General features: G+C 37.4%; 2 protein-coding genes and 1 pseudogene across 3 annotated transcripts; 2 read left to right on the forward strand and 1 right to left on the reverse strand.

Moving 5' to 3' along the window:
- The first annotated feature begins 32,479 nt into the window (after positions 1-32,479).
- On the forward strand, positions 32,480-36,066 carry LOC145581016 (uncharacterized). Its single transcript, XM_081638091.1, has 4 exons — positions 32,480-32,513; positions 34,371-35,305; positions 35,391-35,739; positions 35,897-36,066. The coding sequence occupies exons 1-4, from the start codon at positions 32,480-32,482 to the stop codon at positions 36,064-36,066; spliced, it is 1,488 nt and encodes a 495-aa protein (XP_081494217.1).
- A 3-nt stretch (positions 36,067-36,069) lies between these two features.
- Positions 36,070-36,507, forward strand: LOC145581017 (uncharacterized). Its single transcript, XM_081638092.1, has one exon. The coding sequence runs from the start codon at positions 36,070-36,072 to the stop codon at positions 36,505-36,507; it is 438 nt and encodes a 145-aa protein (XP_081494218.1).
- Positions 36,508-37,596: 1,089 nt separating this feature from the next.
- On the reverse strand, positions 37,597-53,529 carry LOC145583063 (putative feruloyl esterase A; annotated as a pseudogene). Its single transcript, XR_014100021.1, has 11 exons — positions 53,497-53,529; positions 49,496-49,565; positions 49,201-49,280; positions 47,393-47,458; positions 47,226-47,273; positions 47,065-47,132; positions 44,427-44,499; positions 44,129-44,290; positions 41,731-41,925; positions 40,928-41,016; positions 37,597-38,046 (listed from the first exon to the last, which is right to left on the reverse strand). The product of XR_014100021.1 is annotated as a putative feruloyl esterase A (transcript).
- Positions 53,530-72,089: the final 18,560 nt, after the last annotated feature.

Consider the following 72,089-nt stretch of genomic DNA (forward strand, 5'->3'; position numbering starts at 1 on the left):
AAGTCAAATGCATTCAACAAAGCTATTTGAATCAAATGAAAGTCAAACACACTCAAATAAAACTTTTTGAAGCAAGTGAAGGGCAAGTGCATTCAACAAAGCTGTTTGTTTCAAATGAAAGTCAAACACATTCAAACAAAGTTATTTGAATCAATTGAAAGCCAAACACACTGAAACAAAGCTTCTTGACTCAAATAAAAGTCAAATGCATTCAACAAAGCTTTTTGAATCAAATGAAAGTCAAACACATTCAAACAAAGCTTTTTGAAGCAAATGAAAGTCAAATCCAATCAACAAAGCTATTTAAATCAAATGAAAGTCAAACATATTCAAACAAAGAATTTTAAAGCAAATGAAAGTGAAATGCATTCAACAAAGCTATTTGAATCAAATGAAAGTCAAATAAATTCAAACAAAGCATTTTGAAGCAAATGAAAATGAAATGCATTCAACAAAGCTATTTGAATCAAATGAAAGCCAAACACACTGAAACAAAGCTTCTTGACTCAAATGAAAGTCAAAAGCATTCAACAAAGCTTTTTGAATCAAATGAAAGTCAAACACATTCAAACAAAGCTTTTTGAAGCAAATGAAAGTCAAATCCAATCAACAAAGCTATTTGAATCAAATGAAAGTCAAACATATTCAAACAAAGAATTTTAAAGCAAATGAAAGTGAAATGCATTCAACAAAGCTATTTGAATCAAATGAAAGTCAAACAAATTCAAACAAAGCATTTTGAAGCAAATGAAAGTCAATTGCATTCAACAAAGCTATTTGAATCCAATGATTTCAAACACATTGAAACAAAGGTTTTTAAATCAAATGAAAGTCAAACACATTCAAACAAAGCATTTTGAAGCAATTGAAAGTGAAACGCATTCAACAAAGCTATTTGAATCATATGAATTCAAAACATTCAAAAAAAGGTTTTTAAATCAAATGAATGTCAAACAAATTCAAACAAAGCATTTTGAAGCAAATGAAAGTGAAATGCATTCAACAAAGCTATTTGAATTAAATGAAAGTCAAACTAATTCAAACAAAGAAGTTTGAAGCAAATGGAAGTAAAACAAATTCAAACAAAGCTTTTTGAAGCAAATGAAAGTCAAATGCATTCAACAACGCTATTTGAATCAATTGAAAGTCAAACACATTCAAATAAAGCATTTTGAAGCAAATGAAATTCAATTACATACAATAAAGCTATTTGAATCAAATGAATTCAAACATTTAAACCAAGGTTTTTAAATAAAATGAGAGTCACACACATTCAAACATAGCATTTTGAAGCAAATGAAAGTCAAATGCATTTAATAAAGTTGTTTGAGTCAAATGAAAGTGAAACGCTTTCAAACAAAACTTTTAGAATCAAATGAAAGTCAAATGCATTCAACAAAGCTATTTGAATCAAATGAATTCAAACACATTCAAACAAAGGTTTTTAAAACAAATGAAAGTCAAACACATTTAATTAAAGCATTTTGAAACAAATGAAAGTCAAATGCATTCAACAAAGATGTTTGAATAAAATCAAAGTCAAACACTTTCAAACAAATTTTTTTGAATCAAATGTTAGTCAAATGCATTCAACAAATCTATTTAAATCAAATGAATACAAACAATACTTCTTAACTCAAATGAAAGTCAAATGTATTCAACAAATCTATTTGAATCAAATGAAAGTCAAACATATTCAAACAAACCTTTTTAAAGCAAATGAGAGTCAAATGCATTCAACAAAGCTATTTGAATCAAATGAAAGTCAAACACATTCAAACAAAGCTTTTTGAATCTAATGAATTCAAACATATTCAAAGAAATCTTCTTAACTCAAATGTAAGTCAAATGCATTCAACAAATCCATTTGAATCAAATAAAAGTCAAACACATTCAAACAAATCTTTTTGAAGCAAATGAGAGTTCAATGCATTGAACAAAGCTATTGGAATTAAATGAAAGTCAAACACATTCAAACAAAGCTTTTTGAAGCAAATGAAAATCAAAAGCATTCAACAAAGCTGTAAAATCAAATGATAGTCAAAGTCATTCAAACAAAGCTTTTTGAATCAAACAAAAGTCAAACATATTCAAACAAAGCTTTTTGAAGCAAGTGAAGGTCAAATGCATTTAACAAAGCTGTTTGAATCAAATGAAAGTCAAACACTTTCAAATACAGCTTTTTGAATCAATTGAAAGTCAAATGCATTCAACAAATCTTTTTGAATCAAATGAATTCAAACACATTCAAACAAAGGTTTTTAAATCAAATAAAAGTCAAACACATTCAAACAAAGCATTTTAAAGCAAATATAGTCAAATGCATTCAACAAAGCTTTTTGAATCAAATGAAAGTCAAACACATTCAAACAAAACATTTTGAAGCAAATGAAAGTCAAATGCATTCAACAATGTTATTTAAATCAATTGAAAGCCAAACACACTAAAACAAAGCTTCTTGACTCAAATGAAAGTCAAATGCATTCAACAAAGCTTTTTGAATCAAATTAAAGTCAAACACATTAAAACAAAGCTTTTTGAATCAAATGAAAGTCAAATGCATTCAACAAAGCTAATTGAATCAAAAGAAATTCAAACACATTATAACAAAGCTTTTTGAAGCAAATGAAAGTCAAATGCATTCAACAAAGATATTTGAATCAATTGAAAGTCAAACACAATAAAACAAAGCTTTTTGAACCAAATTAATGTCAAATGCATTCAATAAAGCCATTTCAACCAAATGAAAGTCAAACATTTTCAAACAAAGATTTCTGAATCTAATGAAAGTCAAATGCATTAACAAAGCTATTTAAATCAAATGAAAGTCAAATGCATTCAACAAAGCTATTTGAATAAAATAAAAGTTCAACACATTTAAAAAAAACATTTTAAAGCAAATGAAAGTCAAATCCATGCAACAAAGCTATATGAATCAAATGAAAGTCAAACATAATCAAACAAAGCTTTTTGAAGAAAATGAAAGTTAAATGCATTCAATAAAGCCTTTTCAATCAAATGAAAGTCAAACATATTAAAACAAAGCTTTTTGAAGCAAAAGAAAGTCAAATGCATTCAACAAAGCTATTTGAATCAAATGAAAGTCAAACACATTCAAAAAAAGTTTTTTGAAGCAAATGAAAGTAAAATGCATCCAACAAAGCTATTTGAATCAATTGAAAGTCAAACACATTAAAACAAATCTTTTTGACTCAAATGAAAGTAAAATGCATTCAACAACGCTATTTGAATAAAATGAAAGTCAAACACATTTAAACAAAGCTTTTTGACTCAAATGAAAGTGAAATGCATTCAACAAAGCTGTTTGAATCAAATGAAAGTAAAATGCATCCAACAAAGCTATTTGAATCAAATGTAAGTCAAACACATTTAAACAAAGCTTTTTGACTCAAATGAAAGTGAAATGCATTCAACAAAGCTATTTGAATCAAATGAAAGTCAAACACATTCAAACAAAGCTTTCTGAAGCAAATGAAAGTCAAATGCATTAACAAAGCTATTTAAATCAAATGAAAGTCAAACATATTCAATTAAAGCTTTTTGAAGGAAATAAAAGTCAAATGCATTCAACAAAGCTATTTGAATAAAATAAAAGTCCAACACATTCCAAAAAAGCATTTTAAAGGAAATGAAAGTCAAATGCATGCAACAAAGCTATATGAATCAAATGAAAGTCAAACACAATCAAACAAAGCTTTTTGAAGTAAATGAATGTTAAATGCATTCAATAATGCCATTTCAATCAAATGAAAGTCAAACACATTCAAACAAAGCTTCTTGAAGTAAATGAAAATGAAATGCATTTAACAAAGTCATTTCAATCAAATGAAAGTCAAACTCATTCAAACAAAGCTATTTAAATCAAATGAAAGTCAAATGCATGCAACAAAGCTATTTAAATCAAATAATGTCAAACATGAAATCAAAGCTTTTTGAAGCGAATGAAAGTCAAATGCATTCAACAAATCTATTTGAATAAATAGGTCTAACACATTCAAACAATGCTTTTTGAAACAATTAAAAATTAAATATATTTGACAAAGCTTTTTGAAGCAAGTGAAGGTCAAACGCTTTCAACAAATCTGTTTGAATCAAATGAAAGTCAAACACTTTCAAATAAAGCTTTTTGAATCAATTGAAAGTCAAATGCGTTCAACAAAGCTTTTTGAATCAAATGAATTCAAACATATTCAAACAAAGGTTTTGAAATCAAATAAAAGTCAAACACATTCAAACAAAGCATTTTAAAGCAAATAAAGTCAAATGCATTCAACAAAGCTTTTTGAATCAAACGAAAGTCAAACACATTCAAACAAAGCATTTTGATGCAAATGAAAGTCAAATGCATTCAATAAACCCATTTCAATTAAATAAAAGTCAAACACATTCAAACAAAGCTTTTTGAATCAAATGAAAGTCAAATGCATTAACAAAGCTATTTAAATAAAATGAAAGTCAAACATATTCAATTAAAGCTTTTTGAAGCAAATGAAAGTCAAATGCATTCAACAAAGCTATTTGAATAAAATAAAAGTCCAACACATTCAAAAAAAGCATTTCAAAGGAAATGAAAGTCAAATGCATGCAACAAAGCTATATGAATCAAATGAAAGTCAAACAAAATCAAACAAAGCTTTTTGAAGTAAATGAATGTTAAATGCATTAAATAAAGCCATTTCAATCAAATGAAAGTCAAACACATTCAAACAAAGCTTCTTGACTCAAATGAAAGTCAAATGCATTCAACAAAGCTATTGGAATCAAATGAAAGTCAAACACATTCAAACAAAGCTTTTTGAAGCAACTGAAAGTTCAATGCATTTAACAAAGCTATTTGAATGAAATGAAAGTCAAACACATTCAAACAAAGCTTTTTGAAGCAAATGAAAGTCAAATGCATTCAACAAAGCTATTTGAATCAAATCAAAGCCAAACACACTGAAACAAAGCTTCTTGACTCAAATGAAAGTCAAATTCATTCAACAAAGCTTTTTGAATCAAATGAAAGTCAAACACATTCAAAAAAAGGTTTTTAAAGCAAATAAAGTCAAAAGTATTTAATAAAGCTATTTGAATCAAATAAAAGTCAAACATATTCAAACAAAGCTTTTTGAAGCAAATGAATTCAAAAACATTCAAACAAAGGTTTTTAAATCAAATGAAAGTCAAACACATTCAAACAACGCATTTTAAATCAAATGAAAGTCAAACACATTCAAACAAAGCATTTTGAAGCAAATGAAAGTCAAATGCATTCAACAAAGGTGTTTGAATCAACTTAAAGTCAAACACTTTCAAACAAAGCTTTATGAATCAACAAATGTATTCAACAAAGCTATTTGAATCAAATGCATTCAAACACATTCAAACAAAGGTTTATAAATCAAATGAAAGTCAAACACATTCAAACATAGCATTTTGAAGCAAATGAAAGTCAAATGCATTCAACAAAGGTGTTTGAATCAACTTAAAGTCAAACACTTTCAAACAAAGCTTTATGAATCAAATGAAATTCAAATGCATTCAACAAAGCTATTTGAATCAAATGAATTCAAACACATTCAAACAAAGGTTTATAAATCAAATGAAAGTTAAACAAATTCAAACAAAGGATTTTGAAGCAAATGAAAGTCAAATGCATTCAACAAAGCTATTTGAATCAAATGAATTCAAACACATACAAACAAAGGTTTTTAAATCAAATGTAAGTCAAACACATTCAAACAAAGCATTTTTGAAGCAAATGAAAGTCAAATACATTCAACAAAGCTGTTAGAATCAAATGAAAGTCAAACACTTTCAAACAAAGCTTTTTGAATCAAATGGAAGTCAAATGCATTCAACAAAGCTATTTGAATTAAATGAATTCAAACACATTCAAAGAAAGGTTTTTAAAGCAAATGAAAGTCAAACACATTCAAACAAAACTTTTTGAATCAGAAGCCGAATGGTACCTGGCTCATGTGTGTAGATTACACTGACTTGAACAAGGCATGCCCAAAGGACAGTTACCCGCTTCCAAAGATCGACAGCCTGGTCGACTCTATAGCCGGGCATGCCTTGACGAGGTTTATGGATGCCTACTTAAGTTTCCACCAGATACCCCTGTGGAAAAAAGATCAAGAGAAGACGGCCTTCGTCACTGATCTAGGGTTATTCTGTTATACGGCGATGCCGTTTGGCTTGAAGAATGCGCCGGTTACTTTCCAGCGGATGATTAATATAGTCTTCATTTATCAGATTGGGAGGAATGTAGAGGCGTACATTGATGACATGATAGTCAAATCCAAGCTACAGACGGATCACCTTCCTGATCTCCGAGAAACCTTCACCACACTCAGGCGGCATAAGGTCATGTTAAATCCCAAAAATTGTGTTTTTGGTGTTTAGTCTGGGAAGTTTCTTGGATTCCTGATTGATCAAAGGGGGATAGAGGCTAACCCAGAAAAGATACAGGCGGTAATTGACATGAAGTCACCCCGCACTGTCAAGGAAGTTCAGAAGGTCATCGGTTGTCTGGTTGCGTTGGGGAGATTCCTAAACCGGTTAGGTGACAAATGCCTTTACTTCCTCCAAGCAACAAGGAAGAAGACTAAATTTGAATGGAAGATAATGCTGAGGCGGCCTTTAAAAAATTGAAAGAACATTTACACTCCTTTACAAGGCTTGTTAGCCCTCTTCCTAAGGAGACGCTTTACACGTACTTAGCCGTCTCATATCATGCCCTTAGTGCCGCTCTCCTTGCTGAGAAAGACGACATCTAGCTCCCGGTCTATTTAATTAGCTATGTGCTCAGAAATGCTGAACTATGGTACCCCATGGTTGAAAATTTTGGCCTCACCCTTTACATGGCTATCAAGAAGTTGAAACCTTATTTCCTGGCATATCCGGTTGTGACCTACACAAACCAACCTCTCAAGCGGCCAACGACAACTTTGGAGTCATCCGGTAGGATGCTCAAATGTGCTATTGAAATGCAAAGTCTTGAAATCACTTACGAACCAAGAAAGGCAGTGAAGGGTCAAGGGTTTGCCGACTTCATTGTCGAAATGACAAGGACGGTTGCTCCGGACAATCTTGATCAGGTTTGGAAAGTGTATGTAGACGGGAGCTCTACTATGAACGGCTGTGGTGCAGGCGTAATCTGTAAGTCTCCTGAGGGGGAAAAATATGAGTATGCACTACGGTTCAAGTTCCAAGCCTCAAACAATGAGGCAGAATATGAAGCCCTACTAGCCGACATCCGCATGTGCAAGGCGGCAGGGGCAACAAAAATTGACGCCTGCTTAGACTCTTAGTAGATCGTTAGCCAGTACCATGGTGAATATGAAGCCATCCATCCGGCAATGATCAAATACCTTCAGGCGGTCAAAACTGAAGCTGGGACACTTGAAGAATTCCATATGTGTCAAGTGCCCCGGTCTGAAAACAACCAGGCAGATGCACTGTCGAAATTGGCATCCTCCGCCTCCTGTGATATGCCTCGGTTAGTCTTCTAGGAAATTATGGAAAAACGGAGTATATCTGATGAAGAACCCATTAGAGTACTAGACCGAAGCTCTACCAAGATGGATGGCATCCGGGCATACTTGACAAACGGTATGCTTCCTGATTCACCCCAGGAGGCAGCCGTATTAAAGAAACGTGCTGCAAACTTCGAGATGAGAAACGGAGAGCTCTTCAAGACGGGTTTCCTAAAACCTCTATTGAAGTGTGTTACCCCGGAAAAGGGGAAACAAATTCTCGAAGAGTTGCACGTGGGACACTGCGCCTCTCACATAGGTGGCAGATTTCTGGCTGTCAGGACCAGACGGCAAGGTTACTTCTGGCCTACTCATGAGTCAGACACCATGGAGATGGTCAAAAAGTGTGACAAGTGCCAAATATTTGGTAAGCTCATCCATCAGCCAGCAACTGACCTGAGAGCAATCCACAGCCCAGTCCCGTTTGCTAAATGGGGCACGGACATTTTAGGTCCTCACATGCCTACTCCAAGCGGAAAGCTCATTTTGGTGGCTTTGGATTATTTCACCAAGTGGGTGGAGGCAGAGCTGGTCAAAAGCATTAAGACAAAGGATGTCATCTCTTTCATTTGAAAGAACATCATCATCCGGTTTGGGGTACCTATGTCTATGGTGTTTGATAATTGCCCTCAGTTTGAAACGCCTCAGCTCAAGACTTGCTTGGGAGATCAAGGGATCTCACATTTTTTTGCATCAGTCGGCCGACCCCAAGCAAACGGCCAAGTTGAAGCCTTCAACAAACTCATCTCAAACGGCATCAAAAAGAAAATTGAAAGAGCCGGTGGTTTATGGGCTGAAGAATTAATTCATCTCCTATGTGCCATCCGAACAACTGAAAAAGAGGCGACTAGTAAAACCCCATTTCTCATAGTATATAGTGCTGAAGCCGTCTTGCCCATCGAGCATTATGAGCCGACTCTACGAGTCATGCTATAAGATGAAGAGGCAAACTGGGAGGCCATGCGACAAGCAATGGACTCGCTCCCGGAACGTAGGGGAAATGCCGCCTTGCATCATGAGATTTACCGTTTGAGAATGACCCGTGCCTACAATAAAAAAAAATACACAAACGGCCCTTGAAAGTTGGGGAATTTGTGTTACGGAAAATGGAGTCAACCAGTAGGGCCAATGAGCACGGAAAGCTAACTTCCTTACCGGATCTATGAAGAAGTAAGAGATGGCACCTAGCGCATGGAAACTCCAGACGGCAGGCAACTGCCCAGAACTTAGAATGTAGACAACTTGAAAAAGTATTACTTCTAAGGGTTGTAAATTTTTGTAAATGAAAAACTTATCAATGAAAAGTTCTTTTCGTTTTCAATATTGTTGTTTATTCCTTGGTATACATGCGTAACTTTCCAAGTACCGCCTGTACAAGGTACAGACGGACATTGTTAATAAACTATATCATAGTCAACTTAAACTTGAAGAAATAAGGCAACAGGCCGGATGATAAACTAAGCTAAAAACTCGGTGGCTAAACGAATGTCTAGCAGACGTGAGGCCTATGGCTGGATGATTTTAAATTTTATAATTCGTCTTCTCCAACATGAGTAAGGCGTTCAACGACGCCCATCCGGTTTGAATCGTCGCGGAGAGTAACTCCCATCTAGGGTGACAAAGTGCTCTACAACCGCATACAGACAGCAAAGATTGAAAGATCAAATTGGTCAACTCATAGCCATCTGACGAAAGTAATCTAAAGGGAATATAAGCGGACTTTGAGAGAGGTTGTGTCTACTAACACATCCGGAATTCGCATAATGCCTTTACTTAGATTACGGCTTGAAATTATTAGCCTATACGAAGTATTCCCAATGGGGTAGACGGATGGGTGTATAATTGGATAATAAATACTCCGCTTGGGAGTAGGCGACCCGCCTGTTTGTAATACATCTTAGGTGGTTTTGATGCAATGAGTATAACTTAAATGAAGTCATTGTTTTTAATAAACACAGACGGCCTAGATTGAGTAGTCTTATTGGTTCACTGATAGCCGTCTGGGTTAATAACTTATGAGGGTTAAGTATACCCTACAAACCTGTTTAAGTGGGGCAGACGGCCCCTATATGCCCGCTTGTTGTACCTCTGAGTTGTAAGGCCGTCTGTATTTGCAACAAAGCAAAGCAGGCGGGCGAAAGCAGATAAAATATTTTAGTCCTCCTGCTCCTTTTGAGCGAAATGGTGAGAATATCAAGGCTAAGGCTCGAACATAATAGTCATTCGACCACCTAGAAAAAGGTCCAAGGCCGGATGATCAGTGGCCGGCGGTACGCTTGGTTTGGGGCAATCACCATAGTGATTGATTGACTTAAAAATTAGTCATACTCTTTTAAGTATCAAAAATTTCCAAGTCAATCAACCCACTCTTGAACCTAAGAATACAGCCGTCCAGGGGCAATAACACTCGGTACGCCGCCTGTATCAAATAAGATGCAGTCATTCATGCAAACATTCAAAGAGCTTAACTTTTAAAGAAAGACCGACCAGATTACCGGCTGATTCATACATAAAAGCTGCCCTTTGGCCAGCAAAATTAAACATTATTACCCGGAATACATCTGGGGGAAACAGAGAAATTGTTGAATATACCTGACTCCTCAGTCGGTAAAAACAAATATACTTGGCACGCTGGCCGGAAATATATTTGAAATGGCAATCTGGCCGTAGAAAAAACTTAATTAATCAGCTTCAGGAGAGGACTCGGCTTCATTTTCATCCGCCACTTCTTAGTTGGCCGGACGCTGTTCGTTGTGCTCCTTGTCCTCATCATCATCTTTGACACCCGCCCCGCCCTCCGCCTCCAGGTCCGCCTGCGCATCAAGCTCATCAGTAGCTTGCTCATAACGATACTCCTAGACGGCGTAATCGTCTTTGGGGAAAAAATACTTCCATGCCATCTTCATGCGAGTGACGCAGTTGGCCTCGTTCTCCTATATGAGGAACTTCTTCTCTTCTTCTACCGGGGCGGTCCACTTGGACTTGAGCTTATTTTGCAACTTCTCAATTTGGCGCCTGAGACTATCCGTCTCCCTACCAACATCTTGTAGCTTGTCAAACTCGGTTTTGGCTGTCTTCAGCTCCACCTTCAGCTTAATCACCTTCTTCTGGGCCGCCTCCAAATCTTTTTTGACTTGCAAATTCGCAGCCTCCTGTGAGTATAGGATATCTTGAGTCAACAACTCAGTCTTATTTACATCATAAATGGCTTTGTCAAGATTGGAAGCAGCCCTTAGGTTGGCAGCCCTTACCTCTTTTTGCTTGTCGTTAAATGGTTTTTTAAGACCATTCACTCTCAGCATGGCTTTTATCCAGTCAAAAGAAGAGGCGGTTAATATGCAATCGGCCAAGTCAAAATTTGAAATATAATCTAACTTATATAGAAAGTTTCCTCTGCCAGATTTGCCAAAATGGCATTGAAGTTGAGGGAGTCGACTCCTTTAATAGAGTCACGCTATTCAGCAGAGACGGCCTTGAGCATGTCCTTGGCTAATTTCCGCGCATCCGGCGTCTGAGGAGCATCTGCACATGCAACATTGGGTGAGAGGCTGACATAGATTCGGCCAATAGACCGGCTGGCTTCAGAACTTGTTGGCGACTGGCTATAAGTCTTAACCTTCCAAGGGTAAGGCAAAGGGTCAAAGGCGGAGGTACCTGGAATTACGACCAGATCCTTGGCGTTCTCATCCTTTCGCCTGTTGGAAAGGCCGCCTGGAGAACCGGCAGCACCCATCGGAGGCTTGTCCTTTGAAGACTTAGACTCCTCTGCTCGCTTAAGAGCAGCCATCGCAGTCGGCGACTTGTCGCCTATTGAGGGGTGGGATTCAGATTGGCTCGCAAAAGGTTTGTGAGCAATCGTCTTCCATTGCTTTGTGGGCGTTAGCCCCTCCATAGAAGCGGTCCGTTTAGGGGGCCTCTGCTCCAAAGCCGGCAGTACGGGCGGCTTCACGGATCCTTCCTGAAAAAACACAACACATAGCAAAAGCATAAAATTCAAGTCCTAAAAGAAATTGGCGGATGCAAGAGAGCTTACATGCTCCAGTTGATCTTTTTTGAAGATCTGGCTTTTCTGCCGGACCATCTGACGATATACGGTGGTTGAGTTGCTTGGATTTTTGCTGGGGTCCGGTTGAGACATAGCTTCTTCTACAAAAAAGCCGATTGGGTAGTTAGAAAAACAAGCAAAATAAAAATTTAAAAATGCTCTACAAAATACTCATCCGGCTGCCCACCTCTTCCTTTTTCTATGCTTAGGCCACGGGCGGCCAGGAAACAGGGATCCATAAGCCATTCAAACCTAGGGATGTAGCTATTTGGGATGATCTCCTTCTCATATTCCCCTTGTACCTTTTTTATTTCAACCTTAAACAGCCCAGACATCGAAATCTGATCCCAGCCTTTATCAAACACAGGCGGGAGAATTGCTTTTTGACCCAAAAGATAAGGCTTCTGGTTCCAAGAGTTGAATTTTTTATTCCAGATGGTGTTTGGGGAAGTGATGATGTAAAATCTATTCCTCCAATCTTTCCACTTATTCTCTTTCCCCAAAGTCATCATGCAACCTTTGTTACAAGATAAAGTGTACCAGTCGGGTCCGGATGACTTGGGTGCTTTACTTAGGTAATTCATAAGGGCGAATGCCTCAAAGCTAGGCTTAACTCCCTGCATCCTACCGGCAGACACAAATCCTAAAATATTGACCCAAGAATTGGGTGCTAGCTGCCATACCCTCAAGCGGTACCCATCAAGGATCTTTTCGATGGCCGGATCCAGTGGAAACCGAAGGCCAGCCTGTATTGTGGCCGCATAACATCCAAAGTAAGAATCCCCATAACTTTGGTCAGGCGGCCAGAAGAATGTGTCGTCAAGGGCTGGGACGTTTATTTTATAGCCGGCCCCCATCACATAGGTGTCCCGGATCCCTTCTAAGTTTTTCGGCATGAGCCTTTAAGTTGTAGCGGAAATGTGAGTAAAGTATGGGATGTACCGTTCTTGAAGAGAGGAAGAAGTCTCCTCCTGGCCTCGTTCGACAGAGGCGGCCTCCCCCTCAGATTCCTCTTCGACAGCCTTTGGCGGCTTCTCTTCGCTCTTAGAGCTTCCTGAGATTGCATCCGACTGGGACGACCCCTGTTTAGAGCCAGATGTCTCTTTGCTAGACTCATTTTCTGATTCATCCAAATAGAGTCATTCGACGTACTTGGGATGCCAAACGGATTATAGGAGACTTTATTCCTAGGCACCCTAATAGGACTCTTGTCCTCTTCATAATTGGACACCTGAGCTGTCCTCTTAGTTCTGGCCATAGTGTCCTGCACAGACACAAACACGGTCGGATTTGGGGACGAGTACAGATTGGGGCAGGCGGCACCCCTAGTCCTAGATTCAGCCGTCCTAGGGGACCAACTAACAACTATCCTATGCCGTGCCGTGTGTGTTTGTGATACCATATATAAAAAGGGGAAAACAAACACAGATGGAAAAGCGAAATATAAAGAGAGAGAAAGAGCAGACGGTTGCCTTGTGAAGGTATTGTTGAAAGTCGCTTGAGCTGGCTGTGTTAGACGGTTGGAAGCAACCGGCAGGCGGAAAGTTCTTTTGGGAAAAATTAAAGATTCTCTCATATTCTCTTAAAAGTTTTTTCGTGAATATACGAAAAATGAGGGGAAATGATAATATTTATAGAGGGTGAATTTAGGGGATACCCTGTAATTTTCCCAGATGAGTGAACAGTAAAACTGACCACCCAATGCATGTGTGAAAAATGTCACAGATGCCCCGTGGCAAGCCACATCACATCTGTGAGGGGGAAATGTTTTGGGTAAAATTAAACAAGACACGTGGCCCTATCAGAAGCTGACACGTGTTAGCCTTCGGGAGTTCCAAATGGATCTCCCACCTAAAGACACGTGCCACTCCAAACAAATGGCATAAAAGGCTGCCTTTCTAGCCCAAATCCTTAGAAAGTCGTATTACGGCGCAACCCAACAAATTAGGTCAGAATGACCTAAGAAAGGGCACTTTCCCAATGACCATATAAATAGGGAGATTTCCCCTATTTATGGGGCAGATACATTTATTACAATAATGGTACATTCTCTTACATCAGAGAAAACACTTGATCTCGGAATCCGAGAAGATCTTACTCTACTTTTCCGCACCTTTTCGTATTCTCCAACATGTTCTAACTTGATCGTCGAAGGCGAAACTCCAACCACCCGGGGTCTCCGTTATTTTGCAGGTACAAGCATCACCGGATCAGTCTTCGAGCTGTAACTCTCCCGAGGGACAAAAACACCTAAAACAGCACTCATTAGAGATTGATATTGCTTTGAACGGGATTGATAGTTCAAAAGCTCCTGGTATTGATGGGTTCAACTTTTTAATTTTTCAGAAGACTTGGTGATGAGCGTCATTTATGGCGTTCAATAGAGTAGTTTTTTATTCCTTTTTCTATAATTTCTCATTTTGTTTTCTTATAATCATTCTAGTTTTCTCTTATTTTCCGTCTTTATAGCACATTATGGTCTTCCGTTCACTATTATGAGTTTTTCGTGATTTTTGTTCTTAATTAGCTATTTTAGTTTAATTTCTATTCTTTTTGTTTTATCTCTTACTTTTACTTGATTTCTTGCAAGTAAAGTTTTGAAATCTTGTTTGCCGCTCTCTTACGGATGTTTTCTCATTAATTTTAGGTCTGGAGTGTGCAAATATTTGAAGATTAAAAGGCTGCCCTCCTCGCGGGCATCATCTTGAGAGCATCGATGAGGAGCATGCTTGTGAGCGCTAGAACTAAAGCAAGAGGCCGAGTACACGACCATCACTATGGTGCGTGAGCGCAGCAGTGTACATGACTGGCACCAACCTATGGTGCTCGCGCACACACCCTCCTCTGCGTGTGCACCGTAGGTTGGTCTCGCGCGCACACCCTCCTAAGCGTGCGCCCCATGGTTCTTCGTCCCTTTTGTTTTTTCTTTGTATATATACTTGCGACCTTTCTATTTTTGAACAACTTTAGACTAGCTTAGAATTTCTCTCTCATATTTTAACTAAGGTTGAGAGTTTCTCTCTCTCGTTTTAGGGATAGCTTAGGAGTAGTTTTAGAGAGAGAAAGTGAGGGATTTCAATGGTGGTTTGTGAGATTGAAGATTCAATGGTGACAATTGTATTGAAGATCTTCAAAATCAATCAATGAGCATTTCTCACTTTCTCTCCTCTTTATTGCTTTTTTTAATTTCATATTGTTTGGTTGATTTTGATGATTGATTTTGATATTGGTTTGATGATTGATTTTGATGTTTGGTTTAGTTTTGTTTTTCATCTCTACTATGATTCTTGAGTAGTTTCCTTGCTAGGGATTAGGTAAACATGTATGATTGATGGATTGAGATTAATTTAGGAATTTTAGTAGTTCTTGTGTTGTAATTAAACTGATTCATAGAGGTTTGCATGTTGTCTAGTTTGATTTGAGTAGCTAACCATGATGCTAACATTGATTGCATGATTGGATTGATTGACATGACCACTTGATATCAATTTGATCATAATTGGTTGAGTATTTGATTATGTTTCTTCTTGTTGTTTAGCACTAGAGAAATCTAGGTTAGAGAGTATGAGGATGATTAGTTGAATGCTCCTAATTGCTCCTACTATTTGTCTTTGTATTGCTTAGATTGCTTGTTTCCCTAATTAGCTTGATTATCATGAATGCATGTTGATCCCCATTCCCTAGTGTTTCATTTGTTTGTTTGGTTCTTTTTTTAGGTAGTTGATTAGTTTTACCTTTTCACCTTGACTTCGACCTATCTTAGGCATTAATTAGAAATACTTGAACGTAACCGTTCCTAGTGGTTCGACCCTTGACTTACCTCTTTACTTGTATTTAGGTTTGTTAAGTAATTTGTTTGACACTAGGGAGGATTAGTCAGCGACCTAGTTTTACCTACGTCAAAATGGCGCCGTTGCCGGGGAAAGGTGTCTATGATTGAGTGTTTTTGATTGCTTGAGTCTAGGTCTTTATATATACTTTTATTTTATTTGATTTTTATTTGTTTTGTAAAAAAAAATGGCATGTTTTTCCTTTCCTCAATATGATGGTGAGTCTTTTAATGTCTACTTAGATAGACTGATAGGGTTTTTGAACTATAATTGTTGTAGTCTTTGGGAGGCTTGTGACATTTGTTATTTTAGTTTGAATGAGCAAACTAGGGATGAAGTTGAAAGCATACATAATGGTGAATTTAGAACATTATCAATTGATGATGCTTGGGATTTTTATGTTTGGTTTGCTAGGGATGTCTTTAATAGGGGTAATCATGATTCTAATGTTGATGTGCAATGTGTTGATTCTTCCAATATTAGCATGAATTCCCATGATTTGTCACATGATCCCAATAGTTAAGCTAGAACAAATGTTTTCAAATCTATTTCCCCTTTTGTTCATGAGGATGAGGTGCATGCTCAAGTTGATGCTAATGGTTTGTTTCAATTTTATTCACTATTAACCATGCCTTCTTGTGATGTAGTTTATTCCATTAATAACGAATCTCATATGCTTGGTTGTGCCCCCTCTCCCCTATTTAATGAAAATGCTCATGATTTTAATGTGCATGGTCCTACCCTTGGTTGGGACTCTTCTTTTACTATTGATCAACCCTCTTTTCTTTTTCATTCTCCAAACTCTTGTGATGAGTCTCTAGTCCCCTATAGCCAAATTGATGAATCTTTGAGGGAGTTAGAGATGAATTCTAATCTTAGGCCCTTGGAGAGACAAATGATGGAAACTTTGAGGAGCCAATTGGAAATGATTAGAGAGCGTGAGGGTATTTTTAATGAAGAATTGAAAAGAAAGGAAGAGTTTAAAAGTCAATTGTCCTCCTTAATGCTTGTTTGTGAAAAATCCCTATCCAACGTGTGTGTTGAGGATGATGATGATGATGATTTTCAGCAACCAAGAGAGGGTGAGGATACCTTTGGTGAGCATTTGAGTGATTGTGAAGGAGTTGAGAATGAAGAGAGTGTCAATTTCGAAAACCCCAACCTTCCTTCCCATCTTGAAGAGTCTCTTATGCATGATTGTGATTCTTCTATCCATGAGTACTTGGACTCGTTTGAGGTTATGTCCCATAAGTTCTTTAAGAATCAAAAGAAAACCCATAGCCTTTTAAATGAGCTCATGGAGGATGCTTCATGGGAGAGAGATGAGTTTGAAATGAATTTGCATCCATTCATGCATGGTTTTGAGACCTTGGGCTTTAAAGATGTTGAGGGAGTTGTTCATTGTTGTGATGGAGCAGATTATGTAGTTCCTCTTTGAAGTTGGATGTTTGAGGGAGATGGAGATCATGAGTGTTCTTCTTTTAAGGACTCTATGATTGATTTCCATGCTCTTATTGGTGATTTGAGGCATGGTGGTGAGAAAGAGTTCATTTATGAGACCATAGCCCCTATTCCCTTTTGTCATGTCCCTTTTTCAAGAAGATTTAACCATATCCCCTACACTCCTATTTCCCTCCCTTCTTTTGTCAATAAGCCAATTAGGGACCCCCTTGTCTATAATGATTTATATGTGCCTCATTTGACCCCTATTGAGGAAAAGGGTCATGTTGCCACCCAGAAATAAGTAATGGGAAGCCCCAAATGGCAAGCGATTTTAAAAATCCGCTTGCCATTTAGCCTATTTTTTTAAAAAAAAAACCTCTAATATTGATTGGCAAGTGGTTTTGGCGCGAACCGCTTGCCAATTTAAAAAAAAAAAAAAAAAAAAAAAAAAAAAAAAAAAAAAAAGCGGGATACCCAACTTAGTCAAATTTTTGGTGAATTCTTTCACTCCCGCCCTCAATTCTCATTCACTCTCCAGCTCTCCTCTTTACCTTGCATGTCCAAGCTCCTCCTATTCACTCTCCTCTCTACTAGACGACGGCCACCACCACCACCATTCACTCTCCTTTTCATTTTTTTTCTTTTATTTTGGTCTGAAGCTGCTGTTGTCCGCGTGGGTGTTCGTGGGTAGGGTTGCGGTTGTTCGTGGGTTGTGCAGTGGGTTGCGGCTGTTGGTGTTCGTGGCTGCTGCTGGTGGAGTTCGTGGCTACTGCTGGTGGTGTTCGTGGGTGACTACTGCTGCTCATTCCCTCTTAATTTTCGCCCCACTACCACACCTCTCTCTCTCCCTCCGTGGAGCCACCATCTCAATCCTTCTTTTGTCACTCTCAAATTAGGGTGAGTTCTTGCTAAAATTTTACTTCCATATGTATTAATTGGTATTAATTGTTTGTTTATTCCAAAATTTAAAGTTAGTGTTTCAAATGTAGTTAACACAATTTTATTTTAATTGTTTTATTATTTGTTTGTATATTCGATAATGTTAATTGTTACTTTTGTTTAAATGTTATATATATTTATATATATATATATATATATATATATATATATATTGTTTGAATTTGAGTAGCTTTAAAGTGAAATTTTTTAATAGAATAATTATTAGTTAACATTTTAGTTTGTTAAATGTGGTTAGTAAATTATAATGTATGAATGGATTGATAAGTAACCTTAGTTTGATTGTAGGTAGGTTAATTTAATTATTAGCACTATATGAATGAATGAACTTGTGTATTGTTAATGTCAAATAAATGCAAATTATTGAATGCTTACATCATCATCATCATAGGAGAAAGTCTTGAATAGTCCCCGGTTGGGACTGTTCTTGGACGTTTAATCTCACTTAGGTAGTGAATGTATGTCTCTTTTTCGATTTTAAGGAATATCTCGGCTTATCATTTTCTCGCCATGTTCCCTGGGTGCATATGTACGTAAGTTATTACCTACATTGTGTACTTGAAGAATTGGGGGAAAATGCTGCCGGATTTTCCTTAAAATTGATAAGTTGACATACATTCACTAGTGAGATTAGACGTTCAAGGATGGGTTAGGTTGGGGTGATAAGGACCTTTTGGGAGCATTCATTTTTACGCTATATGGATGATATATATGCTATGTACTTTGATTGACATAATATATGTTACATTTATACATTGTTTGAAATGTGTTGGTATGTTTAAAGGTAATTTAAAACGTCAATGAATCGCGGTTGGATGTATGGTAGACGTGATACATTGGAATTTTTTATTGGAGTTCAAGATTTTTGCAAGAGTGCTTCACAGTATCAGCTCAGAATGGGTGTCAATTACCTTTATTGTCCTTGTGTCAATTGTAATAATGTCACAAGGGTCGATAGTGTTTATACCATCATGGCTCATGTACAATGTCATAAGTTCAGGCCTCAATATCATGTTTGGGTTTGGCATGGTGAAAAGGGATCATATAGAGAGAATGTTGTTGGGAATGAGACGCATGTTGAAAGTGCCGAGATTCATGTTGAAGAAGAAAATGCGAGTGATGATGGTGGAGATAGGTATGAGACCGAGGATGTTGGTGGTGATCACTTGGATGAGATGATGCGTGATGTTGAGGGTGAATTTGGTGACCGATCTGATGTATTTGAGTCATTATCAGAGGCTGCCAAAAATCCTTTGTATCCTGGGTCCAAAAAATACACTAAACTCTCAGTCATGCTTACACTTTTTAGCATTAAGTCTAAGCATAATTGGAGCGACACTAGTTTCACTTCTTTGTTGACTGCGTTATGTAATATGTTTCCAGATGGGAATGAACTTCCTAATTCCTACTACTATGCAAAGAAACTCATGTGTCCATTCGGTTTGGAGTATAAGAAGATACATGCATGTCCTAATGATTGTGTTCTATATCGAAATGAATATGAAGAGTTGGAGGAGTGTCCACGTTGCAATAAGTCGCGTTACAAGCGATCAAGCTGCAATGCTGGTATGAAAGGACCTCCTTCCAAGGTGTTGTGGTATCTTCCTATTATTCCAAGGTTAAAGCGTCTATTTTCAATACCAAAAGATGCTAAGAACTTAAGATGGCATGCAGAGGGAAGAAAGGAAAATGGTTTGTTGAAGCATCCTGCTAACTCTCCACAATGGAAGAACATTGATATGAAGTTTAGGGCATTTGGTGATGAAGTTAGAAATTTAAGGCTTGGGTTGTGTACGGACGGTATGAATCCATTTGGCACTCTTAGTACCAAACATAGCACATGGTCGGTACTTTTAGTGATTTACAACTTGCCTCCATGGTTGTGCATGAAACGGATACATAATGCTTTCACTTTTGATAACGGGGCCAAGGCAACCTGGAAACGACATTGATGTTTTCCATGCCTTATGTGGACCATCAATGATTTTCCCGCATATGGCAACCTGTTCGGGTACAAGAACAAAGGGCATAAAGCATGTCCCATTTGTATCAATGACACACCGAACGTGTACCTTGATCACTATGGCAAAGATGTGTACGTGAGGACCCGAAGATTTCTTAGGCGCGATCACCCATATCGTAAGCTTTTTATTTTCAAGCTTTTTTGAGAGGAGAGAAAGAGGGGTATGGTGTTGGGGTCTATAATTTGTTGCGGCAAGAGTTTCGATCGGTATGTTTTATTTGTTTTTTTTTTTAAAATTTATTTTCAATGCTTTCTTCAGCTTTTATTTTGAGAATTTGGCTAAAAATGGTTTGAGATTATTGATGTTATTTGCAAAATGATATGAATTAAGCTCTTTTTGTGTTACTTCATATAATTTAGTGTATCAACAGCTAAGACTTTGAATTGCATGAAATGAATATGTTGTATGTTTTTCTTCAAAAAAAAAATGTTGTATGTTTGTGCTCTGGCAATTAGATCGAGTACTATTAAATGTAGCTAAATTGATTTATCAATTACTTAACTGCTCCAAATTATGGTGTTATTAAGTCAATTTTTTTAAGCTCAATTTGCAAGTAATAATTGTTAAGGGGACTAATTATTATAATAATGGTCTTTACTGGTTAATTATTATTTGTGGATGGATTCATGTATGTTTTTTCAATTGTTAAAATACTCCGAAAAATTTTACAGAATGGTATGGATTATTATTTTAATCAGTGACAAAGCTTGTTTAATTAGTCTATCCAACTTTTTCATTACTACTCATTTTACTTGTTTTTCCATCTTTAAAGTACGAACAAAAATTATAAATATAGATTATATATTAGTACTAATAAACAACATACAACTCTTAAAATATATGAACATACATATAGGTAACGAATATTCATAGAATATGTAAATTATTACCATAATAAAGATAAAAACTTACCTACAACAATTGAATCTCCAGAATATTCTGTGGTAATAGCCTTCGATGCACAAGAATTTCTCCTACATAAATAAAACAATACAATGTAGGAATTAAAATACTTGGCCCAGAAGAAAATGAATTCTCAAAGGAAAAAAACAATAAAGTATTTTTATTGTTTTAAAAAAGACGGTTCTTTAAATATCTAATTATTTCAAATAATAATATCAAGTATTATAATTATAATTTATAACCTATCATATTGGTACCGAATCTACTAACTATGTTATGTATTTGTAAAGAATGTTTATGACTAAATATGTAGTAGTTGATTTTTTTTTTTTATTTTATTTTATTTATATTTTTTTTTTTTTTGTACATATATTAGTCGTTATACTACACAATTGGCCTTTTTATAACTTGCTATCTCTAATCAAATTATCTTTTCTTAACATAAAAAAAAATCCTACAGATGCATGAACAAGCATAGTGGTGAGCAACTTCAAAAATCAAAACTCCATAATTCATATGATATAAATCGGTGGAGTGATCGTGGTTAGAAATATTAGCCCCTCTTGACCACTTAAATTGTTAAATGGCAGGCATAATGATGCTTAACCATGATTGACTCAATAATTACTTTGGGTCCGCTATTTAAAAGGGTAATTAATTAATATTCATACACTCTCTAATCAAAATGTAGCCAATGTATGTAGGCTAAGGTACGGTATGTAGGACCTTTAAGATAAAAACCCTACTACCACATTCTTACCCTCTCACGTGTAAGGACCAAAGAGGTTTTGGGTACATCTTTCATATTAAAGCTAAATTAATTAGTATAACCACGTTAAATTCAATATTTAAAACATCTTAAAAAAATAAATAATAAACTCTTATAATAATCACAGATGCTACAATCATATACAATAACCTTTTAATAATACCTTATTATGTGCTGATTAGAATAACCATCGGAACGAAAAGAAATACAAATATAGTACTACACATTAATTTGATAAATCAAAATTTTTAGGACGGAGATGGAGTGAAATGTTGTCGTTGTATCGAAGATTTACTTATATAGGCAGTCAAAAAATCCAAAACATGAACAATAATTCGATAACTATGAACATCAATAAAGAGTGCATGGCAAAAGACTGATACTCTACAACACTTGTACATATCTTAACAATACAGAATCTTATCAATTGAGATTTGACTACTCCTATAGCTATTGACACATAGCAACTAATTAAAGAGCACAACACACCTACCATTTGCTAGCAAAAAAAACAAAGACCATAAATAAAACCCAAAAAAAAAAAAAAAAAAAAAAAAAAAAAAAAAAAAAACCACTGACACGTGAGGAGTCTGATGATTGGCAGACAAGAGTGGTTAAAAGGGAGTACAAAAAAATAAAATAAAACTAATAAATAAAACCAAAGCACTAATGAAGAGGACAGTGGACAACGCATGCAATTTATACCGAAAAAAAAAGGAAAAAAAAAACAAAAATGAAATAAAGGGACACGCATGTAATTTTTGCAAAAGAAGTTACTGTACACATGCCCTTTCTCACCAAACCATATTTTCTCTTTATAGAATGTTATAGAATTGATTTTTGTTTGTTTTGTAGAAAAAAAATAAAAAATGGCATGTTTTTCTTCTCCTCAATATGATGGTGAGTCTTTTCATGTCTACTTCCATAGACTTATAGGATTTTAAAAATATAATTATTGTAGTCTTTGGGAGGCTTGTGAGATTTGTTATTTTGGTTTGAATGAGCAAACTAGGAAGGAAGTTGAAAGCATGCATAATGGTGAATTTAGAGCATTGTCAATTGATGATGCTTGGGATTTCTATGTTTGGTTTGCTAGGGATGTCTATAATAGGGATAATCATGATTCTAATGTTGATGTGCAATGTGTTGATTCTTTCAATATTAGCATGAATTCCCATGATTTGTCAATTGATCCCATGAATGAACCTAGAACAAGTGATTTCAATTTCCTCTTTTGTTCATAATGATGAGGTGCATACTCAAGTTGATGCTAATGATATGTTCCAATATTCTTCATTATTTACCATGCCTTCTTGTGATGTGCTTTGTTCCCTAAATGATGAATCTCATATGCTTAATTGTGCCCCCATTCCCCTATTTTATGAAAATGCTCATGACTTTAATGTGCACGGTCCTACCCTTGGTTATGACTCTTCTTTTACTATTGATCAACCCTCTTTTCCTTTTCATTCTCCAAACTCTTGTGATGAGGCTCTAGTCCCCTATAGACAAATTGATGAATCTTTGACGGAGTTAGAGATGAATCCTAAAAGCCCTTGGAGAGACAAATGATGGAAACTTTAAGGAGCTAATTGGAAATTATTAGAGAGCGTGAGGGTATTTTTAATGAAGAATTGAAAAGAAAGGAAGAGTTGAAAAGTCAATTGTCCTCCTTGATGCTTGTTTGTGAAATATCCCTATCCAATGTGTGTGTTGAGGATGATGATGATGATTTTGAGCAACCAAGAGAGGGTGAGGATCCCTTTGGTGAGCATTTGAGTGATGGTGAAGGAGTTGAGAATGAAGAGAGTGTTGATTTTGAAAACCCCAGCCCTCCTTCCCATTTTGATGATTCTCTTAAGCATGAGTGTGACTCTTCTATCCATGAGTATTTGGACTTGTTTGAGGTTATGGACAATGAGTTTTTTGTGAGTAATAGGAAAATCCATAGCCTTTTGGATGAGTTCATTGAGAGTGCTTCTTGGGAGAGAGATGATTTTTAAATGAATTTGCATCCATTCATGCCTGGTTTCGAGACTTTGGGCTTCAAGGAAGTTGAGGGAGTTGTTGTTCATGAATGTAGTGGAGGAGATTATGTAGTTCCTCTTGGAGGTAGGATGTTTGAGGGAGATGGTGAACATAAGTGTTCTTCATTTGAGGATTCTATGATTGATTTCCATGCTCTTATTGGTGATTTAAGGCATGGTGGTGAGAAAGAATTCATTTGTGAGACCATTGCTCCTATCCTCTCCTCTCATATCCCTTTTTTAAGAAATTTCAACCATATCCCCTACACTCTTATATCTCTCCCTTCCTTTATCAATGAGCCTATTGGGGACCCCCTTGTCTATGATGATTTATATGTGCCTCATTTGTCCTCTATTGAGGAAAAGGGTGATGTTTCCACCTAAAAATATTATGAGGAGAGTCTGCCTTCTTCTTCTTCTTCTTCTTTTTCCTTTTATTATTTTGTTGAATTTTCTTTTGATTCTTCTTCTTTCTCCTAGCATCACTCTCCTCATAGGTGTGCACTAAACTTGTTGCATGCCTTCTTTTTGTCAAGTGCACACTTACTTTCTTATGAAATGTGTAGTAGTGCATTTGATAAGCTCTTGCGTGCGTTGAATTATTATTTTCTAGAGCGGTCAAGCTTGGACCTTAAGCAAGCCTTTCTCGGGAAGTAACCCGTGTTTTATTGCTTTCATTTTCTTTTCTTTTTAGAATAGATTTTCTCTCATGGAAATGTTTGTGTGCCTTTTTCTAGGTACATGACTTGATATACTTTGGTGCATTAGTTTGAATCGAGATTCAAAGAAATATGACTCCACATTTGCTCGCATATGGAAAGCAAGATTTTATTCTAGGTGAACTTAGCTTTGAAAGGTTTAATTGGGTCATTTGCCAGTAGTTACACCCACCTAAATCCGGTAATATCTTTTCTTGCTCTTTCTCTAATGGTAGATGCTTTGATGGACATGTGTTGGTATTGTTGGATTGATCTTTTGTTTTCCCCTTCCATGTTATCTATGATTTATGTTTGAGCATGTTGTCTCATTCAAGCTTGGGGGAGGATATTCTATCATGTTTGGTGGGATGTTGATTCATATATGCCATGCACATTTGTATGTGCATTTCCATGATTCTTTATCTTGAAAAACTCCAAAAAGATTATTGTTTCTTTCAAGGCAAATTTGCGTTGTGTTTTGTTTTGTTCTTACTTTGGACATAATACTTTTGGACTTGTATATTTGAATGCTTTTCTTCTTAAATGGTAACGGTGTGCACGGTTTGAGAGTATCCTTGGTTGACTTTAGGATAGAATATGCTAAGGTAGTCGTTTAGAACTATTGGGACCGTGAAGCCGAATTCTTTTGTTTTTGAAAACTCGCAATTGTTCCCCTTTGGTGAATTTGAAGCTTTTAGTGAGTTTTTGCCACATCCTTGTGAGGTTTCAAAGTTTTCAAGCCTTCTACAATCACTTGCATGAGCGGCATGGATCCTTGACTATTGCGGACCTAATCTTGAATCTTGATTCATAATTCTCAAACACGAGACCGAACCATCTAGGGAAGACAAAGGCATCTTTTCGGGGTGGTAATTTTTCTTTTCTAGGATAATCTTCTTTATTTTTAGTTCTTGGGTTTACATTTGCCTACTTGCTAACCATTTGAGCCTTTTTGCTTCTTTTCAAGCCACATCTTTAGAACTTTGAGCCTTTTGTTTCTTTTTGTTCCATTTTTGGTTTTTGTGAAGAAAATTATCATGTTCTTGGAAATTGTGGTATATGAGTTTGGATATTGGTTCTTATTGCAAGAAAAATTGTGTTTTGTATATCTTGTGAATAATGACAAGTGAATAAATGAAAAAGCCGTCCAAAGTTAAAAAAGACAAGGACATTCAAATGCAAAGTTGAAAAAGTCGTCCATAGTTAGAAGAGGCGAGGACAATAAATAAAGTGAAAAATGAAAAATTGAAAAAATGAGAAAGAGCAAAGCAAATTCAACAAGCTTTGGCAAAAATTGAAAAAAAAGTAAAAAATGAAAAAGTTAAAAAACATTTTGATGTAAATGCTTCTTCCTATTTTAAGCATTGAGGACAATGTTTTGTTCAAGCTTGGGGGGAAGCGTCTTATGCTTTTTGTATATATGATTGTGGTTATAGCTTTAAATAAGCTTGGGGGTGTTACTTTGTTTTTGTTTGGTGACTACTTGGTTTTGGTGTTGAAATTTGGCCAATCTTTGCTTCACAACTTTGGTATACCACCAAATTCTAAATTTTAAGCCTACCCTCAACCTTTTGCCCTTACGTAACAACCTTTGGGAAAGCCATTTTGACCTAGAGGTTGAGTCACATTTCGAGGGAGGGCATTATGAGTTAAAGCCTAAGGAAAGGGGATGCAAAGTCAAGATGTCGAGAAACCTCAAATCTATTTCTTTTTTCGGTTCCTTTGAGGAACTATAAAGATGCTTGCTATAAGTAGATTTGAAGCCAATTGGGAGAATGTGCTAAAAGTGTTTTGAGATGTAGGTGAATAGAGTCTTGATAGTTCTCTATACTTAGCATATCCTATATTTCAATCAACCTTAGATATCTTAGAACGTGCACTTCCTTACTTGTTTAGAAAGATTTGTATTCATTTATGCTTGTACATTTGCAAAAGTCCATTCATGAACATTTATGATCTTTTCTTTTCTTTTTGCTTCTTTTTCAAGCTTTGCCTTGTTTGTTTGGTTTGTGAGAGTTATGGGTCAATCTCTTAGGAAACCCTTAAGAGAGCATCACTCATCCTCTAGGGCGATCTAGGGGTTTAAATGGCTTGTCGATTGTTGCTAAAATTGACCGTGATTCCTACGGAATTGAGTTAGTGCATATTCTTGTCTCTTCTCTTTTTCTTTTGTTTGTTTGAATAAGCTCATCATTTCTCCCTTGGTTTTGTTTTTCTCGAGGACGAGCAAAAGTTTAGCTTGGAGGAATGTGATGCGTGCCATTTATGGCACTCTTAGGGTAGGTTTTCTTCTTGTTTTTATGATCGTTTTTAATCTTTTTTGTCGTGTTTTTACATAATAATGCTTGTTTCGTGTGTTTGTGTATAAGTTTAGAGAAACGTGTGCTTTGATGGTTTTCATATTATTTTATTCATTTCTCAGATATTTCTCTCGCTTCTCCGTCTCTTTGACTTGTTTTGTAGGTGTGCCGAGTTTCTCGGGATTTAATTATCGAGGAGGAAGCTCGAGTGCATTCAAGGTAGTCAATGGAACTAAGTTCAGGAATCCAAGCATGGAACTCAAGCAAACCAAGCTAGCTCCGCAAGCACAAGCACCATGGAAGCAATGTTTTGGTTCGGAGTGTACAAGTGCTTGAAGAATAAAAGGCTACCCTCCTCACGGGCATCGCCTCGAGTGCACCGATGATAGGGATGCTCGGGAGCGCGAAGATCGATTGAGCAAGCAAGAGGAGCTAAGCCTCGTGCATCACAGCAGGGGTGCGTGCGCGCAGTCCCTTCTGTGCGTGCGTGCACACCCTGCTGTGCGTGCGACGGGGTGGCTGGTGCGTGCGCACGAAATGCTCTACAACTTGCTATGCGTGCGCACGGGGAGGTGGTGCGTGCGCACGACCTGCTCTGCTTTCCTTTTCTCGTTTTATTATAAAATAGCCTTGACCTTTCTATTTTGGGGGACGGATTTGGAGACTAGCTTAGACTTTCTATCTCATATCTTAGCTTAGGTTAAGAGCTTCTCTCTCTAGTTTTAAGGATAGTTTAGGAGTAGTTTAGAGAGAGAAAGTGAGGGATTTAAATGGTGGTTTGAGAGATTGAAGATTCAATGGTGACAATTGTATTGAAGATCTTCTTAATCAATCAATGAGCATCTCTCACTCTATCTCATCTTATTGCTTTGTTTAATTTCATGTTTGTTTGGTTTAATTTTGATGTTTGATTCTTGATAGTGGAATTGTTCTTGATATTTTGTTGATTCTTGATTTCTTTAGTTGATTGTTGATAGATGATGATTCTTGAGTAGTTATTTGTCTAGGAATTGGGTGAAACTTGTATGATGGATTGATTGTGATTAATTTGGGAATTGTGTTGATTGATTGTTAAGATTAAAGTGATTAACGAAGGTTTGCATGTATGTAATTCGATTAGGCCTTGAGAATTATGCTAGATTGCATTGTAATTGCTAATGACACGACCAATTGATTTAGGAATTGCAATTATCGGTTGGTTTGGATTGTGATTCGCTTAGTTTGTTATTCATAGTGAACCCTAGCTTAACGATTAGGAGATAGCTCTTTGATTCCAATTGATAGCTCTTATCATTAGTTTTCACAACCTTTGATTCCAATTGATAGCTCTTATCATTAGTTTTCACAACCTTTAATTGGCATGATCTTCCCAAGTTATTGCGATTGTCATGATTACTTGTTGATCCCCATTCCTAGTGTTTTATTTGTTTGGTTGTTAGTTTGTTAGTTGTTAGTGTTCCTTCTTAACCTTCGATTTTGACCTAGTTTAGGCGCATAATTGAGAGTACTTGAACATTACCGTTCCTTTGGGTTTGACCCTTGACTTACCTCTATACTCGTATTTAGGTTTGTTAAGTGTTTATAAATTTGTTTGGCTCTAGGGGAGATTAGATAACGACCTACATTTTTCCTACGTCAGAAACCCTAGCCACCACCCACATCTCCCATTTACGGTGAAGCCCTCCCTCTAAGTCCAACCTAGCCAAGTTCTCCCGCCTTCACCTTACGCCGCAATTAGACCTTTGTCCCCGCGTCAGCACTACCCTTTTGTCGGTCATTAGCTTCCCCTTAAACCAGGCCACCACCCAAAAACCCCTATCCCCCACCCAAAATCCCATAAAAACCCCTTCTCCCACCATATAAACCCCATCGGCCCCCCAATCCCCCACCCTCAAAACCTTTAATCTCTAGGGTTTAGATGGTAGAGGAGCAATGGTTGGGGGTTTTTATGCAGCAGTGAAGGTAGCTTGGGGATTTCGATGAGGCAGGTTCGTTTTAGAGCTAGGGGTGTCCAGAAAGGGCCCTAAGAGGGGGGTAGAGGCAGTCGCTGGCATGGAGGATGGAGTTCAAGTGGCGGCAAGAGTGGGTGATGGAGAGGGGCACCGAAATGGGGTTGTAGGTGGTGGTGGGGAGGTGGCTCAATTCGTGAATGGGGGCTTCTTTGGCTTTTTAAGTTTTTTTCAAAAAAAATATTCAACCAACAAATCATGTTGTGACACGTGTCACCTTAACCTGTTATAACATAGGTGACCGGTTGGGACCCTTTTGAGCGAATGAACCCCAAAGTTCGGATTATTTTGAGTGAATGAGCAAAAGTTGGGAATATTTTCACCAATTTTTCCTATATATTATTCAATAAATTAGGTTTTATTTTTGGAAACAAAATATTTCATAGATACTTTTCGGTGTGCGGTTTGCATTTTGTGAAATGTATATATCTTTGCCCTAAGATATGATCTTCTTAGTCATGAAATAATTCATTTTAAGGACTATTTAACACAATTACATTTTCACTTTGAGCTTATGCTTTTTGATGAATTAATTTAAATAATTATTTGAAAAGATTAAATGCTCATGGAAAATAGATCATCAGTTTATTTACTTGTTGTGTACACATTGTTAGGGTTATTTTTCATTGTTTCATACCTTAGCTTTGTGAGAAAACCTAATAGAGAGCTTATGTGTTTGTAGCGTAATTGAATCACTATCGGTCTAATGATTGGGTAGAATTTTTTGATGGGTTCTAGGAGTGCTTGTGAGGTCAAATGCAAAACATTGAACATCATATAAAAAGTTAAACGTGGAAAATTGTGACTTGATTTGGCTTACAATTCAATCATTATAATTTTTTTAGAGGTATTAAATTGAGTAATTAGGGTATGGAAGACGTAATAAACTCTAAATTGAGTTGAACCTCGGCAAATTATTGTGTTCTTATCGCTTTTATAGTAAAATAATTATTGTTTTAGCTATGCAACATTTGTTTTGCTGGTTCCTCTTTGATTAAGAAATTTTTGATAGGGCACTAGCTAAAACTGAATAAATAGTGTCCTTCATCCAAGTTTATAATTCCTATAGATAGTTCAAATAAATACAACATACATTAATTATTTTGTGAAGTCAAATAATTAGAATGCCTAAAAAGACTGCTTCTAATTAGATGAGAACAATTTAAGCTATCTCACAACTTACTCATGACCGAACCTATCGGGTCACACCTTAAGCACGAAATCAAACCAATAGAAAAATTGGGCTAAACGACATTATTTATTGTTAGTATGGTACATATCATAACAATATCCGTGCCACTGACTAGCAAGATCACATGCACATATCATTACCAAGGTGACAAGAATGGAGTTATCCTTGTGGAATAACGGGGGAAGGGGACTCATGCTTATATATCTATCCTTCCTTCCCTGGCTTATTTTAGTCATTCATGTTTATTAGTTTTTGGATATACTATTTAACAACTCCAATCAATACATTTTTTGTCGATCCACATCTCAACCCCTAACCATTTTTTACGATGCTAAGGACCCTCGATTGATTGGTTGCACAACTACGTATCTAATAGTTTCCATAGTGTTACAATATCAATTGATCTTCATAGTTATATATAATACATAATTAAACTATTAATATTTTTAAATAAAGAAAAATTGTAAATAATGTATTAGCATTGAACTTAAGAAATAAATCTAGTTAGTAAATGATGTAAGGATGAACATACTAATGCAATTTTGGGTTCCCATCTTCAATTAATTTGTAGTATTTAGTATCAATTTTGTCATCATACCCAAGAAAATCTTTATATGTTAGTCAACAATCTGTTAGTTTTCCATATTAATTATATACCAAACTTTAATAGCAATAGTCACACCATAGAATATCATTCTGAAGTAGAACATAATGATTTAAGTTACATAAGAAGCTTAAATATTACATTGTCAAGAACTTCAAGATATAATTTGCAATTTACGATACCGTGGAATCCATAACATCATCTTTCCCACCGTTAGGTTTTGTTTTCATATCAATTGAGGCATTTTCATTTTTTATATCTTCAATAACTTCTTTCAAACTTTCAAGAATACCTGTCCAAATAAAATGTAATTTGTTAAAGCATTTTTTATTGTATTCCATATTGGCGTTTCTAGTAATAGAAGTAATGTACACTCTATTATGATTCTATATTAAAAAAAAAAAAATTAATTTACAAAGAATAATAATTTGAAATCATTTACGAATGCTAAACAAAAGATTATACTCACCATCTTCATTTTTTTCTTCCTCTTCGTTGTTTGAGTTATTATCTTTTTGCACTAATCTATTTCCTTCCCTTCCTCTTCCAAAGAAAACTTCTCATCAAGATTTAACTTTTTATTTATGTACTCATCTCCTTCGATAGAAGTACCTTGCTTCTCTTCTTTTCCTGAAGAAACATTGTCAACAAATTCATATCGTGAGGATACATTATTCTCATCAGACTTAGCTAAATTTATTCCATCTCCTCCCTTATTATTAATCTCTTGTTGATTTCCCTCGTTTGAATTAAACTTCTCATTGTTTTCATTTTGAGGAAATAAACTCTCATCAAACTTTATCTTGTCATTATCTCCTTCAACAATAATGTCTTGCTTATGTTCTTTGCATGAAGATAACTTTTCCAAAGATTCATGCTGTGCGGATAAATTCTCATCAAACTTTATTTCATTATCATATTCTTTTTGAGATTCTACATATATTTCTTGATTATGTCCCTCATCTTTATTTGGAGTCACATCTTCTGTAACCAAAGTATCTTTATTTTTTTTACCTTCTTTTGATTCAGATGGCAAATCCATCTTAATATCGTTAATAGACATGTTGTTATCTTTCCCTTGTTTGACAAAACTTTCATGTCGGGTTGCATTTATTGTAGTTTCTTTCTTTTGAACAACATTTGATTTGTCGCTATAAATTTTGTTGCTATTTTCATCTATATATGTTGCCTTTGTTTCATGTGGTTCCTCTACACTTTTCACCTTTTTACTACTATTGCAATTTAGTTTCTTACGAGTTGAAAATGACTCGGTGGTTGCAATCGCATGCTTTGATTCACCACAACCCATTTGTTTCCAAATATAAATTGATAAAAATTTTCTATTTCAAGTTGAGGAAGACAAAAAGAGACTATAAGGAATACTTTATTTCTCTAATTTTTCAATCCTTTGTGATATGGGAATGGACAATGAAAATTTAGAGAACATAAAGCTCTTCTTGTTATCTCTTAAGTTTGTCCTAAAACTGGATTTGAGATATTTGAATGTATACAGTAAAACTAAACATCTTAACTGATATTTTTGTTGAATGTCATGATCCCACACATGTGTGCCTCTGTTTCACAATATGCCTTTTCACATTTTACTGTAGGATTTTTTCTGTGTTATGTCGAAAAAGTAAATATCTAAATTTAGTTAGAACAAGAACATTATTTGTTATGATTCATTGTAAATATTACTTGTGTTCAATTGATTTCGGTATAGCGTCAACTATTATTAGTTTTGATAATTATTGAAATTAATCTCACCCTCTCATGACCCTTTTTTTTCTCTAACGTTGTAGGTGCAAAATTATTTTTTAAGCCTGATTAAAAAATCCATGTTAATAAAGGTTATGTCTTTATATATATATCATATCTACGTAATTTTTTTATTAGAGTATGACAACCTTTTTTAGGAAAACATTTTTTTTTTTTGAGAGAACATTAATTTAACACAAATATAATTTATGATATTTGTTTTTTTTTTCCACCTGTATATGCAACAAAGTAATATATTAAATTTTTTTCAGTGGTACCTTTTTTATGATGAATATTAGGAAAAATTGTCAGGAATAAAATGACCTTTCAGCAGTCTTCCAAAAATAAAATAACCTTTTGATTATTCCGATATAAAATGGCCTTTGACATGGATATGCTCAAAATAGGACGTAACCGATTAATAACCTATTTGATAGGTTCATTGTGACACGTGTCCTCATATGATTGGTCAATTTAATTTTTTTTTACAATTTTTTTATAAAAAATTAATATTATTTAAAAAAAAACAATCATTAGCCATTCAGCCTATCCCATCACCGCCCAGCCATCACAATCGTCACCCCCACCCTCCACCCACCAGCCCAGCCAATTCCCTAGCCCTCACCACCACCCAGTCACCTACCACCGGCACTAAAATCCACCAGCTGCACCCATACCCCTCAACAACCCCTGACGAATTCCACCGTACCACCACCGGCCCGGTTGAAACACCCACCCCACCGTTCCACCAGGAGCTCAAAATGGAAAAACCCTCACCCCAACCCTCAACAAATTCCCCTATTAATATCTTTCCACCACCAACACATACTCCCAACTGTTGGGTTTCGATGAGTCCGACTCACCGCGGAAATAAAACCCGAGCCCAAGAACAAACTCACAATTAATATAACAAAATGCATAAATAACAAGAATAGAGAAAAGACTAAATTACCCTTGTAGCGTGCTTCGATCAACCGGATGGAGCTCTTACTTGAGAAAAGCCGAGCCTCAAAAATGGCGAGGACCTCCAACGAAGTCCACCCACAACTCGACCCGACCGGTCTACTACTTGGAGGTTAGCCAAGTCCGACCAAAAAGACTACCCAAGTAATTAATGAGCTTATAGGTTTTCTCTCAAGTAGAGATGCCTAATTGAGCTCTTACTCAAGTGAACAATCCCAAGGTATGCCTTAGCTATTTATAAGGAGTGCTTCCTTGTGAATTCCACTCATCTTACAATGTGGGACTTTTCACAAAAAGATCCCACATGGAAAGAATGTTGAATTCAATTCCTAGTTAAATAAACCAAGGAATAACTAAGTAACAAGTGTCACATGGTTAGGTGAGGACTTCTTCCTCACTTGCTCCCCAAGGCAACTCACATCCATTGTGAACTAACCATGTGGCACCCAACCTTGAGCCCCAAGATGGGTTCGGTTGGGCCGCCACCTTTCGGCCCGCGTCCATGACCCGTCACCTGGGTCCGCGGACCTTTGCCACATGGCACTGCCAACGTGGCGCGCTGCCACTTGGTGGCTGCCAACGTGGCGCGCTGCCCTAGCCTTTCACGTGGCTAGAGTTTTTACTTGTTACTTGAAACATTTTCCCGTCTCGCCAATTCCTAAATTTGGCTCGACTTTTAAGATTCGGTTCCGACGCTCTAAGCTCGGAATCCGACGCCTTTGTTCACAATACTCGAGTGACTCATTACTTCCTTTCGGATTAATTCGTCGTATCGGATCGTTAGTTGCTTCGGTGTGACCCGAAGGGTTCAATCAAGATTAAGCTGTAATATTAATTATGCATTAATGTTACTGATCGGAAGCGGCCTCCACCTAGGCATTCCGATCACTTAAAATTACTGAATAAATAGATTTCCAATAGCTCCGAACCCTCTATCGAAATAAAATACACTTGTTCGAAGGACACCATTCCTATCACCAACAACAACACCAAAACCAATAGAAAATCCCTCATTCCAATCGCTGTGGGAAACGGGAAGGGAGGGGATTGGTGCTGGTGGCACTATGTAGAGGAGCAGGAGAAGGCAATTGAAATGGGGATGGGAAGGGGGAAAGGATTGAGCAAACTGACGGTACGGAAAGGGAGGTTTATTTTTTTGCAATTAATTTTTTTTTTTTTTTTTTTTGTTAAAAAAAACATTTTATTCAAAATTTGAAAAATTAAAACAAAAATTCCTAAGCAATCATTATGCAACACGTGTCTAGAGTAACATGTGAACCTTGATGAACACTATATTGTGGAAGAGGAAGACCTAGTTGATAATATACCAGAGAAGACATTTGAAGATTACCTGTATGGGTCTCATGTGTTAGACAAGCTCTACAAAAATGGCAAGGTGTGGTCTAACTTACCATTTGGGTCAATTCAACTTGTACCTTGGTTAATATTTGAAAACAAACAACAATTTCATGAGGTCTTCAGAGATTTTTGCATACAAGAAGGCTTTGCTGTGACAGTTGACTATGCTGACAATCAAAGATATACTGCAAAGTGTCTGATCAATGACTCCAACTGGAGGATTCATGTAATAGTTCTTGTTGATAAAGACAGCTGGGCAATAAAGAAGCTAGAAGGGGAACATACAACTTGTGGGAGGCTGGAAGAGAACCCTATGTTCTCTTCAACATGGCTCTGTAGGCATTTGATGCAAGACTTGGAGGCAAACCCGAAAATTCTTGTTGAATCACTACAAAGAATGTGCCTGGAAAGGTATAGGATCCAAGTGAAGCTCAGATTGTTTTACAAAGTGAAGTGTTTAGCCAGGGAGAAAATACATGGTGGTTTTACCCAGTCTTATGCTCTCTTACCAAAATATGCTGAGATGATTAAGGCCACAAATCCTTGCTTATATGCTCTCATCACCTGGACTGATAGTGGGGTTAATGGTGACAAGTTCAAGGCATGTTTCATCTCTTTTGCAGCTCATGTGAAAGGCTTCTTGGGTGGTTGCAGACCCATTATAGGGATTGATGGTGCACATCTCAGTGGCTATTACAAAGGAATCATGCTCACTGCAGTTGCAATTGATGGTAATAATGAGATTTTGGTAATAGCTTATGGTCTGGTTAATACAGAGAGTATAGATAGCAAGACTTACTTCTTCAGAAACCTAAGGGTCCTATTTGCCCAGTATGGATCTCAAAGGGATGACTGGACTTTTATAAGTGACAGGATGAGGGTTAGTTTCTTGCTTATTTAAAAAAACTGATCTTTTTGTTTGTTATGTTAATTTCCAATAACTAATTTTGTGTTGTATGTTGAAGGGTGTTGAATCAGCCCTTTTTGAGGTGTTCCCAAGAGCAACTAGGAGGGTATGCTGTCAGCATTTGTACTCTAACTGCAAGACTGCTGGATGGAGTGGGACAGAGTTCCATAAACTCTTTTGGATTGCAGCCAATGCATACAATGCATATGTGTATGACAAAGCAATGTCAAAGGTACAGAAGTATGATGCAAAAGCATTTCAATACCTTACAGACATTGAAGAGCAGTGGAGTAGGAACAAGTTTGACAGAACAGTTTGTTGTGATCATAACACAATAAACTTTGTTGAGTCATTCAACTCATGTACAAAAGACAAGAGAGATTTGCATGTCTTGACTTTACTGGAAAGTAACATCTGACCCTTTATTTGATATGGATACAATTGGTACTTGAGTAAGGAACAGGTTCTAATATTTGGTGATTTCTTTGTGTTGGTTTTGTTTTTTTTTTTTTTTTTTTTTTGGACTTAAACCAGCTGTAAGGAATTGGTGCATGAAAAGGATAGGTTCTAGGTTTGACACAGCAATTGATATGGATCCTAATGAGCTAACAGAGTATGCTAAAGGGGTTTTGGAGACAAGAAGTGAGGAGTCCAGGTTGTGTCATGTGACAGCAATTGGTGGTGGAGAGTTTGAGGTCAGGGATGGGCATGTGAAGTTCCCTGTCACACTTTAGACTATGACCTGTGGGTGTGGGAAGTGGCAAGGGTCAGGGATACCATGCAAGCATGGTCTAAGGGTCATTTACAGCCAAAGACTTCAAGCCATAGATTTTGTGTCACCATACTTCAAGGGGGCTGCTTACAAGCTCACTTATGGAGACCACATCCATCCCATGTCTGATCTAAGTCACTGGCCAGCACTTGATGTGCCTGAAATAGCACCACCAACTGTCAAAAGAGCTGTAGGCAGACCAGCTAAGCAGAGAAGGAGAGCACCTCATGAAGCAAGAAAAGGAAAGAGGCACAAGAACAACAAATCCAGTCTTTGCAAGGAGTTGGGACACAATGCCTTAACCTGTAAGGCAAGAAAGGAAGCAGCAAGACAGGCAGAAAATGCAGCATCCAGTTCACAGCAAGGCAAAGGAAGGGGGAAGAAGAGAAAGGCTGACAGTTAGAATCCTTGAAGCTGCCAGAAATGTTGTATAATTTTTTGGGGAAAACTTTTAAAACTTATGTGTTAAGTGTCAAGTTTTTTTTGGACAAAGTGTTAAGTACTTGGTTGTTTTGGAACAAACTTGTTTATTACATTTCAGGGAAATGTACTACAACCATTGCACAATCATGTAGGCATATTTTTTTGAAAACAAAAGCTAACAATTCAAATGCATATTACTTTTAGCAATGAAACTTTGTTTACAATAATCATTTCAACGCTACAAATACAATAACCAAAAATATAAGTACTCCTATTTTAATTGCTATGTCTACTAACTATCTTTTGTTGTCTTGCTACTCTTCTCTTGAGCTCCTTCAACTCTTGCTTCAACAAGCTCTCACCTCCATACAATTGCGTGTCTATCCCTCCCCTGCTTTGATTATCGTAACCCGATACGACATTTTGCTCCACATAACCCTTGCACCATCATACATCACACTTATAGTACAACCGTTGTGGATTTTTTGCCGAATCTGAGCTCCTTATTGCAAACTTCCTATCACAACAAGCTTTGTTAGGCATTGATGATGATCTCGAGTGTGTGGACATCTTTGGAAATGCTTTTGGAAGTGTGACTTGATACGTGAATCCCTCAAACACTCCATTTATATAACAAACAAACTAGCCGTTATTAGTGTTCAACGGCTATTTTTTTGAAAAATATTACCATTACAAAAAAATGGGTAAATGGTGAAATAATTTTAAACTAATGGTATATGGTAAAAAAAACTTTTAAAATAAATGGTATATGGTGAATTACCCCAAACGGCTGACTAACGACAGTTAGCAAAAAAGGCATTTTATGTTAATGTACAGTAACTGAGTGGTAATTTGGTGTATTAGAAAGTTTTTGGTGATATACGGTGAATTAAGCTTTAACTCAGTGGTATATGGTGAAATTTCCGTTTAGTTTATGATTAATTTAGGATTCTGCTGATGTCAAAAAAAAAAAAAAAAAAAAAAAATCAAATGATGTCACAATGGAAGAAATTGATTTAGAATCATACTAACATAGCTATTGTGACATGCTATAAACACATCTTGGACATAGGAACCTGAAATGTGCAAATAATTCATCCATTTAAGTAGCACGAATTTAAATTCACAATTACCAAGCATTATTTACACAATACACTATATACAACACTGCATATAGCCATATATACAGATCCACTGCAACTTTCGGCAGGATTTGGTTCCCCCCTCCTCCTTCCCTCTCTTCCAAAGCTAAGAAGATAAAGGGACCAAGAGTATTCCTACAAGGAGACCTAAAACCCAGAACTATTATAAAACACTAGCCCCATTGCCTGACACTCCATCTCTAAGGTAAACAGTAGACCCAGGTCGCTTGGACAAGATAATATTTCCAGCGTGATCTGTAGTTGTGTACCTCAGAAGATGAGGACCAGACACAATTCTGCAGGAATTCCATGTCTCAGCCGCTAAATTGACACCATAATAGACCAGGTGATCCAATACACTATTCCCCATAACTGACCTGAAATGCCCAGAAAAGCAAAATGAGATGCAATATAACAAGCACAAAGTACAAGTGTTATATGATAAAAAGATCCTGGATCAAGTTCAATATTGCATAGTTTCTTGTAAAGTACAGATAGAATAAGAGTTCCAAGTTCCAACAACAGGTCAAGAAGGTACAACCAAGATTTACGCAGATAATTTCTCAGTAAATGTAATTCAGCAAATTGGGTAACAGAGAAGAATTATACTTAGCAAATAGATTTCCTAATTTTTCTGAGTAACAGAGAAGAATTCAGAATATAGGTGGATCACTTTTAGTTTCATTGAAAAAGTGACAAAAGAGGCAGCTTAATATTGATATATTTATATTGAAAATCCATCGTATAATGCAAGCTTCAAACTGTAACCATTGAATGCTTCCAAGTTCAAAGATAAAAATATATTAACCCGGGGTTATACGGTTCAAAATGTTGGGCAGTTAAGAAATTAGTAACAAGATGGATGTAGTACAAATGCGCATGTTAAAATAGGCATGCATATTCAAAGCCTCAAAGGAAAGTTTGGAGTTTCTAATAATGAGGAAAAGATAAGGAAATCAGCTAACATGGTCAAAGCATGTAAGACGTCAACGGAGAATGCACCAGTAAGGAAGGTGGAGGTTATTGAGGAATAGATGACTTACCATATTAATGTTGGATCTCCACATGAAGCAGTAAACTAGAGGAGGAATTAAATAATGCAAGAGATTGTTGCAAGAGAGCATCATTATATATCACCACTCATAAACAATCGTCTACGTAGAAAATTGACGATAACCTACAGACCTACAGAAGAATGAACTGGGAGCTTTTGGACATATGTGGACATAGAGGTTGCCTAAGAAGCTGGATGAAGAAAATATTGGATGGCATGTTTAATATAGCAAAGGATCTAAAGTATTTACAGCTGATTTCGCAAAAAGTGAAGGCGTCTCTTCTTATATAAATTAATTATACTACTATCCGTTTCATATTATGTGCATCATATTCAAAAAATGGATGTTACATATTATTTGCAACTACTTTTTTCTTTCATTTTTAGGTAAAATATCTCCGCTTAAAATTTTCTCTCCTACTTTATTACTCACATGCCCCTACCTAAAATTTGGTCCCCCACTTTCTCTCCCCTACTTTTCATAATCACATATTCACATGCCTCTAACTTAAAAAGTTGGTCTCCACTTTCTTTCTCCCACTTTTCTTAATCACATGCCCCTAACTTTATTAATCACCCCATAAAAGATTTTGCCTAGGACAATAAGCCAAGACATTTGTTGCAATTAAATGCAACAGCGGTAGTAATTACTACTCCATCCACCCTATTTAATTTACCCCCTTTACTTTTCACGATTTTCAAGACGCGTAAAATTTATAAACTTGACACAAGTATTAATAAAGCATACAATGAGATGAAGCCAGCATAATCCCACATGACTATATTATCTCTCATAAATAAAGAGCAATTTATGTCAAAGTTTTTAAAGTGTTACTTAAATATTGGCAACGGGAAAAAAAAATAGGGATGGAGGGAATATAATAAAATAATAATAAATAAATTTTTTTTAAAAAAAAAAAAAAAAAAATAGGTACATAAAAAAAAAGCCAAAAGTCTTCTCAAAGTGCTACTCGAGTAGAACCGCAGGTCAGCCATCTTGATATAAGTGAAGTGTTACCCATATACTACCAAATTAGCACCACAAGAAAGATAAAAGGTAAACCCTACAGTAGCCTCAATGATTTTAGTTTTTTCTAAACAAAATCAACGGGATAATGAGATAGCCATGCATGCAAGTTGCCACCTGAATCTACTACATTTATTTCTCCTAGAATAGCAAACTGAGCCAGCTATTAGTATGTAAATATGATCATGAGTTTTCATATATGTGCTTCAGGAACTTGCTTCAATGGATCAATCAGTGAAAAAAAAAAAAAAAAAAAAAAAAAAAAAAAAAAAAAAAAGACAACTTTAAACCCATAATAATGGTCCATTTGTTCCCCACGAATAATCTTTTTTTATTACTTTTTAGGATGTCCATAAAAAATCTTCAAGCTACTTAAAAAGGAAAATTTTCCCACTTAAATTATGTGATGTGGAAACTTTGACCAACTCTCTTTCTCTTATATATTCACCCCACCCTACAAAATTCCTTAATATGACCGACTAAGAAGATAATTTGTGACAGAGGGAATGTTATTCAACCAAGGGATCTTTCATCTAGTAGCTTGGATTCTGGTGTGAATTAAATACTTGCTTAACTAATTCTAGCTTATTAGTACCAACACTTTCAAGAGAAAACAACCCTTTACCACATTAGCTGAGAACAAAATAGTTACTAAAGCAAGGAAAAAGCTATAAAGGGTACATTATTTGAAGCTTGCTTCCAGAATGGTCCCTAGATTAGCTTTGAGTTTAACTATCATTGAAAGAAAAGTAATCAAGTCCAAAACTCTAGACAGGAATATTTTTTCCATTTCTACAAAGCACTTTTTGTCTTTAATCAATGAGTAGAATAGGAACACATTGGGTGCTTTGAAATGCTATCAAAGCTGTCTTTTGTCTTATATTCTCTTAATTGAGTGATGATTGATGAATTAGCTTGAATCCTACTCTAAATAGGATGGATAAGTGGAATAATTAAGGAAGTTCCTGTTGAAAAAGAGTACCAATTCACAGTTACGATATGTGAAACTACTCTCTTTCAACTCAACCATCTGGATACTGACTAATTTTCTCTACAGTGGATATATCTTAAACTACATATGTTCAGAACATATACAGGAATCTTCCTAGGGAATTCGTTCATTCAACAAAGTTTCCAACCAATAATAAAAATACACCAACAATGTTACGCTACTTACCTGCTACAAGATGGATCTTCACCAGAAAGATCTCAGATCTTCTCAACAGTGTAGACTAAACTTCCAAATCCAATATTATACAGCCATACCTGAAATTTGAGAATAATTAATTTTGCAATTGACAAGAAAAGAGCAAGAGAAACAATAAAGACATTATTTCACGGCTAGAGGTTTTGTTCATGCTTTTGATAAACCAATAGTCAGCAACATTGAAGATAACCATAGTTAACCCACAGAGTCGAGAGCAAGTTGCATTTACTTAGAGCCTTAAGGTGGCTGACAACAGAAATGACTAAGAACTCCTAGAATTCTCCATTGAAAAGGTACTAAATGAAGCTTTGCACCAAAGCTAGCTTAATAACCTACTAGTTCAAAGACAGTGGAGATATATAGCAATCCAACAACCCCCTGACAACAAGAATGTCAGGAACACTCAATAACTATAGTTATAACCCTGCTACAGGTTGAGTGTTGAACAGATGGCATCATTCAATTAAGCAAAGCCTAATGAGGTATACAGGGTAAGATTAGTGAACACCTCCATTACAGATCTCTAAGAATTTCCAAGTGCAATAAATGCGCAGTAACTATAATGGCATCATTGATCTCACAGAATATGTTGCACTACACATAAAAATAAATTCATTCCAAAGAAATTAGTAAATCACTGCGATATCAAAACACTGTTACTTCCATCAGATAACAATGCAAAATGTCCAAACTAAATGAATCGTGGAAGGGGTAGACCACAGATCATACATGCCTGCACCAGGAGAACTTCAAGAAATAAAATTACATCATACCTCTCTAGGAAAATGATGATATGACTTCTGACGGAAATAAGGATAATAAGGCGGCAAATGAGGCACCATATCATGCTCATGAGTGACACGAATTGTGTTTGGGACAAATTGGCTGTAGTAAGAAGCAAAAGCTGCATTTCCAATCCGTGGTTGCCCAAAGGTTGTAACATGAACATTTTTTATTCCGTGATGTACCTGGATATACATGATTTGTCAATATATCATGAGACACAAAGTACAGCAAAACAAAGTAGAAATGGGAGATAGGGGACAACGTCAACAGCAAAAAGCCTGATAGCAAACTAAAATACAGCTAGAAACACAAAACCAAGTCAGCAAAATGCTTTACTATGCCATATGGAGAAAGTTTCACCTTGTGTCCACACACAACCACAATAGTTCCCATAATATAGTGTCCATTTCTCATTCTCAAATATAGGGGCATTATTTATTGGAAAGGTAAAAAGTAAATAACGACCATTAATGAAGCTTTAAATATAGGTCATTTTATACGAGAAAGATTAAAAAAAAAATTAAAAAAAAAAAAAAAAGTAACTAATGAGTTTTAATGACAAGAAAAATTGGGGATATGTCAGGGATTTCATATGAGAAAGGTAAAAAAATGAAGAAGGTTATAAGTATGTAAAATTTTTTGAAAAAATATTGGAAAACAAACACAACATTTTGGGATACCCAAAAAGGAATATAGGCACTATATTATGGGATGGAAGGAGTACATGTAAACTAAAAGGAAGATAACATAACTGGGTACATGGGTATGACAGTTCGAATAAGCTCTCATGATAAACACAACAACAAAGCCTTAAGTCCCAAAAATCCATGATTAGTCCATAATACAATAAAAGGCAAAATATTATATAAAAAATATAGTGCAGGAATTTACAAAGATAACCATGTTGAAAAACTGGATTAGAATATCCCAGGAGAAGAAAATTCAGCAGTAAGTAAAAGGCAAATTTGTGAGGAACCACGTTTTAAAAGTGGGTTTTTGTCATAAATTTCCTTATATAAATAAATATTGGAAAAATCCTATTTGTGAATTCTTTTTGTCAAATCAAACAATAGGCTGGAATTGACATTGGACTCCACTTTCTGATGTTGACCACCCACCTGGGATGCACGTGACCCACTTAGCTCCCTTTTCTCTTCTTTTTTTTTCTTTTTTTTTTTTTTAATCCTCTATTCCCTTCATTTTCCATTCTCTCTGCACTACAACTATTCTTCTCCTCATCATTAAGTTCTCCAATGTAACATATCTGACATTTACTCATCAGCTCCTCTGCTCATCTTCATTCTTCCATGGTAAGAACTTGTTCAAAACCATTCTTGCTCACATGTTTCTTGATCATCCTATGAGACTCTCTGCTCTTCTCCTTATCTTAATTTCCTCCATTCCTTTCCATTGCTATTCTTCTCTTTTCTGACATACACTCCTCTAACGCTCCTTCTCTCCCATTAAACCATAAATTATATTGTATATACATCCCTTTTCACCGTCCCCCCCCCCCACCCTCTCTTTCATATTCTCTTCCCTCCAAAGGAACCAAGCAACTCATTCAAAACTCAGTCTTGCACCCATGTTTGACTCAGAACAAAATTTCTCCACAAATCACAGAAACAAAAACAGAGGAAGGGAGAAATACTTGCGTTTTTAACATGGCAATATTTTTTCCATGGTGGTTTCTGACATAAATCCACTTCTAGAAGGCGGTTTTTTCTCAAATTTTCTAAATAAATTGAGAAATGAGAAACATTGAATAACTTTCGCAGCGCTGTCTGCTCACACCTGATTATAGACCTAAGAGTAATAAATTAATTCCTCCATCCATTATATTTCCCACACTTCCTTAATGCTCCCATATAGATTTTTACATTTCCTTCAAGGGTTAATAAACACCTATTTCATTTAGAAAAATGCCCTCGTGTGCATAAAGCTCTTCATCATAGAGCAAACCCTTTCACAAGAGTAAGGATATTTATCGTCTCTCTCCCAAGAAAGCCAAGTGCTCCACTGATCCATTTTAGATATACTACCTCACAAATAATACCCCTTTGTTGCAAATAATAAGAAACGAAGGTAGTACAAAATTCTCACATGCCTTACCCCCATTTCTTGTAGCCTTAAGTTTGTGTAAAACACTATTGTGAAAACTAGCAAGGTAAAGAGAAAGTATTCATAGCTAAAAATAGACTTTTCCAATATCACATGGCCAAAAAGACACTGAACTACAGATTACCATAGTATATGGATCTTAGGATCCCTTATCAAGCAAACAACATATTACACACACATAACTAAAGCTATTACCCCTGCAACAGCAGAAAATAAACTTGAAGATAAAATAAAATAAAAAATTAAGTATCTAACAATGATTACCGTGAGGTCAAGTGCACAAATGGCAGCCATAGCACCACCCATTGAATGCCCTATTACAATAAGGTCCATTTCTCCAAACATTTGTATTGTTCGTTTAACAGCATCAACAACTCCAGGGCGAAGTGTGGTGTTATGGTAGGCATTATAGAATCCATGGTGAACCTGCAAGATTTAATCAGAAAGGAGAGCTGTGAAGTCTTTCATCGTCCCACGCTGACCTGGAGGTCATATGGCCAACAAAAAGCTTTATGATAGTGACCAGTCAGACCACTGAACAGAACAGTGATAGGACACCTACCATTGCATCGGGCTTGTCAGGATAATTTAAATCAAGCTGTTTCCAATACAGATCTTCAACCCAATTCTGGATGCTGTAGAAGAGGTTAAATGTCAAGCAAGTAGCATGTGAAAGCAAAGAATACTAGACAATCAGACATAATACAACCGTGATAAGGCACCCAAAACAATCTGTAAGTGGGAGGCATTGAAGGAGCAGAAAAATGTAGCAGATCAGGTGCTTAATGTGATTTTGATAGTTTATTATCCATCACAAATAATGTAACTGGTTTCACCTGTTTCAGAAGCTGAAACAGAGGAAATTAAGCTCGCATGACAGCATGAAATTTGTCAAACGAAGGACAAAAGGCTGCCTAAAGATCTAAGAAAATCAGAAAATCATCAAAACAATAGACTCGGATCTTCAGAATGTGAAGTGAGACTATTCAGGCAGATTAAAATTTTACATTATTATCATATGTAATGAAGTGTGCTCCCAATCAGTCTTAAGTAACTGGTATGTAATGTTTTCCAGACCTGCATTACAAATTAACCATGTTGCAAATCAACTAAAATTTGAACTATACAAGAAACTAATAAATCAGCAGCAAATGAAATATTTGTCACGTTTATCAGGAACAGGTCAAACCGATCAGGCACTGAATGCATCAGTTTTTATTCACAGGCCAAACAGAGAGGCTATTTGGATTATTTGTAAAAGTGGAATGGCATTGAGGAGCGTTGACAAAAGTCACAAGCATAAATTTCACAAGTTGGCAGTTCCAACTGCAAAAAGTTCTATCTCAATGGTACAAAAGCTCAGCACCACCACTGAATCACTGATGACATCAAGCTTTCTAGTCCTAGTGACATTTAATAGGGACTTGTAAGAAATTGAAGCTATCTTTGATATGTCCTACACTGTAAATTTCAATACTATGCTAGGAAAGGTGCCACCCAAAGGTATAATAACAAAATTGATCTACAAACATATGATTTAAGGATAATACTAGTAGGTTTGTCTGTAACACTATTTCGTAAATCATGATTTCATGACGTGATTGACAAGTTTAACACTAATGATAAACTCACACCTTTTTGACACACAAGAAGAGTGTCAGAGAACCTGTTTAGGCAGTGAAGGCACAAAAAGGAGACATTCCATTGATGTATTCAGCTGAGCCATAACCTAAGTGAATATGCTAATATAGTTGCCATCCCAGGACATGATAAAGTTGATCTTCATTAAAAGATTATACTATTGCATTGGTAATCTTTAAATATATTGCGTATATCAGGACTAGTACTTGACCAGTTGATATGTTACAACTTAACAAGACTAGTACCTTTTATTTTAACTGGGAAAAGGGTGTCAAAGAAAGTAAATTAACAGATTCTAAGTCTCATACCCCGCTTTGAATTGGCCATGCAATTCAATCCAAGGTACTGGACAAGAAACAATCAATACATGTGTATCAAAATAAAAAATAAATAAATAAGTCTCCATTCTATGCATACTTCATGATATCGAAGTTAGGATATTGCATGTCTAAGTTTATAAACCACTAAACCACCTACACATCTATAGAGCAACTCTGATCTCCCTTTGTTGCAATTAATCTACAAATTTCCAGGTAAAAGCCAAGAATATGCAATTGGAACCTCCCATACTTTCTTATTTTGAACCAAAAAAAACACCTTAAATCTTTGTGGGATGCCATCATCATCCGAAAAGCATAAAAATCTCTCATGAAAAAGTTTTACAAAAAAAAAGATAATAAAAAACTAAACTAAATAAATAAAAAATAAACAGAAACAAAAAATGAAAAATAAAAAATGAACAATCAAACACATAAAGGCTAGGATGATATAGACCCCCTGGTTCTCATCACAGGTTAGAAAGATGCAGCTTATCAAAGATTCTATTAGGTTTAACCTAGATCCATTCATGATATTCACCTTAGTGATAACAGCAAAAAACTGCAATAGAGAACTATTAGGTAGCTAGTTGTTAGGCAAACTCATATTGCCCAAGTTTTTTGGGGCATCTAAATGTCTTGATATTCAGACAGAACAAGGCAGGATGGAAGTTATTATGTGGTATCAGCCAAACTGTGGACAGCCTTTAACACCAAAGATTCATAGCTACATCAGAGAGATATTGCTGCCCACAGAGCAGGTATTTTTGAAAATCACAGTTCCTTATCAAACAAAAGAAGGAATTTAGAACAAGATGATGTTGGACCTTGGAACCACCACGATCACTATAAAAATGTAACCTTGTGGAATAGCCAACATTACTTACCTAGTTATGCACCATCAACGTGTCACAAGCCTTGTTTAATGTCTAACAGACGGTAACAAGCTATACTAAGTTCACATAACTTGGGCAATCTCAGGTTTGTCTAAACCTAAAATCAAAGGCTGGGGCCTGGCCTGAACTTGTGGGAAGCATATGATAGAATTCTTATATACATTTTTCGAAAGTATTTTGTATTAAGATATGTTAGTTTCTTATAATATCGCAAATATGTAAAGCTTTCTTATAACCAACCATTTAGCTAGATATTATAACTTTCTACGTAATAAGACTAATAACCAACCTTAAAAGTATCAATTTCAAAAAGAAAAAGTTCTGAAAAAAAAAAAAAAAAAGTAACCTGTGTTCCTGGGTTCCTCTAAATGCAACAATAATAGCATTCAGATCCTTAGCAACCCCAACATATGCCTGCAATAGACAGAATAATGATATAACATAGAAGTTAGGAACTGATAAAAACTCTATGAAGCATATAGGATAGATAAAGATGTGATTACGCACCTGCAAGCAATGCTGGACATCAACAATAAGCTCTATGATTTCAAATCCCTATTAACAGGAAACGATTTCTAATTAAGAAAAATACATACCTAAACTTAATGCCCATTAGAGATATTCTGACAAAATAAAACATGTAAACAGAAATTTAATAATAGTAAGTCAAGAACCTTTGTCATTCCATTACATCTTGAGCAAGTCCAGGTAAATAGTTCAGTCAAGTCTGACTCGTACACCTGTGAACAACAGAAAATTAGAATCAGTCTACAGATTACCCTTAAAATGCTACCTCAACAGCATTACGAAATCAGCTCAATGTCAACTCCATCACAAAACCCAATTTATTAATTTCAACACTACTAATAAAAACATATTGCAAGTAAAGCATTACCACTGCAAAAACCAAAAAAAAAAAAAAAAAAAAAAAAAAAAAAAAAAAAAAGCTACAGAACATATATCTGGAATAAAATATAGAAAAACCAAAGCATAGGAAAGGTAATCAGGTCAGAGTAGTCAACAAATTAACACAACCTTGTTACTAAAACCGTACATATATAGCCACTTACCTGTTCTTAAAAACAAAAGATATTGGATAGACTGCAGGATGTTTTTCTGTTACGAGGTTGAAAAATCTATTTCTCTTTTGGACAACCAATACCTCATCTTCCTAACTATTTTACATATTCCATAAATTTAACTTGATACCATTTCTAGCAAGGGAAAAAATTAACCATATTTCACTCAAAAGTCAAACGTAACCAAATACAGCTGGCGCACCTGCTTCTACGGGCAAATATAAGAAAGCCTTGCTCCAAAAATTACCTACAACAATCTACAATAACGAAACAAAAATAGTATCCATTGATGAGGAAGTCCTAATTAACAGTTAGACATTGACAAATGTCTAACAGTGGCAATTTTATAAGTAATGGCAAATTTGATAGTAATATTGAGCGGTAAAATAGTACTACTAGACATTATCAGTAGTACTATATATGCTTCCAATAGTATAAGAGACACTCTCAGTAGTATCAATGGTTGTTAGATATTTTTTTTAATGTCTAATTGTTAGCCATTAAGACTTCCTCATTTATTGATCTATTAATGCTGGAGTGTTGGAGTGAAAAGATACCACAGATTGCATTTCTAGTTTGAATGCACTCAGCCTAGTTCAAACCCCGGGCTGATATTTAAACTATGGCAACAGTGTCAGAAATCACAGGTAAACTCTATACTTACTTAGATACCCTTCAAACTAGTTTCTTTAATTGACATAATAGCATTATTTTAATCAAAACAACTACCATTCTATTTTTTTCAACAGCACCAAGAGACAAATAGCAAAGAGACTTAAATTTTCATCATTACAGGTCGAGGTATGTCATAAAATACTTCCTCCGTTTCTTTTAATATATATCAACTAGTGTGTAACCCGGGCTTTGCACCGAGTTGCTACTTTAATTATTCCTTGTGATTATATGTATTTGATATGTAAGTTTTGTTTTTTTTTTTTTGTTTTTTTTTTTTTTAATTAGACCTTATGATTATCAATTATATACATTTATTTTTATGTTCATAACATAAATGATAATTAGCTTAGATGGTTAAATAACCATCCTTCTTATTTACAAGAGGTTGGGTGTTCGAATCCCCTTATCACCGTCTTTTTATAGGGTGACGTGGCATAATGATTCAGGGTCATTGAGTAGTGATGATGTGGCATAATGAGAGATGGAGTAGGTGCCATGGGGTGGTCTATGTGGCACAGAAACGTTATTAGTAACGCCTTTTAATATATTAGATTTCTATTTAGATGCATCATTTTCCTTTTTGGTTAATAAATTCACTCTATCTCTCTCATATCACATGAGTCCACTTTTTTATTTCTCTCTATCTCTTACATCTCCAAAAATCGCCTAAGGGTCCGTAATTTTAAGAGTGATGCATCTAATAAAAACGGAGGTAGTAGAATACTTACTGCCGCGTTGTACTCCACCAAAATTTTGGCAAGCGAGTGATTGTAGACAGAGAATTTATCACCGTGTTCAAGGTTGAGCACTATGAACAAAAGGAAACTTCATCAGATCAATAGGTCCAACTATGTTAAACATTCAAAATTTCATAAAATTAATAACAAAGCAAATATTTGAATTCAAAACAAATAAATATACTTCACCTAATAATTTCAAATAAATAAATAAATAAAATTCAAGAAACACGAGCTCAAAAATGTGAATTAAAGTGTGAAAATCCAAAGCTAAATTGAGAATTACCTCTGCCAAAAGAAACACCAAATAAACAAAAGAACAGCAACATCCTTAACAATCTACTTCGCTCCATAATCTGCGCACATCATCAACAATAATTCTTCAAATTCAATCAAGTAATCAAAAAGCAATCATTTAATAAAATTAGGGCCAAACAATACTTACATCAAACATCAATTTCCTCGAATTCAAAATTTTAACAATGGATGAAATAATTCCTCTTTCACAATAAATTGCCGACAACTTTACCCTTTGTTTATTTGGGGGGAGGATTGACGTTTTCTGCGTGTAATTAAAATTCTGGATAAAGTTTTGAAGTCATGAATGATAAAAAATCTTAAATAAACCTGGTCCACAATAAGTTTATTGTGGACCAAATGATCGCACGTGCGAAGAGACTTTATTTTACTTTCTTTTCACTCTCTCTCTCTCAACCAATTTCTCTCTCCTCAATGCTCTGCAAAAACTTCTAAGAACTTCGCCCTTCGAATGCAAATCGTGAGGTTGAAGACAATAATCGTGGTAATTCTGGTAAATTTCTGGTTTTTGATTTTGTTTTTGAACTTATTAAGTTGATTAAATTGTTTCGTTGCTTTGGTTTTTGAATTACAAATCTGTTCGCATTTGTTTACACTTATTTTGGATTTCTATTGCTTGAATTTTGTCCCGTATCAACAAATTAGGGTTCTAATTTGTTCAATCTATGTTTAATTACAATTAAAACAAAATTTCGTTGATTTATTTTGTAAATTAGCTATTTGATTTAGGTTATTAGGGTTTTGACCTCGTTTATCAGTAGGTGTTGTGGTGGTGGCTGAGTTGGGCGAGTGAGGCGAGATTGTGGTGGTTTATGAGCCTGGTTGGTGCGACGATGTTGGTGGAGTGGGACGAGTGGGCTGCTGCTAGAAGCCATGTGGAGTGTGTGCTATTGAGCGGGTATTTGTAGTTGTTGCTGGTGAAATTGTTGGTGGTACCAGTTAGGGACTTGCGTGAAGGAGGTTAAAGATTTTGTTGATGCTATTGTGTGGTGGATTGGTTGAATGGAAGCAGGTGAGGGTGGTGTTATTTAATTAAGGGGGTGGTGGTTTATGATGAGATTAGGCAAGCTTGCTTGTTTGTTGCTGCTGCTCATCTGCTGTGTTGCTTAACATCAAGGAAGTGCAAAGGAACCCAAACTCACTCTTTTTCTCTCATGTAGTAAAAAAAATCACCATATGTTATTATGTTCCTAATTTTGTGAAATGTTGCGATTCTTTTTTATTAAAGTGATTCTTTACTCTATAAGTATAATAGAGCAACTATGATTCCAAAAAGAGTTACTATGCATATGAATAAAGTTTAATATTTTTGGCATTACTTATTATATGTGTATATCTAATACTAATGGCTGCCACAAAAGACATTGTAATTCATCTTAACCATGGAGAGATATTTGAGTGGATAAAGCTACGATATCGGGCCTCGTGAGGTTCAAAATGTCGTGAAGGGCATTCTAAAGGGCATGATGTATTGAATAAATCAACACAACCGATGACATTACTCTTACATGCATGATTAGGAAGTCTATTGTCTTCTGAATGTAGGATTGAGTTACTCCCATACTGCTGAGCGCTTGAGCAGCATGAGCCATGATGAGTTGATGACTGATCTTGTGAGGAGATGGATATAAACTCCATTGCTTTGGTATGTAGTCAAGTTGTAATAATGTGATCTATCACCCTAGACAATGTGGCATTAATTAATGTTGTCTATGACTAATTTACTTTGTTTGTTTTAAGGGGATCACTGACTATGGTCATATTCTTCTTATTTATGTTTTTGTCAACAAGATGCTCTTTTATTTCAATATTTGGTTTAAGCAAACCAAGGGACAAATAAAAGGATTGTCCATATATATATATATATATATATATATATATATATATAGGCTATTAGCTCAAAGGGTAGAGCAATGTACAATAATGTACATGGTGTGGGTTCAAGTCCCACATAGCCTACAATAATGCTTGCGTGTTGCTATGATTATTGATGAGTTGTGTTTTGGTCATTGTAATTTGTAAATATGGTAAATAAAAAGTAGCTTTATTTAAATAGGGGTCACTATATGTTTGATATGGGTGATTATATTTAAGTAGGAGTCACTATGTGTAATTATACGATAATTACAAAACAAGATGCCTATATCTAAAAATGGGTCACTATATGTAAATAAAGGTAATTATAAGTGTACAGGGGTCACAAAATGTGACGTGTAAACAAAAGATGACTATAGATAAATAGGGGTCACTATTGTGTAAAAATGGGTGATTATAGTAGTCACTATATGTTATACGGTAATTCCAAAAAATATAACTATACCTAAAAAGGGGTCACTATATGTAAGAAAAAGGTAACTATATGTTTATAGGGCTTGCAATATGTAGGGAAAAAATAACTATGAAAAAGGTAACTATTTGCTAAAAAGGGTCATTATATGTCAGCCTATGTAGGATTCGAACCAACATCTTCTGTGCGAAAAAAGACACAGTGCTCGGCCATTTGAGCTAATAGGCTTGGACAGGTTTAAATAGTTTTCAATTATATAATTCTCCAATCCTACATGACTTTGAAAAAACAATGCATGATGTTCCCTGCTTGTCATCAAACATACATAAAAGCATAGATATCTTACCATTTTCTATTCGAGAACATGTAATATGTCACCTTTTATTTTTTACATGGTTACACTTGAACCAGATATTATAGAGTGAATATGCTAATCATCATCAGAGCATCATAATCAGATTCATCACTCTAACTTTAATGTCTACAATTATTTTAGTATTCAAGCAAGGTCTATCCCCATCCCTATAATAGGCTAGAATAGATGTTCCTTGCTTGTCACCAAACATCAAAACATGGAGTACATAAAAGTATAAATATTTGACCATTTTCGAGCACATGTAATATGTAACCTTTTCATTTTCACATGGTTACTCCATGAACTAGATATTATTGAGTCAATGTGATAAACTGATAATCATCAGATCAAATCTTCACTATACAGTAGCTTTAGTGTCTACTTTTGTTTTAATATTCAAGCAAGGCCTATTCCCATGCCTAGGAATATGATATGGAGTAATGCATCCCTTAAACCCTCTTCCTGCAAATGACAGTTTTATCTTAGTTTTCCAAAAGGAAAGCAGGGAAGGAACCACAGCTGCCTCTAACGACTCCAATAAAATCAACCACACCTAAGTCATGAAATACTTAACAACGCCATAAATTAAGCATAATTCTACACAATAACACCAACAAGTTTGCAGTGTTAATATCAAAACCAAACTAATCTATTCCCAAATCTGCAAATTAAACTCATAGTATAGTGAATTAGTGACCTTATTCGGCCACTAACTTTAAATTAGCAATTAGCAAATAATTTCACATCACTTCATGGAATCATATTGTATCCCACTAATTCAAATATTTGATGAATTCAAATAAAATTATATCACCAAATTACAAAAATCATACCTATATTTATCGCATAAATTCATCTATCAACAAGCAATTAGTAGATACGTGATATAATTCTACCTCTAGAAATTGATTCTAGATTATCTTCCTCCTCCTATTTGATGTCTTTAATTGCATGTTCTCGGAAAATAATTTAGATGTTGCTTTCTTTTAGAAGAAATTAAATCTAACTGATATTTTAGGGTTTTGATTTGTATTACCTTCAGTAATATCGTCTTGCTTAATTTGAAATAACAATTGCTCTATTGAGATCAATTTGTCGATGTTTGATCGACCATCTTCTTCGGATTTTCTTCGATCTGGGCTGGAGATTGAAGGTAGAGAGAGAAAGGGACAAAAATTTTCCAGGCTAGGACATAGAAATTAGGGGCTGGGGTTGGGGTTGCCAGTTTTGGCACATGTGGCTTTTGGTTCACATTAATAATTAATGTAGACCAGGTCCACACAAGAATTTTTGCATGAATGAACAAAAGAATGCCGACAACCCTTACCCTTTCTTTGTACGTTTCTTTATTTGACTTGACGAGATTGCCCTTACTGTAATACTGCTTGTCTGTATTATACTATTATCTGGGAAGAATTATAGAGCTAATCGAGTAATCGCAAATGTTAAGAAGCATGGGGTTTTAAGTAATTTCAACGAGGAGACTCGATAGAGTTTTCGTCTTTGAGATTAAAAATATTAAATAGTATAATTGAATTGATGGTGCCTTAGGTACGTGAAAGCATCTAGGTAGGAATTTGGAATCTGAACCGTACAATGAACTTAAACTTGAGTGTAAAAACGGAGCCCTATCATTAGGGGTGAAAGTAGTATGGACAAAAACCGAAAACCGATCCAAACCGAACCGAACTAGAAATTCGGTTCGGTTTTTTTCGGTTTCGGTTTGGATTCGGTTCCAAAAACCTGAAACCGAATTATTTCGGTTTGTATTCGGTTTTGGGTCCTAAAAAACCGAAAACCGAAATCCAAACCGAAATGTTTAAAGCCCATAGAATCCCAGCCCAATTCCCCTACATATATATAGCAAACCCTAATTTCCTCCTTCATTTTTCTGACTTTCGCCCACCTTCATTCCTCAGTGCCTCACTGCCTCTACAGCTCTACTTCCTCACCAAAACCCTTCATTTCCTCACTCCGGCCACCGTATCTCACCACCGTATCTCACTCCGGCCACCATATATTGTCTCCTTGTTCGAATCTCAGTTCCTTTCTTCAGATTTGGTGTTCGTAGACTTCGTACTCCCTCAAATTCGCGACGCGCCACGGCCGCCACCACCTCTCTCAGTCACTCAAAGGTAAGGATTTTTTATTTACTCCTCTTTTCCTCTTTCATTTGTTTTTTTGAATTGGGAATTTGAATTATGTTCGAATTGGGAATTTTGAGCGTGAACTATTTCTGGGTTATTAATTTATTATGTTCGAATTGGGAAATTGGTGGTCTATTTTTGGGTTATTATGTTCGAATTGGGAAATTTTGTTCGAATTGATTCATATGTTTCACTTTTTTGCAATCCCTAATTTGTGATTCCATTCAAATTGGTGATGTTTTGTTCTGTTATGTTCAAATTGGTGAGTACTTATGTTATTTTTAATAGATTGATTATTTTATGAGCCTTATTTTTGTAGTATAATGATTAATTTTCTATTTTTTGTTGGCTCTTTTGTTCTATTATGTGCGACTGTTGAAATTGATAGCATTGGTTTATTTTCTTTTAATTTTGACAGCAATGATTCATATGTTTCACTCTTTTGCAAATTGCAATACTTAATTTGTGATTCCATTCAAATTTCTATTGCCTACCAACTGTGCTCAAAATTGGCTACGTTCTTCTCCATTTCCTAATGTAGAAGAGTGTTTACAGGAAGTTGAAGACCTTGAAGAAGGTAATATAAAACAACAATTATCATATGTTTGTTTTTCATTATGTCATATATATTATGTAACTTGTTTAATTTTTGAATGTTAGACTTGAAGAATATGACAATTAATGATCCAATCAACCCAGACTTGGTTGAGCTTGATTGAATGCTTGAAGAGTAGGCTGCTAAGAAGAAGAAGCTGCTGCCAGATTTGAATGAAGCTGCTGCCAATCTTCCAAGCTGCTGTTTTTAGTCTTTGCTTGTTGATTTTTAGCTTGATTGAGGGACTGTCATTTTATTTTTAAGACTATTGTGGTGTTTGACTGTCTGTAATTTTATTCTGGCAGGACAAACTTTTTTTTTTATTATGTTGTTTCCTAAATTTGGTATGCTTACAAACTTAAGTGTTGTAATTCATGACATTATGGTGGTGGAAGCTTTTTCTTAAAATTTATGTTTTGTTCAGGAACATGTACAAAAATTAGGTCTTTAAAAGGCCCAAAACTATTTGTCCAACAACAGCCTAGAATTTAAGGCCCAAAAAAACAGCCCAAAGAAAATCGGTTCGGTTTGGATTCAATATCCAAAACCGAATTATTTCAGTTTGGATTGGATTGGATTGAATCCAAATTCGGTTTGGATTCGGTTTCAAAAATCCGAAACCGAAATAATTCGGTTTGGATTCGATTTGGGGTATAATCCAAACCGAATACCGAACTTTCACCCCTACCTATCATGTATCACGCTTGCCATTTTGGTTTTTTTTTGTCAAATGTCGAACCACGTAAACAATAAAAAGGAATTATTATGACATATAGAATATATTTTAGATAGATTTTTTAAAATAAAAATGTTCTATAGAGTTTATTATTGATAAACTTCTAAATAATTAAACATTTAATCATTTGTTATTTATAATATATTTAATTTATTCAAAAATAATAGAGAATCAGTAATACAAATAAATTTTAATCAATACTGTTTCGGGTGATTTTGTGATTTCCTCGGGACGCTGGTCACGTTCTCTTGACAAACGGCCCGAACACCTGCAAAACACGAATATTTCGGTGACGGATTATTCGTCTCTGACGGTTAAGTTAGTAACCTGAAATCGGAAAAGCTATAGAGAGAAGTTGGAGCTGTTTTTAATGCTCTATTAAATGTTATGTCATAATCCACCCCTCCCATCATAAATGATTGGGGTATTTATAGGGGTGGGGATCTGTGCTTTTTAGGGTTAGTACCCTAGAATGACGTTTTCTTATTAGCGGCGCAATCAGGTATGGACACGTGTCCTGATGTAAGGAGACCCTTTTTCTCTCTTTTCAGGTGCTCTTAATAGGGTTTGCATACGTGGTATCTTCCTATAGTGACACGTGTCGTCCTTTGATTGGGCCACGTGTCACTAGGGGATTGGTCCACGTTTTGGGGTAATTTTGCCCCAAACATTTGCCCCTCAAAGGGGGTTGGCTTGTACTCTATGGGTCGCCTCCTCTAATTTTCTACTCGTTCGGACATGTCCGAGTATTTGTAGAATTTAAGGATTGCTTTGGTATACGGACAGTACCGTCCGTCTTATCTGGGGATTTCTCCCTTGGGTTGGACGCTTGGTCCAATTCGCCTATAATTCCTCTATTTGGACACTTCTGGGTCTTGAGGTTAGTCGGACGCAGCAGGCCGACTATCGTTTTTTTTTTTTTGGAGGACACCTGTTGTTCGGGATTTCGGGACAACGGTTTGGATTTTGCTGACCTGGTCGTCTATTTTGACGTGCCGTCAGCCCGTTCATCTTCCCTTCCGTTTAAAGTGACGGAAGTGGTTTTTAACCATTTGAATTCTAGGTTAACTTTTTCAAAAAATAACCGTTCAAATTCTTGGGCGGGAAAAACGGATTTACCGTTTGCCCCCATAAATTTTGCAAATATAGGATGTTTAACTTCATTTTGTTACTTTGGAACTAAGAATTCTAGAGAAAAGTCAGAGCTTTTAGAGAGAGAAAGTGATTTCTTCCCTAAATCTTCAAGAGCTCCGTCGTACGTTTGAGGTTTCCGATCAGAGGCTTTGAATTTTCCGGTCAACCTTCAAGATCTTCCCAAGTTTTCTACACGGACGAAGGTAACCGCCTGCCCCTTTTTCTTCCTCTTTTACTTTTCTTTGTATTTCTTCTCTTTTTTTTTTAAATCTAGCTCAACACTTGGCTTTTTCCGTTTCTCCTCATGAGGCTGGTCGTTCGCCTGGGACAGAGGAGTCTAGAGTCGACGGGGACGAGTCCTCTCCCTTGTGGAGTGGGTCCATTTCTAGTGTGTACCAACTCACATCCACCTATTCTTCTCTGTCCCTGCAGTCACAAATGGCTCGGACCATGCAGACGTACGACAAGTACGCCGCTTGAAATCTAGACGGCAGTCTGGTAAATCCAAGGGTCCCCTATGATCCAAATAACACGAACGGGGAGACTGCTACCACACCAAACACCAACACAAACACCGCCACAGTTAGTGGCAGTGAACGCTCGGTGGTTGAAGTGACCGCCTCATTCGAAGAGCGTCAAAGGCAAGACGTCTCTTTAGACAGGGAAGCGTCCATGCAGACTCCAGGCCTTCGCTTTCCCCAATTCGCCAACTCGGTCATAGATCCGACTAAGTTGCAGTTTTTGAAAAAACCTCCTTCTTCTTCTTAGGCGGCCATTAGGGTGTCCGCTCGAGTTTTTAAACTACCCCTTTCACAAACTACCCGGTCGACCAGACCTAGAACTAGCTTAGTGATTGTAGAACCGGCCGACCTGCCATCTCGCAGCGTTTCTCCTAATGGAAATCAGGCGGACGCTAGGAGGAAGGATAAGGGCCGAAGCTGCTGAATTAGACACCGTGTTGTCCTCGGAGTTTAGGGCCGCCCCCAACCCTGATGAAGGGAAGGCGGAAAATCAAGAGGGCGAGGAGACCGATGAGGAGGCCAATGCGGACACTTTTAAAGATCCGTACGCCTGTCCAGTCGGGGACACAAACCTAGGTTTCCTCAACAACGGGCTAGAAGAGTTCAAGAGCTTCCTTATGCTGGGAGAAGGATATGAGCTCAAGGCGCCAAAGTGCTCTCATTCAGTGGCCGCCTGGGAGGATTAGCGGCCATGTCGGCAGTCCTTTAGTGTGTACCGCGCTGCCCTCGAGGTGGGACTCCACTTTCCTCTTCACCCGTTCGTCTAGGAGCTCCTGGACGAATACAACATTGCCCTCTTCCAGCTGATGTCAAAAAGATGGTTGAACATCTTCGGGTACTTGGTGTCGTGCCTCAGGCAGGGCTTTAAGCCGGACGTCCCAGTATTTTGCGAGATGCACTCCATGATCCGCCTGGATAAAGAGACGGACTGCTTGTTCATATTATGCACCACTAAGGACTTTCTGGTGGTGATGGGACAGCCATCCAAGTGGCGTGACTGGAAGAACCGTTTCTACCGCATTAAGACAAAGAACATGGAGTTCAACTTGGGGATGAATAAGTTTAATGCTGCTCCCATCCAGCTCGGCCGAGGGCAGCACCGTCTGTACCAACCACCCGTCCATCCTGACTACGCGCACCAACTTGACTACTTTGGAGTCAAGAGGATGACTAGGGGCGGCAAGTCGGTGGTCGTGCCTAAGAACTGGATTCCCTTGTCCAGCTGGCTCAGGGACCCGGTATTTATGGCGGCATGCGACTTGTACCGAAACATTCCCCAAGGTGGATACTCGTACCTTAGCCACTTATGAGTAAATTATGTGATAATTTTTCAAACTCTTTTTCCCTTTTCTTACACAGACAAAGCTCTAGCCATGCTGGACCCAGAGCAAAAGGGGGATGTAGACATGTCCGAGATTGACTTGGCTCGGTATAAGGGCCGCCAACAACTGTACAAGCAGACCAAGGAGGTACTTGGGACTCTGAAAAGGGCTTCCTTTATACCCATGCTCGGACGCTCTATCTTAGCTTTTCTTAACTTCAAACTGCTTTCTTTTAGTTGGCCACTCCTACCCCAAGGTCAAAGAGGAAGCAACCGACCTCTACTTCAAAAGAAGAGAAGGCGTCCAAATCCCACAAGAGCATTGCTTCTAAAGGAACGCCTCCCGTTCAGGCGTCCAAGACAAAGTCGCGGACTGCTCCAAAGCAGTTCGAAGGAGAGCCACCCCAGCTGTCACCTAGTGGGCTCCAAGTCCGTGGATCAGACTACTGAGTCGATCCACGAAAAGTACGTCCGAACGGACGACGGGGGTAAGTCGACCCCGACAAAACCGACCGGCTTAATCTCGACTCTGCATGTCGAGATAGTTAAAAAATCTGATTGGCAGACGGCTACTTCTCAGTCGACCGAGGATCAGCTCGATCGCCAGGACGGAGATGGGGCCAAACCCGTACCTCCTCCTGCTTTCAACCTTCCCATCCCACCACCTTTCTCGGATGGTAAGGTTCTTGTCATAGTCTTTAACTTACGTTTTTTGCAAACTCATTTTGTTCATTCTAACCTTTCTCTTGGCCGTGTGTAGATATTGCCGAGGAGATAAATATGAAACTGCCTGGCCAGTCGCTTACAAGCGTGGACCGGAAGGCTATGAGGGAGGCCATGCAACGGGCCGTCCCTCGGGAGCAACAGGACAAGTTCCGGGGAATTAATGAGGGCTTCCTCGGCCCCATGGTCAACTGTAATCTGCCGAGGTAGTCTAATTTTCCACATTTCGTCCGCTTTTGATTTTTACTTAAGAATATTTTCTCTTTTCATGCTTGCTAACTTTTACTCGTCCCAATGTAGCCCTGCCTTCGTCTCTGCGTTTTATAAGAGTGAAAAGACAAGGAGAGTGAAAAAATCAAGAAGGCATGGGCCCAAATCAAGAGGGCGGAGGACGCAAACACTAGCAACGTCGCCCTACTGAAGCTTCATTATGAGACGGCCCTCAAGGCCTTGTCCGACAAGGCAGCTCAGCAAACGAAGGACATCGTCAAAATAGGGAAGGGCCTTGAGAGAGAAGAGCTGGCAAGGCAAGCGCTCCAGGTGGAGCGGGACGAGACGGTCTTAAATGCCTCTCAGTGGAAGGAGGGCTTCAAGGCCTCCGAGAAATTGAAGGCTAAATTATCCTCGTCCTAGACGGCCCTCAAGTCCGCTCAAGACGAGGCGGGCTCCCTCAAGCTCAAGGTGGACAAGCTGAACAAGTCTGTGGATGACTTGACTGAGAAGCTGAAGGCCCTTCGGCCGCCTAGTGCAAGGGAGATTGTCTAGATTGAGCACAAGGCCAAGGAGAGACTCAAAAGCCATTTCTTTGAGGCCTTCCAACTGATGAGTGAGGAAGGGACGGTTGCCTACCACAAAGAGCGTTTCACCAAGCGCCTTGAGTACGTCTTCCTCAAAGAGGAAGCCGAGAAGGCCGGACAACCTCCTCCCGAACTTGAAGTTACATCGTCTGAGTCTGAAAACGAGGAAGACGATGATGCCGAGGAGAATGAGGTCGAGCCAACAAGCGAAGGGGAGACGTCCAAGGAGGAGCCAACGGACGCTTCAGCCAAGCTCACTGACGAAGAGGAGGAGGCCAAGGGGGAGCCCACTGATGCTGCGGCCGAGAAGAAATCCGCCTTGGAGGAGCCTGCTAAAAGTGATGACCCGGCTGAGTAAAGAGCTCAGGTCCTTCAGCAGCAAATTTTTAAGCTTTTAGTACTTAGATTTTTTTTTCTTTTGTTTCACTTCATCGAACAATTTCACATTTGGCCGCCTGTTTGAGCGGTCTTGTATAAATTTGATTCAGCCGCCTTACTTTAAGCGGCTTGGTTTTAATTAACGTAACTTTTGTTTCTCTATACTTAGCATTTTTAGCAATTTTTATGCTTTATATGTGCCTGTACAAGTACTGGGGGTATGCCCCTTTGTTCGGCATTCGCGTAGTCCATATTCAAGGTGGTTTGATTAACTTAGTAGGTTTTATACCTCAAAGGGTATGACAACTAATAAGTTAATCAAATCATAATAATGATTGCCCTTGGACTAGGTAAATGCCAAATCAACATCATATATGGCCACTTTATTGGCTTTGTTTGAGTTGTCCTTTAACACTATCGCTTGGATGCATCTCAAGAATTTAGAAATTTCTGAATATTGGCTAGGCTTGTACGCCTAGGCATGCCCTTGTCCCTATTTAGGGGAGAATACCTTGGGCAGTTTTTGTGGCTTCCTAATGCTCAGTCATCTGACCATGTTTAGGTCGGACAGGCTGGTTGACTTTTCAGTCATTGTGGCCGAGTTGTGTAACTAAGGGATTCCCTTGCTATACACCTACTCGGTCACTCTGTAGCGCATTTTTAAGGGCCGAGCTACTATGTTGCAAACAACATCATTATTGCTTTTATCCGGCATTTCTACTTAAGTAATCATAAATAATGGCAAGAATTTAGATAACAATGTTCGACTTTTCATTAACTTTGTCAAAATTACATTGTTAAGGGGCCATACGGCTTTAATTACAAGGCTTGGTCATCTAGACCTAGTTTTATATACAACTTTCTGGCTAAGTACTAGATTCAAACATAATACTATCTTAGATTGTCCATATTCCAAGTACGAGGAATAGGACAACCATCTAAGGCTTCGAGACGGTATGTACCATCTCGTACTTCTTCTTTGATTCGGTATGGCCCTTCCCAGTTAGGAGATATTTTTCCATTTTCATTAGCTCGGCCAACCGCTTCCATTTTTCTCAAAATAAGATCCCCCATCTTTAGAGGCCGCTTAGACACCTAGCGATTGTATGCCCTCGTCATTTTGAGACGATAAATTTCATGTCTAGCCGCATTGCCCCTAGCTTCTTGAAGAAAGTCCAGGACTGTCTTCATAGCCTCCCAATTGGCCGGCTCATCATATAGAATTACCCCGAAGGGTAGGTTCGTACATCTTAATTGGGAGTACGGCTTCAGCACCGTAGACTAGAAAGAATGGGGTCTCTCTTGTTAAACTCTTTGCTGTGGTTCGAATGGACCATAACACATTCACCAACTCATCTGCCCAAAGGGCGCCTGCTTTCTCAAGCTTATGCTTGATACCATTGGAGATCAGCTTGTTATAAGCCTCAACTTGGCCGTTAGCTTGCGGGCGTCCAACCAAGGTAAAACAATGAGTGATGCCCTGGTCACTAAGCCAATTTTTGAGTACTGGCGTGTTTCAAATTGGGGTCCATTGTCGAACACCATTGACTGCGGCACACCATAGCAAGTGATGATATTTTTCCAGATAAAGACGGACACATCCGTCCACTTGATTCCTCGGACGACCTTAGCTTTAACCCACTTGGTGAAATAGTCCACTGCTACTAATACATACTGCCTCTGCCCAGACGCAGGAGTACGGCCCCAAGATGTCCATGCCCCACTTTGTAAAGGGGAGCGGACTACTTATAGTTGACAAACTATTTGCAGGTCGGTGATAAGGGTGGCAAACCTCTAGTACTTGTCGCATTTTTTCACCATTCTCATAGTGTCCGAATTCATGCTCGGCCAGTAGTACCCCAGGTGGGTAGCCTTTTTAGCTAAGGCCTATCTGCCTATGTGCGATCCACATTTCCCTTGGTGAAGGTCGTCCAACAAATCATACCCCCTCTCTGGGGTGATGCACTTCAAATATGGCTTAACAAACGTTTTTTTGAATGATTCTCCTTTCTTCATTTCAAACTAGGCCGCTCTTTTCTTCATTAGCTAGCTCTCTTTGGGATCGTCCGGGAGTGTCCCATCCTTCAGATAGGACACCACCCCGTCCATCCAAGTGGAGCTTTTGTCTATGATCTGCACTGGCTCGGCATCAATACTCCTCTTTTCTTTTACTTCCCAAAACACTAATCTGGGAGTATCACATGATGTCGAGGATGATAACTTGGAGAGTGCGTCCGCTTGATGGTTTTCTGAATGAGGAACTTGTTGTAGGGTGAAATGTTCTAGACCATCGGCCTCATCTTTCACCATCTGAAGATATTTCATCATGGCTAGCTCCCTGGCCTTATAGTCACTATTAACCTGGCTGACTATCAGTTGGGAGTCTGAACTAGCATCAATTTTTGTTGCCCAGGCCGCCTTACACATTCTAAGACTGGCCAGAAGGGCCTCATACTCGGCCTCATTGTTAGAGGCTTGAAATTGAAAACTCATCGCATATTTAAACTTATCTCCCTTAAGAGACTGACAAATGATACCAGTACCACATCTGGTTGCTGTAGCACTTCCATCCACATAAACCTTCCAAATTTGATCCCCTGCCGGCTGTAATCCGGCCGTGTCCATTCAGCTAAAAAATATCAGCAAAGGCCTGCCCCTTGATTGCTTTCCTAGGCTCGAACGTTGTATCAAAGCCTCTCAACTCCAAGGCCCATTTAAGCATTCAGCCACTAGCCTCTAATGTTGTGAATGACTTTTTCAGCTGTTGGTCCGTGTAGACTACTATTGAGTGAGCAAGGAAGCACGGCCTTAGCTTTTTTGAAGCCATGAACAATGCCAACCTAAATTTTTCAATGGGTGGGTACCTCAGCTCGGCATTGTGTAGGACATGGCTTATGAAATACACGGGGATCTGATGGTCGTTCCTCTCAAAAAAGAGGACGACGCTTAAAGAGTGATCTAAAATAGCAAGATACATGTATAGCTTCTCATCTTTGAGCGGACTGACGAGCTGAGGAATTGTATGCAAATGGTTCTTCAATTTTACAAAGGCTTCCTCGGCCTCTTCGGTCCACTCAAACATAACTTTTTTCTTGATTGTTTGAAAAAAAATATCGACACTTATCCCCTGACCTTGACAGAAATCGGTCGAGTGCAGCTAGGCAACCGGTCAGTCTTTGCACTACTTTGATTGTTCTCGGCGACTTCATGTCCAAGACCGATTAGAAATCTGAGAAACTTGCTGGACTCAACACCAAAGACACACTTCTTTGGATTTAACATCATCTTATGTCGCTTGAGTTCAGTGAATGTTTCTCGAAGGTCATTCAGATGGTCGGTCGGCTACTTTGATTTGACAATCATGTCATCAATGTACGCCTCCCATGTTCCAGCCGATCTGATCTCTAAAAACAGTGTTAACAAGTCTCTGAAATGTAGCAGGGGCATTCTTAAGGCTGAATGGCATGACTTTGTAGGAGTACAAACCCTGCTCGGTCACAAACGCGGTTTTTTCTTGATCTTCTTCCCACAAGGGGATTTGGTGAAATCCGGAGTATGCGTTCATAAAGCTCATTAAGGCGTGTCCGGCCGTTGAATCGACCAGTCAGTCGATTTTAGGCAAGGGAAAGCTATCCTTAGGACATGCCTTTTTGAGATCAGTGTAGTCCACCCATACTCTCCATGTTTCATTCGGCTTCTTCACCAAAAATACATTTGCTACCCAATCAAGGTAGTAATGTTGCTGAAGGAAACCAGAGTCCAATAGATTTTTATCCTATGTTGTGGCCGCCTGATTCCTTTTTTCTCCATGGTTCTTCTTTCTCTACCGGACAGGCTTTATCATTGAATCTATGCCCGGCATCTCATGAACTTCAAATGCAAAAACGTCCTTGAATTCCCTTAGCAACTTTATCAGGTCATCTCCTAGCAAGCCCACGGCCATAGCATTCACCTTGACCATCCAATCAGGTTGGTCCAGATCAAGCACTATGTTTGTATGAACGCCAGCCGATTGTGGCCTTAACTCTTCTGGGCGGCCGATGACCATTAGCTGCTATGCCTACTCTTTCTTGATGCGCTTCTTGCCGACCTGCTGTGTTTGGAGTAATCCTTCTTCTGAGTTTGGCTCGGACAGCCGTAGTCGTCCCTTAGCTGTTGGCCTAACAGCTAACTGGTTACACTCCTTAGCCATTTTTTGGTTCCCATGAATGGTACCAATTTTTCCGATCCGTCCGTCCTCTCAAACTTCATCAGCATTAAGTGAGGTACGATTACCACCTTGGCTGCTGTTAAAGTCGGACAGCCGATAATTACATTGTAGCCTGTAAGTGATAGGAATGGTGTCCTTTGAACAAGTGTATTATTCTATTATTGGAAAGCTATTTATTTAGTAAGATCAAGTTATTGGAATGCCTAGGTGGAAGCCGCTTCCGATCAGTTATATTAATCCATAATTAATATTACAGCTTAATCTTGACTGAACCCTTCGGGTCACACCCAAGCAACTAACGATCCGACACGACGAATTAATTTGGAAGGAATTAATGAGTAGCTCGAGTAATAAATATATAGACTTCGGAAATCGAGCTAGGAGCGTCGAAATCGAGCGCCGCAAGTCGAGTCGAAATAATAAAAGACGAGACGGTAAGATCACTAATTAATCAATAATTTATCGAAATACCCCTACCATCGGAATACCCCGAGCAAACCGATTGCTAGGGGCATTTGGTATAGCCACGGCGGCTAGCATGTGCACCAAGCCGAGCCAAGGTTGGCTGGTGCGTGCTAACGCACCAAGGCTAGCAAGGCATGCACATAACAACAGTAGTTATGGCACGCCATCGAGCTAGCATGTGCTAAGGCTGCAGCATTGAGCTAGTAGTGCTAGCTAGCTAGCAGCGATGCGCGCAAGGTGCGCCAGCCAGCAGCACATGCCGCAGCATGCTACCAGCAGGCCAACACGCATGGCGCTACGGCCAGCGCCAGCTAGGCTTCTTGGGTGCCTTGGCTTGGCCTACCACATGGCGGAAGCCTATTGGGGCACTTGGCTTGAGGGAGCCGGTTTTTGGGGTAGCCTTAGGGATCAAGTTTTGGTCCCCCTCCTTCCCTTGTGGTCCTTACCTAACCCCTCCTCTTAGTGTGCCACTTGTTGATTAATTAGTTGTTGGCTATTTTCTTTTATTTTTGATTTAAAAATAGAAGGAGAAAATTGATTTTACCAACTCTCCCACATTGATGGGAGAGTGGATTTCTTACTTGAGTTTTCCTATAAATATCCTACTTGGGAATTGAGAAAACTCACTTGAGTAAGAGCTCAATTAGGCATCTCCACTTGAGAGAAAACCTATAAGCTCATTAATTGCTCGGGTAGTCTTTTTTGTCGGACTTGGCTAACCTCCAAGTAGTAGACCGGTCGGGTCGTGTTGTGGGTGGACTTCGTTGGAGGTCCTCGCCATTTGTGAGGCTCGGCTTTTCTCAAGTAAGAGCTTCATCCGGTTGAACAAAGCACGCTACAAGGGTAATTTAGTCTTTTCTCTACTCTTGTTATTTATGCATTTTGTTATATTAATTGTGAGTTTGTTCTTGGGCTCGGGTTTTATTTCCGCGGTGAGTCGGACTCAACCCAACAGCGGTATCGGAGCCTTGCTCATTTATTTTTATAACAAATATTTTCAAGGTGTTTTTAATGATTTATTTTTCTAGTTTATGTTACTAATTAGATTAGTAGCTCGGTTTTATTAATTTTAAACCTTTTTTAAAGCTGATTTTTTGCCCCGAACTTAGATTTTCGCCCAAAATAGTGAATTTTGGGAGGAAACAGCGTTCTGGAAATGTTTTTATCTATTTTAGGTTGTAAAAAAGGCCAAAATCTGACCAGAAATGCCTTTTTTGAGGGTTTTTCGTTTTTGACGAATTTTTAAAAATATTTTAACCTTTAATCTTAATGGCATATTTATGGTGATTATGTATTTGATTCTTTCCTTAATATTTCTGCTTTTTTTTAACCTCTTTAAACATGGTTACTTTGTAGTAATTAGTGCTTGAAAGATTGGTCAAATTTTCACATAATTGCAAACATTGCATTAAGTGTGAAAAATTTGTTCTTTGAGGCTTCTAAGTACTAAAGATCCAATCTTTAATTGTTTTAAGTGGTTGGAACTTTGAATTACTAATTCCATGGAATTTTTGTTAAACTTTTGATTTAATCATGTATTAAGTTGATTGGAATCATAAAGTTTCAATCTTGTGATATAAATTTCATTTATCTTCATATTGGAAGATATAATTTTGTAAGGATTCACAAGTTAAAGTTAGAATCTTTATTTGAATTTTATGTTCATAATTCCAGCTCCCCTTTATTTTGTCAAATCTCGTGATTAATTTAAATTAATTAAATTAATAGTGAGAATAGCCTTATTTATTTTATTGCATCGAGTTGAACCAATTTTATTAAAGAATAGTTCTTGGGAATAATTTTGGTTTTGTGCACTTGGATGAATTTATTTAAGTTAGACTCGTTATAATTTTCATTTTGCTCATTAAATTAATTTGGAATTAATTAATAAAGTCACGCAAATATTCGGATTTAATCCCGAGAGTGTGGCACGCAAACCAAGGCCACACCACCCTCGGCCAGCCGGGCTGCTAAGTAGCCCACATGTGGCTGCCAAGGGTTGGTGCGCGCCACACACCAAGATGCGTGGCTGCTGCATGCTGACCAGCAGCATGGTGTGCCATGGCCAGCCAGCAAGCCGCAGCACACCGCAGCAGCAGCAGTAGCTAGCAATGCGCGCTGCTGTGCGCGTGTGGCTATGCGAGGCATGGCTGGGCGTGCGTGCATGCTGCTGCCTTGGTGCGGGCAGTGTATGCATGCAGTGCTTGGTGCTATTGCGGGGTGCTGCGTGCTTGCGGCACGATGTGCACAACCCCACACTAAGCACGTAATCCCCGGTTTTAAGGCTCTGCTAATTTTGCGGTCTTTGCCGTTTTATTTATTTTATTTATTTTAATTATTTTTATTATGATTATTAATTTTAATTAAAATTTTGGAGGCTAGGCCTCGGTTTTGAGCGGCATTTGCAAAATTCATTTTGGCAAAATTTTGGGTTTACCAGCTTAATTAAGATGGATGCGGAATTTAGTGGGAGCTTCAATTTTAATTGCGCTAAATTACATAACCGGTTAAACAATTTTGACTAGTTTTAATTAGGCGCGTTAATTGGATTAACTACCTAAATTAGTTACTATTTTACGCGTGTTTATACATTGTTACTTGTTTATCGTTGTAAAATGCATGAGCCATTCACAAATAGTGAATGGATGAATGGAATGTATATTCTACCGAAGGTTTTATAAAAATGGCAACTAGTAGGGCCCGATTAGGATAGAAAATACGGACTGCGTTCCGTCACATATTTTTGTAAATCTAAATACGGTCTGCGAACCGTTGAGTATTTATGTACCTTAATATTTAGATTAGTCCTAATCGTAGATACTAGTATTTGCATTATTTTGGCTATGTCTTAAAGACGGAGTTCTTGGAAGACGAAGCCATGAAGTTTCTAATGATGACCCTTGAAGACTTGAAGGCTCAAGGGGTCATGCTAGTTGCCAAATGCATCATTTATTTATGTTTTCGATATATATTTATGATTATATATATGAATTATATGTTAGATGAATGTTTAGGATTTTGAATGTTACAATAATTAATTAAGTTCACTTAAATCAACCAACATAGAAACCCTAGATCCCTAAAATATTGAGTAAAATTTGCCATTCCAAAACAACACTTAGCGACCTATTGAGAGTAGTGATGGGCTACACCAAAATGAGGCATCACTATTTCTCCCTAGGATACGTAAGGCATACCGGGTAAGAAAGTTGGTTTTGGTTATATATATGAGTGATGGAGTCCTAACATGTCATGGCAAAGTGGATAAGTTGTTGAGAGAGCATTAGATGTGACGATTTATCTAACCAAGAGTGGCTTGGAGACATTAGCAAAGAGTTGCTTACCTTAGAATATTGAGTGTTAAGACAAGCCGAAGCATGCTTAACTACTCATTATTTCTTTGGATCTTGGAATCGACTTATTCTCACCAAATGGGAACAATTTAATGTGTGAATAAGATGTTTAACTAAGTTTGATTAATATGCATGATTTCAATCTTATTTAAGTATTATGAATGGTTTTTCATTTCAAATCCTTTCAATTGTAGAATCATGTCTTCAACTAAGAACGACAACAACCTAATGTGCCCCGAACTTCCCGAAAAGTTACCATTTTGCTTGAACTTGGTGAACTTTAAGGAGTGGGAAAAAGAACTCCGAAAGATCCTCCAAAATTGCTACCTAGAGCACATTCTTGAGATACCCATCCCGAGTTTCTACTCAAAAGGGGTTATGAGCGATGAGGCTCATGAGGAGTGAAGTTGTGATTGCAAAAGAGTCTCACGACTTATGGCAAACTCCATCCCGTAACAATGGAAGGGGAAGTTCTCCAACTATTTTCCGGACATACTCCTCAAAGTTATAGAGGATATAGTCAATTTGAGGGTCACCAAGAGCATCAATGGAAACTATGATGGTCTCGTGGAGAGAGTGACTAGGTCACTCTCTAACATGAAGATCAAGGCACCGCAAGAGGGGGGCCTAGCCAAGGAGAGGCAAGAGGTATGGACACAAGTCTACAATGCTAGACTAAGACCCGGAATGTCACTTCGAGCCCACGTGCTTCGAATGACAAGGCTATTCACTCTCTTGACGCTCATTGGCAAGCCAATGGAGGATGAGCAAGCTGCTCTCATGCTATTGAGTTCTCTCCACTCGGGCTATATCGCATTGAAGATGCGGCTAACTGCCAATCGTGACAAACTCTCTTTGATGGAGGTTGTTAATGAGCTTCAATGGGCCGACCCTTGCGGAAGTGATAGACTCAAGCTTGCTCTAAAGGCAAAGAAGAAGGAGTTCAAGAACAAGGCAAGGATGCGATGCTTCTACTGTAGTAGGCGGGGCCACTACAAGAGAGAATGCAGCATGTAACTGGAAGATGAGGCTAAGGGAAGAGAAATCTCCACCTTAGGTATCTTCATTATAAACTACACTTGAATACAAGCAATTCATAAGGTATTAGATACCATTAATGACTCACTATGTGCTCCTATTTCAGGAACCAAGTGAGAAGGGCTTACCAAGTGGATGTGGATATACAAGAGGAAGAAGAAGTTAATCTTTTCGAAAGGCTTGTAATCACATAGTTTGTCTTGACATAAAACTTATTTAAGTTTTTTGTTATCAACCATACATTGATCTTTTGACGTTGGACGTTATGTTTTGTTTTGATCACGAGACTATTGTTTTAAAAGTCTTTTTTATATGTTTATGGTATGACATGTTTATCTAAATGTGTGCTTTCATTAGACAAAAAAATTTATAATATTAATAATACCGCCAAGAAAGCTAAGACCATTGAGTCAAATCAAACGTACTTGTGGCATTGTCGTCTTGGCCACATTAACATCAAACGCATCAAGAAACTAGTACATGAAGGTGTTCTTGACTCATTCGATTTACAATCGTTTGAGAATTGCAAAGGATGTTTATTAGGCAAGATAATAAAGCAACCATTCTCCAAATTAGGAGAAAGGGTAGGTGACTTGTTGGGCCTAATACACACGGATGTATGTGGACCAATGAGCTTCACCACAAGAAACGACCATCGATATTTTATCACCTTCACAGACGACTATAGTAGATATGGCTATGTCTACCTTATGTCGCATAAATCTGAATCATTTGAAAAGTTCAAAGAATTTCAGAGTGAAGTTGAAAATCAGCTTGGCAAGAAAATCAAAGCCCTTCAATCGGATCGAGGTGGTGAATACTTAAGCCAAGAATTCGATGACCATCTGAAAGAAAAGGGTATACTTTCAAAATTGACACCTCCAAGAACTCCACAATGGAATGGATCGGAGTATCCGAAAGAAGAAATCAAACCTTGTTGGACATGGTACTATCAACAATGGGTCTTAGTGATCTTCCTATCTCTTTCTGGGGACACACACTTCTAACTACGGCACTAACATTGAATTGTGCTCCATCAAAAGCTGTAGAAAAGACTCCATACGAGCTATGGACGAAGAAACCTCCTAGGTTATCTTTTCTAAAGATATGGGGATGTGAAGCATATGTCAAGAAATTAATTTCTAACAAACTTCACCCCAAATCTGACAAGGTTTTCTTTGTGGGCTACCCAAAAGAAACCAAAGGGTATTACTTCTACAATAAATCCGAGAACAAAGTGTTTGTTGCTCGCGATGGTGTCTTTTTAGAGAAGGAACACCTTTCCAAAATGACAAGTGGGAGGAAAATCGAACTCAACGAAGTTCGAGAGGACGAGCAAATAAATCAAATTGACAATCAAACTACATCTGTTAACGCTAGTTAAAATGTGCAAAGTCAAATCGACAATGCAAATGCTCAATCCGTTACCCTGCGTAGGTCACAGAGGCCGAGGTCTCAACCTTATAGGTACTTAGTATTGTATTAACCGAGAATCTGGACATCCTGGTAATGGATGGAGACGAATCGGCAACCTACAAGAAAGAGATGGCGAGCATCGACTCTGCTAAATGGCAAGAGGCCATGAGATCTGAAATGGATTCCATGTGTGAAAATCAAGTCTGGGACTTGGTTGACTTACCCAAGGGTTACACACCTATCAGATGTAAGTGGATTTTCAAATTGAAAACCGACAAAGATGGAAATTTATTCAGTTACAAAGCTAGATTGGTAGCAAAAGGTTACATGCAAATTCATGGTATTGATTAGGATGAAACCTTTTCTCCGGTCGCAATGCTTAAATCCGTTCGGATCCTCTTAGCAATTGCAGCATATTACAACTATGAAATATGGCAGATGGACGTTAAAACTGCCTTTCTCAATGGAATTTTGGAAGAAACTGTGTATATGACACAGCCTGAAGGTTTTGTCAACCAAAACAATGCTGGGATGGTATGTAAGCTTAAAAAGTCCATTTATGGGCTAAAGCAAGCTAGCAGAAGTTGGAATCTGCGATTCGATGAAGCCATCAGTAAGTTTGGTTTTATCAAGAATCTAGATGAATCTTATGTTTACAAGAAGGTCAGTGGGAGTGACATCGCCTTTCTAGTCTTATATGTCGATGACATATTGCTCATTTGGAATAACATTACGTTATTAGAGTCTGTAAAGGCCTGGCTTGGAAAATGTTTTTTAATGAAAGACTTGGGAGAGGCTTTGTACATATTGGGCATCAAGATCTACAAGGATAGATCTAAGAGGATGATTGGATTGAGCCATAGTACTTATATTGATAAGGTACTGGCATGATTCAAGATGGAAGAGGCCAAGAGAGGTCACTTGCCCAAGTAACATGGCATAACCTTGAGCAAGAAGCAGTGTCCAAAGACACCTGATGAGTGAGAAAGGATGAATAAGATTCCATATGCTTCGCTAATTGGATCGATCATGTATGTCATGATATGTTCTAAGCTAGATGTATCGTATGCCTTGAGTGCTACGAGC

Source organism: Chenopodium album, chromosome 15 (assembly GCF_948465745.1).
Source record: "Chenopodium album chromosome 15, dcCheAlbu1.1, whole genome shotgun sequence".
Taxonomy (NCBI): domain Eukaryota; kingdom Viridiplantae; phylum Streptophyta; class Magnoliopsida; order Caryophyllales; family Amaranthaceae; genus Chenopodium; species Chenopodium album.

Bases quoted from the DNA above. Each gene is read 5' to 3' on its own strand.
- LOC145581016 (XM_081638091.1), top strand. From the start codon at position 32,480: ATGGCCTTTGACATGGATATGCTCAAAATAGGAC. The intron at 32,514-34,370 runs GTAACCGATTAA...ATATTGTGGAAG, and splicing joins GGATATGCTCAAAATAGGAC to AGGAAGACCTAGTTGATAAT. The intron at 35,740-35,896 runs GTAACATCTGAC...TGAAAAGGATAG, and splicing joins TGTCTTGACTTTACTGGAAA to GTTCTAGGTTTGACACAGCA.
- LOC145581017 (XM_081638092.1), top strand. From the start codon at position 36,070: ATGACCTGTGGGTGTGGGAAGTGGCAAGGGTCAGGGATACCATGCAAG.